We start from the raw sequence: 69961 nt of genomic DNA on the forward strand, positions 1-69961 counted from the left end.
CAGAGCGCACGAGTGAACACTCGTGTGCCAGATGTCGGTATCAGAGCTGATAAAAACGCAGCATTCAGTCTGTAAGAAAACGAAATCATACTGCAGATACTAACATACGGAGAGGAGAGTCGAGGATAAAAGGTACAAAAACGAGCCGCGGAAACGAGCGTGATTCTTTGCGTGCTTACGTCAAGCGATGGGGTACATTCTTCCAAATGTCATCCAATAGACTGCGTGTGCGACGCAGGGTTAACATTCACGAGTTCAAAACACGGATGCCTGTTATAATACGGCTTTATTCCCTCTGCATTTATCTGAAAACATTTTTGGCGTGTGGACCCATTAATCCCAGAAGAAATTTTACATTTTTGACTTTCTAAACGGCAATCTGCCCCCCCCCAAAAAACCAAGTGTGTGCGTAAATATAACTGTCCAAATGTCAGAATTTAGGAAGATTAAAAAGAATAGGCCAAAGGGAAAGCAGTTATGTATTATTTGGCTGGTTTAAATTATAAATTAAGACAACAGAAAAGTAGAAAAGATTAACCAAGTAGAAAATACAAAGCAAGATTTAAAGTCACAATTTAAACTCAAGCCAAGGAAACCTGATCATTATCATTATTAATTGTGGAGTTAGCAGAAGTATAGTGACAGCAGCGAGAGAATTGTTATGAATATAAATCAGACATACGGTTCGACATTAAACTGCATTTTCCCGTTTATAGAAGCAAGCAGGCCATACACAAATTTAGAACAGAAACCAGAGTTTATTTATTTTTGTTCTTAATATTTAGTCCTGCAGTCAAATTAACTTGGGTCACAGCTGCCCGTGGATCATGAGGGCTCTTACAATTAAAGACTATAAATCATATGTCCCTTTATTGTTCTCTAAATATATTAACAGTGTCGCGAGGTTCCCCTTAAGCATCCACACATCTCCAAGTGTATAATGGCGGTCAATTAAATCAAAGTGAATCAGTAATCTCGTAACTGTGGCCCTTAATAAGGCCTGCACATCCGCACTTCTTTGCCGCGTAGTTCAGATCATTCGAGCCGAAACAGCGTCACCTAACGGCACAAACTCAGAGCTGCTGTTCGGGCCTGCATGCTTATTATCTCCGGCCTACGTCCACAGCACATTGCAAACCACAAAAAACGACATATTACTCCGCGACATCAATGTAACAGGAATAGAGCCATGAATAGAAACGATAGGATGCATCAAAACTATTGATTTCTGCAGATGTAGTGACTGTAAAATTGCAGGAGTAACTGATAGGCCTGATATTTTGTGTTTATTTGTTTTCACATTACAAAGCACGCACAAAGAATTTGAAGATCGTTAGTGTCACTCTAATGGAGATGCATAATATTAGTTACTTCATCATCAAAATCCTCGTTGCATAATTGGTGGTACTGAATAATATCCATGCACAGGCCTACATGATGCTACAGAATTGTCTGCAGGGCATTATTCTCTGCAGCATTGGAGAAAAACGTGATTGATCTTCGTGCGAATGCTTTGAAATTTAGAGGCTTCAAACCGAAATAGGAGCGCATGAAACTGCGTAATCTCTTAAGCAGAATGACCCGCAGTCACCATATTTTAGAGCAGCAGTGTCTTCGTTTTCAACGTAAGTAAGCTGTAAAATCATATCTAGAATGCGCAATCAGCTAATATCAAAGGAGTCTAATATTTTATAGAGACGGGAGAAGAACGGTTGTATCTTGTTACATATTTTTGTGTTGTTTTTTTGTTGTTGTTGTCTGCAGTAGAAAAGCGTTTCCATTAATACGAAGTAATGACACACATATGCACGTGTAAATGCTAAATACATCCCTTAGAGGCAATTATACTGAAGGTTTGCAAATCTACACACAGTTTAAAGAAATTTGTTGAGATTATTTTTGATTTTTTTTTAAAAATTTACATCGACGAGCAGGACATGTAGGACAACTGGAGAAAAAATAATTAAACGTTTGTCCCTTTCTTAGCACAATGTGAGGTTTAGTTGTCCTTTTAATGAAGAGTTGATATCTTTGGGCAATAAAAAAATGAATGCTTTAGAAAGTAGAGGTTTAAAAATGGTTTTCAAATACGGTAAAATTACACAGGTCAGGCAAATCGAATAGTGGTGCAATCACCGGTAAAAGACAATCGAATTCACCAAGGGAGTAGCAACGTCTAGCTCAACATGCGTTTGTCATGTCAGCTCCTCCTATTTTAATTTTTGCATAAACCTACATTTGGAAAAAATTACCTGGACAACATACTAAATATATTTATTGACTAAAAGAAAAAAATCAATTTATTAATCGGCTCACAAAGTCATATTTATAAGGTACGTTCAATGGTGCTCACAAAACTGGAGATTGCTTTTCTTCTTTATATGAATCTCATCTGTTTAATTTACAGACTGAAAAGCTTAATGAAAAGTTAGTTTTCTTGCACTCATAATTCACGATTTCCTAAACTGCATCCAACTTCCCCTTAAAATCATTCATTCCTGTCAAATTTGTATGGCTGTCATCATGCATGACCACACTGAACTCTGTTGGGTTCAATCGTTAATAAGTGACCGATTCAAGTGGCCACTTCTGGGAATTGTAATGGCCGCTCTTCAAAGAGGCCTGACCTGACACTGAAACAGCGGTGTCAAAGGTCACACATGAAGACCAACAGGAAGCCAATATTTGTCCTTCAGTCTGTCATGCCCCTAAATTAGCGCCTAAGTACTGCAGTTAATTGTCATAAGTTGTTTTGGGGTTGGTGGAAAGCTCTGATTCTCCAAAAGGGTTTAAAACATTCATATCTAAATTGATAATGAATTTGGCAGTTTTAAAAGTAATGCCTTGTTTTCCCACAAATTTGAATTGTTCAGATTATAAGTATTAGCATCATTATGTCTGGGGAAAAAGAAATGATGGGCATGAAAAGCTCTGAAATTTCCATGTTGACTTTTGTCCAACTGAAAGAGACAGATAAATAAATAGATAAGGTTCAGCGCAGTGAGCTCCTCTAGTTTTGAACTGATCACATTATTTGCAACATTGAATAGTTTGTGATATTTTATAATATATTTTGTTTTCTCAGTTATGGACGTTTGCTGTGGTGATGGGAGAATTATTCACTGATAGTGAAATCCATGCTAGGAAGCTTGTTTGTTTGTTTGTTTGTTTGTTTGTTTGTATAGCAGCACGTGACAAAAGCAATTATTTTAACAGCATGTAATTCTTAATTAGCAATTTGGAGACTGACCCACTTACATCCTGGGTCAGTTGAGATCTGGTGGCCAACCTTTCAATATCTGTGAGAGGCATTTAGAGGTCCATGCATTGGGCTGACATACCTACACACAGCCCTGAAGCGATCAACTGACCTAAAGCAAAATCAGTTTCATCGCACTGATAAAATCAAACACTCAACTCATGAAACACACTTAAAACACAACAGCATAGGCGGCACGTGCACTTATCGCTGCAACATCAACAAACCCCACGTTCATGAATGCAACACAGAAGCGATCAGATCATTAAAAAAAAGAAAAAGAATAAAACAGAAAAAGAAAAAAAACATACTGTGCAAATGCTAAACTTACATGTCAAAGAAACTGATAACCAGAAAAGTCATTCAACTTACATTTCATCACCTGCTTCTGGTTCTTGATCCTCAGGCTGAGGAAGAGATGTTGATGCTTTCTCCACCATGTGAAAACAGAGGAACGGTCTTGCTGCTTTCCTGGTTTAATTGGGAACAGGCTGGAGTTTATGCTAATTCGCGCTGACATCAGTTCTAGCAGCCCCCCACTCCATAAAGGAGGAGAGCAAAAGGGCCAAAGTCGCGCCTCTTTTCCCAGGCAATTCCGTCGGTCAAGTTCAAGCACAGCGGTTGTCATTTAGAAAATGTGACTGCGCAGATAAAAATTAGGGGAGGGGGGTAGATTTATTTAATTTTTTTCCTAAATGAAAAAAACTATACATTTTTGCCTGTTTGACATTTTTCCTAGTGTACCAACAAATTTGAGTGAAAACGTTTCACAATGAGCATGTGAGTTTGGAAATTTCTTTCCAAGAGTAAGAAGACTCCCCCATGGGGCTGACAAAATATTACCCCAAGAAATGTTTTCTTGGAGTAAAAAAAGAGGTGCGTCCAGTTAACACTTGATATTCTTCGGATTCATGGAATTTATACCGAGTACATGATGTAGTGGTAGAGTACAGTAGTGGTTGAGAAAACTGAGCTGCTGAAGGTTCATCTTTGGTTAAGTGAGTGTAACTGTCGTTTCCTCTGGCAAAGAGAAGTTAAAAAATACCTCAAGCACCAGCTTTCTCGTGGTTTTTTTTTTTTTTTTTTTTTTTGCGTGTACTTGTTCATCACTCATCTGTGCATGCGAGCGAGTGGATGATCCATGGGATCATCTATGCTGCCGGAAACACAAGCACTCGGTGAAACAGAATTAGCGTCGTACATTTGCGTAATTACAATCTAAAGTGTGCAATCATTCATGTCGCCCAAATCCAGAAACCGTGTGAGGAGACGCCAGCGCAACAGCTTAACGCATCGCAGCAGAATCAAGCTGAGCCAATTCTGCCGTGTTTGTCTCTGAATCTGAAAACAGACGGCCATGATAGGTCAGTGAATACGCAGATGTAAGGCCAATACGCATCTCAAAGGCTTCATTTGTGGGTGAGACACAACAGGTGTGTGACTACAGTTTGTTTTTATTATAGCATGTAAGCTTTTACAAAGAGCACTCATTAAATGGTTTTGGTCAGTAATCTCTCTTAGATTTTCTTTTTCTTCCTCCAATCAACCTCGTTCACAGACACGTTTTGCCAAATAACGGCAGGTAAAAGAGGCACAGGTGTGCATAATAATATTAATGATCTGAATTATATTTGGTCCTGAGCTGGTGCATGTTGGTAGTATGGCTGCTGCATTCAAGCACAGAGCCATTTTGAATGCAACATCTGTGCTTCTCCTGTTGCAGCGATACTAAGTTCCTTGAGGCTGGTTCAAAGAAATGCATTTTTTCTTATTAATGGAGAGTGATCAGAAATGTACATGATAAATAAAAGCTATTTGATCACTCTGAAAGGAAATAACCAACCAGACTGTTATATTTGACACCTATGACAGTGTTTGGCTTGTATACACTGTAGAAACAGATGTGGGATGAGGTTTTTTAAAAAGATAATGCCTCAGCAGTGAATCGCCTTAACAGATGCAGTGTAACCTTCCTTATAATATATGCCTGGTAATTAACAATCATGACTCTCACTACTCTTTTAAATAAATCCATGTGACAAAGCAGATCTGGCCCTCCGTAGCTGGTTCCCACACAGCAGAGGAGGCAGCAGTTAGGAAAAGAGACAAAAAGGAAAAGAGCGGGGAAAATGAAGGGAGACGAGAGAGGTGGTGGGGGGAGTGTTTCCTTTGACGGGGCACCATTGCAACATTTGCATATATTCAAATCAGGTGATGAATGTCATGCATGAGGGTGAACAAAGACAAGCCAATGGGAGGGCTGCGTCTCTGCTGCAGGCTCAGAAGCAGCCGTCGGTATCCCAGCAGCACCCTGGGAGAAACACGGGGAAGTGGTGTGGGAACCAAGAGGCCCCCCGATCTGAGCAGAGGGAGGGGAGCCACTTGTAGTCTGTGGTGAATTTGCATTTTATTTGTGTCCATTTTCCTCAGTAATTTCTGCCCCAGCACTTCAACCACAGATGGCTAACACAGGAAGAAGGATTTGCATTTGTGTCAAAGATGATAATGATGGACATGTTTTCCACCCAGACAGAGACATTCCTTCTCTGGGTCTGAATTACATTTTAATGTCTCGAAAAATATACAAAATATTTAAGAAATTACTATTTCCTTTTGTTTGTGATCAATGCCAGATGTAGGCATTGGAAAAGTCAGAGTTTGCACAATGTCAGGATGATCTATGAATGCTGTGCTATCCACAAAAGACAAAGCCAGAAATGACTCAGTGTGTATTTCATAACCCAGCAGCATCAAGAGATGGCTTAACAAATACCTCTATGTCTTAAAAACTGATATGCAAAAGTGAAATTCTAATTAAAACTCTCACTAATCTCACAAACGCATTGCCTGAAGGTGGAGGCTGGAGGTGGATCATAAACATCAGTCACGCACGCAAAGCTTGATATTGAGTTAAACCACTAATTTCACTTGATTTATGTTTGCAGATGCTTGCCTGATGGTTCATACATGCCCACGAGAGATGCTGTTGCTTCACTGCACAAAGCTCCATTTGATCAAATTCACAGCTCCTATTGAAGCGCCATGCTCTCGCACCCAAATTCACAGGGCGAAGGATCAGGCACATCTTCAGTAGAAGGGCTGCCACCAATTAGCAGAAAGTTGAAATTCAATCAGCTTCAGGAGACCAGCCAAATAACATGAACACACATGCTAAACACAGATTTAAATGCTGTGAATGGGTCTTGGAAAAAGATCTTTAGAGGGCATGCTGCTGGAAATACTTGGCACTGTTGGGGGCTTTAGATGGGATGAGCTGACATTATAATGCATGTTCAGGCCAAGCGTGGATATGTTTCTGGGTGTACGATCATTTGGAACTTCAGAGACAAACTATACCACCCATGAAGGATGCACCGAGCTGTTTCCTGCACTGTCTCAGGTGCCGAACAACTCATGGTTTACTGTATTCCGATGCCTGCAGATTGTGTTAAAACACTGTCAAATTGCAAAGACATACACTTTGTCTTCAGGTTTGAAGATAACTGTGTTGGTATAGTAAAGTTTTTTTTACCCATCAAAATGGGAAAATAATACTTTAATAACATGATAGCATCAGAAAGTGTGCTCTCTTCTTTACTCATTCCCTGGTGTTTAGTGTTTTAATACCAAATCAGAGAGTAACAGGAGCATATCAGAGACTTTAAGCTTCACAATCTGCATAATGTTTGTTTTTATCCAATGAAATGCTAAGATGCATGATGGTGGAAGCATGAAACCTGGAGATTATCATTAGAAGGATCACACAGAGGCATTAAGGGGCACTGAAGAATAACAAGGAAAGATGAAGGGTACAATTTTACATTTAATTAGAGATGAGAAGTAAAAGCAAAACCTCTTTACAAGTTTCCTTATTGTTTGTCATTTTTATACTGCAGAATATGTATTAATTAACAGACATTTTCACACTATTATTTTTTGTATGTTCAAATCGTAAAACCGGGGGAAATGATGCAATAATTTTCAATCATATTTTCAATCATATTTTTACTATCACAGTGGCATTTTTTTTGTCTCTATCAGGGGACTAAGAGCAAAACATTGTTATTCTGATGCCTTCATAAAAATCGGAAAATGTTCACGTGAACGAGTGAACATTTTCCGATTATGGCTGTTGTAATCGGAAAATGTTCACTCAACAGTATGGCTGTTGTGTTATTTTGATTTCAGTAAAGTTGCGAAAGTGAAATACTATGCCTAATTGCTACATTATAATTGCTACATTATAAACAAAATCCCCAAAATCCACATTTTAATATTAGTAATTGAAAATGTTAAAGAGGTAAAAAGGAAGGGGCAGGAGTAGTAGAAATTGTATTTTTGTCTACCTATATTGTTTTTCTTTCTCAAGGGTTCTCACCTTTCAGTTCTTATACTGATTGCCCGCAGTAGGCTTAGGCTGCTCTAATTTTGCTTGGCCGCAACTTTTCTTTTCTTTTCTTTTCTTTTCTTTTCTTTCCTTTTTTTTTTTTTTTTTTTTTTTTTTTACCTGGGTGTTCAAACCAAATCACTTTTATTGTCACATCACATGTGCAGGTACGCTGGTACAGTACATGTGAGTGAAATTCTTGTGTGCAAGCTTCACGAGCAACAAAGTTGTGCAAAAATACAATAACATAAAACAAGCAAAATATAGGAATGGTTCAGGCTAACTTTATCTATGGTTCACTTTATCTAAAGTGACTCTTTAGATAAAAAGAAAATCTTTCAACATTAGCAATTTGAATGTGTGATTATGAAAACAATGGTTCGTTTTCTCTGAAGGTTAACCAATTAAGAAAAAATAAATAAAAATTAGTAGAAAATACACTTTTACCTCCAGATTGACTTTCACCTCAGAGGCATATGGGGATTCACATTTCAGATTTACGATTCTTTCCCGGAGCACCTGAAGGCATCTCCCGTCTCCACGGCTACATCCGGGACATTTAACAGCTCCACATGTCGGCAGGTTCAGATGCCAAAGACTTTCTTGCATGAGAAGAAGCTGTTTTAGTTACTCTCGTTTCAACGACGCCGTTTGGAAGAAGCGATGGTAACTTCATTTATAGTCTTATATATAAAAACAGCTTCTTACAGAGTGCTGGGAAGCCCACTGACGAGCGCTTTTTAGGTGTTCCGGAGGCAGTTAGAGCTAGTTTGCTAATGCTAACCAGCTGTACTGACAGGTGGTGGACCTCCAGTTAAATTTAGCACGATAGCCATTTGCTCAGTTTCATTCATTTTGCAGCGGCTACCAGCGTATCGTGTTCTTAGTGCTGTTGAACGTAACCTCTTCCTGCTATTATCTCTTTAATGTCCTACGTGAGTTAGCTTCTGCCACAGACTGTTATATGTAAACAAACCGTGATGTAGCCAGCTCTACGGCTCTTCAAACTTTGCTGCGGAGTCCTTACTGTTGTAGACAAGGCGCTCGTGCTCTCTACATCCTCATTATACAAAATGACGCTATGCACTCAAGTGCACGGTGGAAACTCAGTGCGTGTGTTTAATTTGACAGGCGCTGATGGGAGTTCAGCTTGTGGTCAGCTTACTGGCCGCCAGCATAATGCAGAGGATGGCTCCACATTGCTCATTTGCACGCTGGCTCCTCTGCAACGGCAGGTACTGTCAGTAATATAATCAGGTTTTACGTAATTCACACAGTGCACTAAACTGCTTTAACACATGTGCTTGTTGTTTGTTCCAGTTTGTTGCGATTCAAACACCCTTCAGAGGGAGAGCTGTGTGCCCTGGCAGGAAAGCAGATGCCCAAACAAAACAGGAGAGACAGGTGGGAAATGGAGGGCTGTGCTTCATGCTGCAGGACCACTGCGTGCTATAGCATGAAGTTATAAAGTTGTATCATGTGATTCTAGTGTTACTCCATGACAGCGTTATAGTGTGTTTCTCATCCATCCGTTTCTTCATGCTTCAGGCTTGCATTGTTATTTTTTTTTCCATCCTTTATTTGCTCATAGGCGGCAGAATGGGGAGAATAAGCCGCTCACTGTGCCCAAAGACATTGACCTTCACCTGGAGAAAGCACCAGTCAACGTCATTGACGCTCTCGGTAAAGCAAATACTTCTTCGTCCACATCACAGTAATGTTGTGCAAGAGTAAATATTACTCGAAGCCCAGCTTTGACTGTTAAGTCCCGCCGGTGGTTTGCAGCATATTACACTGCATGGAAACTTTATTGAAATTCTCATTTTGATTGTGTTTTTGTTTTTTTGTTCTTGTTTCTATTTTCAGTGCTGCGCTTTTTCCTGGAGTACCAGTGGCTTGTAGATTTTGCAGTCTATGCAACCGGAGTTTTCTTCTTCACTGAGTGTTACTATAGTGTGGTAGATGCCAGCAAAGAGGTTAATATTGGAGCCATCTGGTGTGTCCTGACTGTTCTCTTCTGTCTGTATCCTTCAAATGTAAAACACTCACTCTCTAGGTTAGAAAGAATATATCTAGAGCCAGATTAGTTTGTGATGTTTTCCTGACTGAAGATCCTGATATGTCCACCACATTCTTGGCAGCTGTTATATCAATGAAGATGAGTTGGTAACTATCTATAGTACTGAATGAACCTAAAATCCTAATAATCTCTTTCTACAGCTAACGTTTAATCTCTTATTAGGAATACAAGCACTACTAGTGTTAAACTAATATAAAAACATTAAAAATGTCTTACAAATTGTAAGTCTTATACATGTTTAACTAAAGGTAAATTATCACTGAAATATATGTAGCTCCTTTTTTTTTTTTTTTTTAAACACCTCTTATTTGGTTTCCTTTACCATCTGACCCACAGAAAGACCCTTCACACCCTAATGAGCCACTACTTCTGCTCTGAGGAGGGTGGTGAGCGCTCAGTGTGCCTTGCCTTTGGTTTTCTGTGTCTGCTTGTGGCCATGCTAGTGTTGGTTGTCAGAGAGGACTACCTGGAGTTCGGCCTAGAGCCGGGTTTTTCCAGCCTCTTTGACAACTTGGAAATCTTTGTCAAACAGCAGGGCTACGCTGACTGGTCGTACGTATCTCCATGAAAAGATTACTTCTGATTGAAATATTGACCTGTTGTCTTTAAAGAAATGCTTGTTGCAGTAAAATTGATTTATATTAAATCTTATAGGAGTTGAGTCATCTTTCAATTGGCACAGGAAAGAGCCTGACTGTGTTTGATATCTGTGCTGGAAGTAGCCCTTCTTAAATATTGGTGTCACTTACTGTTAGTGGTTGCTTTAAACTCAGAATCCCAGTGACTAAGCTGACAGTGAAGCTTGGTTTGGCTGCTGTCTGTGCCTACATCGGAGCTCTCTTGGCCTTCCCTGGACTGCGGCTGGCTCAAACTCACTTGGATGCGGTGCAGATGAACTCAGACCGTCCACTCATCCAGTAAGAATTGTTATATGAAAAATAGCATGTGCTTCATGTCTTCTATTACTACACATTAGCTCTACTCTGCTCTTTCAGTTGTGTCCCTAATGTTTCCTGACAGGATTCTGCTGCATATGGGTTTTCTGTCTCCAGTCATTGTGTTGGTTTTGTGGGTGAAACCCATTGCAAGAGACTTCCTGGCCAATGCACCTATGGGAAAGACTTCTGTTACTCTGTGAGTGCTCATTTCTGATTGATTGGCTTCGAGAAGCTAGAACTAACAATCAGGAAATAGAAGAATTCTTCTAGGCAGCGCTTAGTGAACACCTGGCTAATCTCTGATAACTTCACTCTTTGCAGAGTATCCAGCGAAACATTTGACAGCATGCGTCTTTGGATCATCGTGGTGTCGTGTGTGCTGCGGCTGGGTCTCACCCGTTATCACCTCCAGGCCTACCTCAACCTAGCTCAAAAATGGGTAGAGCAGATGAAAAAGGAGGCAGGACGTATTGCTGCAATTGACATCCAACGAAAGGTCAAATGCAGTTTTAAACTTTCTCAGTATTGCATGCTTTTATCTTATAAACAGACAAATTGAGAGTTTTTAATAAAAAACAACTTAAAAAAAACCTGTTTAAATATTTAAGGATAATTCTTAATAAAAACTTGAGTGCCTGTGTCGAGTAAAGTTTCTGTGCCCGCTTCCAGGTTACACGTGTGTTTTGCTACCTGACAGTAGTTAGTCTTCAGTATCTGATTCCAATTCTGCTCATCCTATTCTCAACACTGTCACTTAAGGCACTGGGTAAGTAAAATGCTCACTGAAACTCACATCTTGATATTTGAACTTTTTCTCAACCATGTAGACTTTCACAGGCCTGAAGTTCTCTGGAAATTAGTCAGACATTAATCCATTTTTAAATTGACTGCTCCTTATGTCAGATTGTGCCAATTTGCTAAGAGCACTAGTGAGCGAGGGCCGTGTGTGCTGCATCCTGAAGCTCCATCCAGGCAGTTTGTTGCATAAACCAAAGTGAATATTTCTGATAGTTTCAACATGTCTGAAGTGGATAGTTTGTATCCATAAATACTGCCAACCTAATATTTTTGATGAACAAAAGGTTCACGGATTTCTCTTAAAGTTAACTTCAAAAATACCAGCAGTCCTGGAGTCATGCTATAGAGTGGAGCATTTTTGCATTCATAGATAATCATTGGCATTGGACAAGAAGGCACTAATGGAATTGGAATTAATTAGCTATTAGCTTTTATGTCACTTGTTATTTTATGTGGTAGAAGTGACGGCGCTTGATATAAATGGGAAGTTGCACATTTTGCCTCGGTTGTCACATTTGATCTTGTTCCTTATAACGGTAAAAATGAGGTTTAATTGGAAATTGGTTCGCATCAGAGTGCAATCAATGAAAAATTAGCCAGCCAAAAACCAGATCCAAAAATAGACTTTTGTAGGTGGCAATTTAGCTCCACCATACACCACGAGGCTGAATGCAGTGGCTCGGGCTAGACGTCGACCTGCAGCCTTTTCCTGTGTGTCTTCCCCCACTCTCTTTCCCTCCTGTCTATTCTTAATTTTTACCCTAATAAAGTAGAAAGGCCCTCCTGAAATAAATTAGACTTTTACTATATTCTGCCCTGGAAATGTACAATTTAATTTGTGTGGCAAGGCAAGGCAAATTTATTTGTATAGCACAATTCAACAACAAGGTGATTCAAAGTGCTTTACAGAGACATTAGAAACAAAAACAAATAAAAAGCATGATTTAAAATCGATTAAAACAAGCAAACAAACAAACTAACTAAACACACACATTTCACACCTGTGTGCTACGAGTAAGTGGACTAATTTTAGCTGGTTCTAGTCAGGAAACTGCAAACCTACTGCTGCCAGTCGCAAGGGATAAGAATTTTGGTATTGGAAGTTTTCTGGTTTCCATCAATCAGGTTTTGACTGCATGCAGATAACTATGCCATGTGGAGAGCAAAAAAGAAAATAATTTGTTGATGAGTTAGGTCATTATTGGCAATCATCTGACAAAGATTAACTTTTCATTACCGTAGGTTAGGTTTATTAATCAGGAATTGTAAGCAAGCGGCAGCTAAAAATGAAAGATCTTTGTTTTGTTTTTTTTGGCCTGGATATTCCCAAAAACTTTCTGTTGTCCCCAGAAGCAAAATTAGCAAAATAGCTTGATTCCAAGGCTGTCTGACCAGCAAGCTGGGCATTTATTGGACAGGTCAAGCAGTCTGAATGTTAGTGAAACATAACCAGTTATTTGTTGCAGGGGACTTCTCCTGGAGTACAGGTGCCCAGGATACCCCTGGTGTGACACCAGCAATCATCATGCCCACAGCTGCACCTGTCTTGTCTGGAGCTCTAGATGAAGATGAAGAAGGGATGGAGGACATGGAGGAAGACATCCAAGCTACAGTAGCTCGACTGTCAGAGACTTTCACAGCGCTGCGATCTGTCCTCACACCGCTTTTCTACAGAGGGTTTTTTGCCTTTCTCACCTGGTGGGTGGCTGCCTGCCAGGTCATAAGCTCTCTGTTTGGCATCTACTTCCATCAGTACCTTATGCAAAACTAACTAAGGAAAATGGAGTGCCATACTTCTATACATCCAGCAATCAGCTCATATTATGCTGTTGCACAGGATGCCTGCAGACAGCAGAGGGGACATTTCATTAAAATAGAACTGCAGCTGGATTGCACCATCTTTCTGGTTGTAACTGATCAAGGTTGGATGCTGTCTGTTGCAATATTTACTACTTTTTGACCTTGTAACTTTTTGAGACCAGCAGGACTCTGGCATTAGTAACACACAAATATACAGAAAGAAACTGAGTGGGGTCTGCATCACAAATCAACGGTAGTTTAGTCCGCCTTAACATGTATCACAATGCTAATTCTAAATTGGCTCAGTAAAATCTGGGTTTAATTGGCCCAGAAGGTGGCACCATATACCGATACTGATGATAGCGGTGATAATTCAAATGAAGAAAATTATGTTGCATTAAAAAATATGTCAGCGCAGGTGTTATTACAGCCTTATAGTGCAGTGTTTCTACACACTGGTTAACGCAAAAGTAGTTGTCAGACATTGGGGCAGTCCCTGCAGGTGGGGCGCATACAACAAAGTGAAAAATATGAAGTGAAACTTAAAGCCCTTTTCTTTTTCTTTTTTTGTGTACTATTTGCGTTAGAAGGGTCAACTTGCAGTCTTTTTAGGTGTGTAGCGTCTATTACGCACACTACTGGTGTTGTGAAATTCTGGTAGCGTTTAGTCTAACTTGATATGCAGTAGTAACCACCTTTCATCCACCTTGTTCACGCTGCTGCCAAACCAAACTTTGTTATCCACAAAAATGAAGGATACGTTTGACTGAGCTTATAGTCAGTTGATATCACATTATTCTTACAGTGAATTTAATGCAGGCCGTGATAGTCTTGTGATGAAATATGACAGAGTTCACATTCAGGTTCAAAACATTCACCAGCAAGTTAATTTGGATATTGCATTGATAAAACCTGGAATTCTGCAGGAATTGCCTCTGGATTTAGATTAACAAACAAAAACAAATCTGATTTGTTTATCTGACCAAAATAGTGCATTTGCTTTAACTGTTAATGAATGGTGCCTGTAACCGTATGCTTACTTGACATGCAGCTATAATTGCCTCACCCTAGATGAGAGTAAGACAAACTGGTATACGAATTGTTTATTAAAACTCTTGTTTTAAATGCAAAGTGCTCAGTAATTGTCAGGATACTGAAGAGTCCAGTTTTTGTTTTGTTTTCTCTTTTCCCAGAAAGACTTGTTAAAGTCTGTTTTCCTGAAAGGTAACCCTGCCTGAAGCAGGTTAATCATACAGTGTTGGTTACCATTGTTATTTACTGAGGCTAAAATTGAACCAGCTTTGTGATGATGTTAAACCAGAGTTAATCCCAAATGCTGCTGGATTACCTACGGAGCTCTCTTTGTGATACAGACCCCAGTGTTATCTAATAACTTCTTTAATAGAACATTTTTCTGCAACTTCTCACATGTATCTATGCCAGTGTTACTGAGTTTTGTTTTTTGGTTGTTGTTTTTTTTAATTTTCAAAGGAACACTGTTAAATGCTGCATTTATGATATTTGGAGGTACCAGGACAAGTATGAATATTTTAATGCCTGAGTAATAAGACATATTTTTGTGAGGGACTCTTTGCAGTCCTTAAAGAACCGATTCACGAGTGCTACTTTTTGAGTTTTATTTTTTGGGGGGGATTTTTTATTTTTTTGGTTTTGTGTTGTTTTGATTTTGTGTGTATGTGTGCGTGCGTGTCTTTTTCTGCTTCTTTTTCCTGTTTTTCTGTGTGGGCGTAATTTTCAGATCGAGCCTACTGAGTGTAATGCAGTGTGGCTGTGTATTAGTGTTTGAAAGCCAAACACCGTGGAGCTGTTGCTCTTTATCTTGAAGTGCCTGGGAGCTCAGGGATTTTGAATGTTTTGAAATCTCCTTCCTCCCTGTTCATGTGTATTTAGAACAAGCTGATATTCTGCAGTGAACACTGCAGGTACATTTCTGTTTTACCCATTAATTTTCAAACACTACCCATGAACAACATGCTAGTTGCAGTGTCTTAATCGCGTCTTTTACTTCATAGGTTTTGTTGTTGCTGCCAATCAGCCATGTATATGTCAGACTAATCAAAACCTTCTCTGAATCAGTCTTCATCAGTGTGTTTTATTTATTTTATTTATGATACATTGATTAACTCTGTGGATGGTTTTGATCATTAGTATGTTTTGCTCTGATATCATTATACTGTGAAGTTGATATGAAATGTTCCCTTAGGAGATTTTCTGAATGCATGTTGTGCAACACTTTGGCTGTAACCTGATTTTTTTTTTTTTTTTTCCCCCCATGTGTGGTCCTAATAAAAAGATTTGCTGTTTTCACTTCATTTTGACTTTCTCCGTTATTTCCTCCTTCCACCACGGAGCGTGGGAGATGTTACAGATAGAACATTTCCTTTTAAAGAACTGGTACTCCATTGACAAAAGACATGGATGACAATGGAGCGTCTAGTCGCTGTGCAGGGTGCTGATCTCTGACCCCAACCTCCTGAGAAGATCGTTCTTTAATCACTGGTAATTATTATGAACCTAATGCCCCCTGGACTCTGAGAAGAAATGTTTGCGGTGGATGAGCTTGGCTGTAGCAGCAAAATAATCCAGTTAATGGACAGGTTTTATGCAGTGAACTGCATAATCTCTGTTTGACAGTGCAGTTTAAATCATTCATATGTATTTTGTGACATCAAAACCTTCAAAATCACATGCCAGTCAATTGTCACGTCAGCTTTTTGCAATAATGAGAAGAGAGTGGCTCCTTGTTTAAAAGCTGACATGATTTAAATTCTTCCTCCAGTCAAACGTTGTGAGCATCCTTCAGTAAAAGAAGGGACATGCTCCTCACCTCACTGTCTTTTTATATGGACAACTGAAAGACATTAACAATCGCAAAGCCACTGAGAAGCAGACAGATTTGAGAGCACACCAGTTAGCAAATCCTACATCTCAGTAAGTGCAGAAAAATTTCTAGGACAATGTTTTTGTTGCTGTGGAACATCGGTTTAATTTGAGTCGAGCTCATCCTTCTCTCTGGTGGGCCTGTAAGAATGCCTGGCCTCATGAACTGAATGGTGATATTACTTTTACGCATCTGTGCTGGAGGCCTCGGGCCCCTTCAGTCTGCTCTATGGACTGCAACAAGGCAAGTCAGACAGCCATGGCCGGCTGTGGTTGCTATAGAGGCTAGAATGTATGTCTGCGTGTGTGTGTGTGTGTATACATAGGACCCAGATATGCCTTACAGACTGGGCCTGGTCTAGTCTCATCAGACCAGACATGACCCCAGTGAAAGTCTCGTCATTTAAGGTGGAGACGACAGCTCAATACTGTGTGTGTGTCTCTGTGTGTGCCCACCGTGAAAAGGCAGGTCAATTCTCCATAGAGGCAGCATAGGAAAACATTTTGGCATGGTTACTATGAAACAACCAGCTATGGAAATGACCCTATTTGTGCCCCCTTTTTTGTCTTGTTTGGAAGAAATAAAGGTTTCCAGGCTTTTGCGTGGTCTATTTTTGTTCCTCTCGTTTGGTGGGTGCATGGTGAGCTGCCTGACAGGGCCCTGACATGATAATGAGGGAGTGTGTGTGTATTCAAAAGATAGAATGCAGGTGAATAAAATGAAATAAATGGACACATGAAAGCTACACAGTGAAGGGCACTTTACCTGCTTTCAGAATTAATGTACATAAAAACAGAGGGAAATGATTCCCTTTTATGCCATTAATTTATTAATTATTAATTAATTAATTATGACATTTTTTTCATCTGAGAAAAATGATAAACTGAATGTCCTAAAATTAAAAAAAAAAACACAAAAAACTCAGACTGGGGCAAACACACAAAGTAAACAGTCTTTATTTTAAAATGATTCACAAAAAATGCCTCTGTTTTGTTAGTGAAGCATCCAGCAAATATGTATGTATATACGTGTTTAAAAAAATCAACCAGAAACATCAGAATACTGACAACTTGGCTTTTCATGTTTCATGCTAATATTAATCCACAAAAATCCACATATCATGAAAAGAGAGATAAATCGACAGTGGAACTTGTATTTGAAAACCTCCACAAGCTGGATTTTAGCAGGAGTTTAATTTAATGAGCCGATTAACCGATTTATTAGATAAAGAATTACCTTTTAAGGCTGGTCTTCACTGCTCTGCACTTTAACCAGTCTCAGTCAGATTAAAAGTGTGAAATAAGACGACCCCTTGTGGACAGTGAATGAAAATTATCTCCTTTTTAAAAAATTTTTTTTTATTTTTTTGTCATTTGAAGATCAGAAACTGAAAACGCAAAACTAAAAGACATAGAGGTATCCAGTGCACAAGATTAAAAAGTAAATGTATACATAAATGAAGCCCGGATAATAAATGAACAAATGAATGGATATTTGGACTCATCTACTACAGCTTGTCTCGTGTTTTAACACATCATAAACGCAGGAATATCTACTCTAAACACTTACTACACAAAGCCCTGCCCTTCAGGAAGAGCACATGATTGCTGCTGTTTAGAAAAAAATCGACCAAATAAAGACAAATAGATCCTTTTTGGGCTGTTGCAGTATTTGTGTGCAATGCAGAGGGACAATAATTAAACACTTTGGTCTTAGCAGACTGCTGTGAGTGTTTCTGACAACATAAAATGATCATATTACAACAATACTAAAGATTAAAAAACAAACAAACAAAACAACACTTGAAAAAGAAAACCATTTTTACATCCCAAAGAGCTCATTGACCTAATCTCTGACACAGATTGATGCCCAGAATCTTAAAAGGGTGGGTTCACATTTTTTCAACTCTTTTTTTTTTTTTAGATGATACTGCTGCAAAATGTCCCTCCAGTTCTGCAAATATCTTCTTTTGTTGTGAATCATTTGTAAGAGATGTGGGGCCAAGACACAGGAAGACAATCTGAGGCTACGGCAGTCTCATTTAAGTTGGGATGTTTTCAGAGCGAAACTTCCTTTTTCTTTGTTTCTCTACAAAGGATGCCTTTGCTTTAACATGAGAATGTGCTTTGTAAAGCAACAGCAATAAAACACTGTCTGGACAAAACAAATAATTCAGACAGAAGAAACCTCCTGTTAGCTGAATTTTATGTGTTGTTAAGGAAAAAATAGACAGTGGCTTTCATACCTAGATTTCTCTCATTAAAATTCCATTACGAAGGTATTTTCACATCTGAAAGGAGAAAAAGGAAAAACTGTGATAACTAAAAAAAACCTTTTATTTTAAGAACGTATCCAATTAAATGCCCTGTTGTGTAACCTTATCACATAAAACCCCAGTCAAGCTACTTTTTTAGTACCTCCTATTTTTTTTTTTTATATTTTATTTTATTTTGGCTTTGAAAGCTGAATATGTATGGACGTTTTTTTTTTTTTCATATGTGCACTTCAGAGAAATTCAGTTGGTCCCACACTGCTGCTGTGCCCAACTTCAACAAAGTCACAAGAAAACAATCACATTTCCAACTTGTACTTTTGATTCACATTAGCTCCACACAGAAAACTAACTCTAACCAAACAAAAAGCAAAAGTCTGTATGCATCTATCTCCTCATGGGATCAAGCAAGTGATGCAGAGAAGAATTCTCCACTGCCCAGGAGAGACCAGCTCTGTTTGAGGAGACAAAGAGAGGCATATGTCGACCCTTTATGGTTTTGTCTGAAGACAGATGTTGACTGAGAGTGGGTTGTAGAGCGGAGCAGCTGGCTATCTCTGCCAGCCGTCGCTCATCTCTAACTGCCGGAGCGACTGCCCTCCTTCCTCTTGGTCTTGTGGGTAGCCGGTTTTGGCAAACTCTTTTGTGCCATTGGCTGGGTGGCTATCTGGAGGGGTATGACGAGCTGAATCGGGGTTGCTCATTGGAGAATGCTGCCTGAGGTGGTGCAGAGGAGGGGAGGCAGGTGAGGCCATGTGCTCAGGAGAGCTACGCTCCGATTTGATGTTGAGGTTGAGGGACGGCAGATGCGGAGAGGTTGGAGTGCAGGACTGAGAGGGGAAAGAGCATCCCCCGCTGGACCCTCTGAAAACAACAAGAGGGTGGAGGAAATGAATTTGGATTGAAACACGTCATCAGTCCTGGAGTTACAGCTAAGGGGCACTAGAAGTAGCTTGAAGATAATTTAAAGACAGTCAAAACTGCTTGTGAACATGGCATTTAAGAGTCAACTATCACTAATGGTTCAAAATTATATATACAGTGGATTTACTGTATTATGTCTAGAATAATATATGCTCACACAGGATTTATATGAGGCCCATGAGGCTCCTGAGGTGGCTGCGCCGCTTGCCAGGGGTTTACTGTTCCTCGTTGTAAACTGACTGAGTGATAAAAACCAGGCTGGCTGTACTCTGCAAAGGAAGAATAGATATACATCGATTTGGAGAGGACAGGGGGGGAAACAGGAGAAAAGATACAGTTTAATAAAATGGTTTCATTTTAAGATAAGATAAACTTCACAGCAAGGCTGGTTTGACGTTTTGGGAAATACCCTTTGTAGTTTTTATCGATGAGCACAAGATAAGAAGACTGTAACCTCCCATCACTCATGTCTGTACACTAGAGATGAAGTTAGAGTCAGAAGATGTTCTGCTTAATTTGGAACAGTGTAAAAAAAAAACCTAACAAAATTTCCCTTTCTTTTTCTTTTTCTTTTTCTTCTTCTTCTTTATTTATTTATTTATTTATTTATTTATTTATTTATTTATTTATTTATTTATTTTTACCTTCTGTGGAACTAATTCCTGCCTGGGTTTAGCAAGAAAGGCAATGTTTTCTCATGATAAATTCACCAGAAAACCACCTGAAACTCTCCAAGCTCCTGGTCCTGCACAAACTCCAAACCTTTTTACACAAGGTTTGTGCACTAATAATGAGGTTCTGGAGTGAACTGCACCACAGTCAGTCAGTATCCTTGCGTTGCAGTTGTTATCCTAAGCTATGCTAAGAGAGTATATGTGTGGTAGGTTTAGCTTTGCCATACAGACATGAGAGTGGCATTAACACTCTGATATAACCTGTTAACATGTCAAGTTATTGCTGTATGACTACTTTGTTAGTTGCCATATATTTTTCATATATTTCTTTTTTCTTTCTTTCTATAGTAACAGAACACAGATGACATACCAGAGGCTCCAGGGGAGGGGAGACCATATCCTCCCAAACTGTGACTCAGCAGCCCTGCCTTCCCCATAGCCACCATGGAGCTGCTGCTGTGCAGGCCCTGGTATAAAAGACCCCTCTGATGATCAGAGAAAGGGAAACAGTCATACTGGAAATCTTGAGTTTGTACTGATATAGTGAAGTCAGTGTATGAACACTATGAAACTTGTGAACATTATAATTGTGAGAGGTGTGAATGAGTCAAAAAACCTGTGAAGTTTCTTGTCCAAGTTTGCAGAACTATTTATGTGTTTTGGTATTTAATTAAGAACCTTAGTTTTTAGAAGCAGTACGACATCTATTAGAGGCACTGACACCTATTTGTTTTGATCACACTGGATAGCACAGCTACTTACAGCGGAGTTGTGGTTAGCACGTGTGGCCCCCATGGCCTGATTAGCACCATCTGCCCGCAGGTTTTCAGTGCCCACGTTCAGAGGAGGAGGGCTTTTCATGTCCAGAGCTCGATTGAGGTTGCCATGGGAAAACACAGAGTAGCCGATACCTAAAGAGTAAAAAAAAGGAGCAGGAAGTGAAAAGCGATCTAAGCCCGTTCCACTACTGTCATTTATTCTTTGTGATACAATCATCACCTCCCTCTGTTGCGGTATACAAGTGTGATTTTGAAAAAAAGAACTTCTTCTTTTCCTTTAACCTTTGAATGAGTATCAAGCCTTCGTGAGACACCAGGCAGGTCTGAATACTTATAATATGTGCAACTGTACTGAATATACTGTAACTCATGTGACAGAGTCCATTGCGAACGCAATGTAAACCAACAATCACTGTCAAATCTTAGATAAAACAGAGCAGTGCATTTAGAATCACTAAAAATGTCAGTGATCAGTATTTAATGACATCCCAGTGCATCCAAATAGTTAGCGACTGTATGATGGCTGACATGATAGGCAGGTGTGATGCATTCTGAATAGAAACCACAGAGCTGGTTGTAGCTGCAGTTACACTGTTGGAGGGCCAGTTTCACATAACAGACCGACTACGCACAAGCACACATACACACACAAACACACACACTTCCTGTGAGTTCACAGCCAGCTGCACAGATGGTTGACAGTACACACGAATTTTACAGAAAGCATTTAACAAGAAGTTAGAAGAGTGGCTCGTGGATTTTCATGTGAAAAGCTATGACTCTGTTTAAAGGTAGAATAATACTGGTAGATTATTTGTAGTGGTAGATGAAATTTTAAAAAATCATTTAGACTTTGGTTTCATCATGAAAGCGTTAAAAAAACACAAATAACTCACAAATGAGCCTGAATGAACCTGACAAAGGCCCAAAGTTTGTGGAACTTGTCAAAAGCGATACATAGATGCAATAGAAACTGACGTGTTTTTTTCAAACACAAGACATACACAAATAGATACTACCCTTAGTAGTTATGATGATTCTGGTATAGGACTTAATGAGACTAACCCGAGTGTGGAGACATGAATGCAGTGTGTGCATGGGGTGCAGCAGGACTGGCCGAGCTGGATCTGGAGTTTAGAGATTTAAAGCTCGGGGGTCTGTGGGAGGTCATGCCGGATCCGGATGAATTGGGAAAACCATTCTCGCAACCTGCAGACACGAGGAACTGTGCCTCTGGCGAGAGCAGAGAGGGACCCTGAAGAGTAAAACACATAACGTGTAATTTTGACAACAGTATGGATTAAAGATCAGTTAATTAAACATGCTTTCGTAACACAGAATTCTAATTAGAAGTCAGTTTGTCTGTGTTTGGTCTGTGAGTGTTGAGTGTAAGTACGGAGTAAGGAGTAAGTATGTGGTCACTAACATAGAAGCGCTGGCGAGCCACAGAGAGATCCATGCCCTCACTTAGAGGATACTTGTCTGACGCCACCTGCATGCTCTCCTCACTGTCAAGCTCTGAGCCATCAAGTCCGAGTCCTTTCCTACGCAGGGTCTGATGCAGAAGAGAAAGTGCACATGGAAAATTACTGGCAACAATAGCACAATGGTTTCGAACCACAACAATGTCACGGGAAAGGGTTTTCACTCAAAATACAACACCTGTTTTTCCAATTATTTTTTTACAATATCCTTCCAGAGGCTTTATATCGAATAATTGCATGTTCTGTTAAAAATTGGTTTATGTTTCAGATCAGCTGCGTATGAGAAGCTTTCACATACTTCTTTTTAAAAAGCTCCTAAAATAGTACCTCCAGTATGTCCGTGTTGGTGCGACTCTCGTGTGGCTCGCTGTACTCGGTGTATTTTAGCAGAACTTTATCCATGTCTGTGCTGGCGTACTGGAACAGACGGTTCGTGCTGTTGAAGATGATGAGAGCGATCTCGCAGTCACAGAGCACGCTCAGCTCGTAAGCTTTCTTCATCAGGCCAAATTTACGTTTGGTGAAGGTCACCTGTGACAGAAGAAAAACAGGTTTGCACTTTTAACTCCCTCCAGTTAACTCTGCAAAGTTGTGAGCATGACGAATTAAGGAAGTTGGATAATTAAAAATAAAATAAAATAAAATAAAATAAAATAAAATAAAATAAAATAAAATAAAATAAAATAAAATAAAATTAAATTAAATTAAATTAAATTAAATTAAATTAAATTAAATTAAATTAAATTAAATTAAATATCCCAGAGAGACTTTACAGTGCAGAACACGTTCAATCACCAAACACTTCATTCAGATACACAAACCTTATCACCACAACACTTTCAATCAAAAAGATCAGATATGAGAAATAAATTGTGTTTATCAGCATTCTGAAAACAGTTAAATAAGAGCTCTGGATGTGTACACAAACTCACTATGCATATCATGTGTTTTTCCTAACACAGCTAAAACTTTAAATAATATTTAGGGTGTTTCATGGAATTGTAGTATTTGAACAAATATTAATGCACGAATAGGCTATAAATATGATGCAAGCAATTTTGTTCATGCCACAGTATTGTACAAATGATAATATCTGTCTGTGGTATTGCAGAGCGGTGTAACTCCTGTGCCATAAGTTGATGTAAGTACTATGTTGTATATGTAATCGGTGCTGTCATGATTCATTTAGCATCAAACTGATAAGCAGTTCCTCTTCTGTTTAATGGTGTGTTTTCTTGTTAGTTCTTAAATTTTAATAATATTTCCTTAATCTAGTGTCGACTGTCGGCACGCTCACATCCTTTTTTTTTGTTCAGTGTGAAAGATTGTCTTTTTGTCAAATAAAATAATCTCACTTTAACTGGTGTTAAGGCTTTTGATAAATTCACAGCTTTAGGTTATTGTATCACTTACGTTCAAAATATTTGCTATTACCACCGTTGGGTAGAAAATAATGAATGCTAGTGATGTTGTAAACTGCACGATTTTAATAATGTTTCACACTAGTATAAATATCGTAATTTGATATTTCATTAATAGTCATCCTTGCATGCCTTTGCATTTGCATTTCAATCAGTGAACCTATGTTTTAAATATTTGCAGTGCAATGTTGGACAACAAACAACCACAGCGTCGGCTACATAACATGCACATTTGCATGAAACATGTACAGCTATTTTTGCAACTCAGTGCTTGCAGCTTAAGTGACACTTAATTACGGAGTCTAAAACATATCTGGAAGAGGAAAACGTTAAAAATTTGCCTGATACATTTCCTGAGACATCAGCGCGATGTCTTTAAATGTCTTGGATTGATATACAATTTTTACACTAGAGAAAAGGCCCACACGTTCACACTGTAATAATATTTGACACTTAAAAAACAAGAAAATGTATTTGATTGTTCAAATAATCTGGATGAAGTTTTTATTCTTCCTGCAGTTAACTATAATTTTAGTAGGACTGGATAATATTTACTGAGAAATATTTTTTTTAAAACAACATATGTGTCTGTGTGTGCGTAACATGAAACGATGTGTGCTCACCTGTCTATTTCTCTGGTCAAGAATACGAGAAATTTGTATTTTCTTTCTTCCCATTTTCTCTTCTCTTCTTAGTCTGACACCTGTCAAACAAAGTGAAAATCAGTGTTATACTAGAATAAAACAGCATACTTAAACATTTGCAGTAATGTGTGAAAATCAGCATCAATGAAATGACCTAAAACATTAAATGAACCTTTACTCTCGAAGATCACAAAAAGATTTACCTCGATACTTAAGCTTGCATTTGTAAGCAGTTGAACTAATTATTAATTACTGTAACAAATTTGAGGTGATATGATCACATATTATAATAAGAATAGAATAAATGTTCAGTCTTTAATACAATTCTGATGGGAAAATGTCATCCCTTTGCTTTAAGTGACTCAAGTCCTTTCCCCTCAGTGGGGCGAGGGTGTTTATTTTTACCACCATGAAGCGATGCGGTCTAAAGTTAGCGTGGCTCTTGTGGGGCTAGCAGTCCACACAGAATGACACCCTGACAGTCTGGGTTACCCCCGGGCCAACAGCACAGTGCTTGACTGCACCAAGCGGCCCCAAGAGACAGGGTTAAAAATACAGTCCATAGCTCTTTTTAAAGGTTCAGCAGGCAATAGCTGAAACCAAACAGTAGAAGGAAAACGGTGTGTTCTTGAAAGATGGCTAATGCTAAAAGCCACCCACTCTTCTCTCATGCACGGCCAGGTCAGAAAAAAACAAAACAAAACAGGATTTTCAGGGGCAAATAGCAAAGACGTGGCTGGCTTGAGAATGTCCATTTTTGAAACTCACACCCGTGGTTTTTCTGTTTTTGTTGGGCTAGAAAACAATGCCCCCCATCCCTGCTGTATAGAAACAAAAACAAAGCAGAAAAACGTGGAACTGAATGTTTAATTACATTGACGCTTTAAGAGATGGCTTTGCTGAAAATACAACATTAAATCAAATGTATCCATAAATTTGCTCCCTGTATGAGCTGTCTCCGTTTGATGCTCACTATCAGTAAAACAACTGTGTTAAGTGGTGGTCTGCCTCTTCTGACTGGGCCATACAGTATTTCTCTAAAGCCCAGAGGAGTTTTCACTGGTTTTCCCCCCTAATTCTAGACGTCGTGACTTCTCTATATTTAGTTGCTTGCCCCTCCTGATGGTGCCTGAGCGGATATGAAGCCCATGTTCCCACGACCCCTAAAGTACCCGCTGTCCTTCAACATAAGCTTGGCACACAGAAATTTGGGGCATGTCTGGAAGAGTCCACCTCGTTGCCCTTACGATTACCTTATAAAGTCTTGCATTATTTGCTTCGTTGAATATGTTGCAGAGCCAAGACAAACCTCAAAAGTAACAGCTGCAGACAAACTCATCCTTGCCAATGTCTGTACGGTAAAACAAAGTGCACAACAGAAAAATAGAACCACAAAACCAGCACTGGTCTGTCTAACTAACAACTCAACTACCACAAAGAATTCACACCAGGCCAAGCTGTTCTGGGTTTTTTTTTGGACCAGAAGTGAGACAATTTCACCTCATATCAAGGCATGTTAATGTAGAGAAGAGAGGGAAGTGGGACATATGTTCTAAAAAAGGCTGAAAGATGTTTATCACAGGGTTTTACCGAAGGTTCCGCTCCTCTCAAATACAACCAAATGTCAACTATTAGAGCTGCTGACAGCTCTGTTAAAACCTATGGCTAGCTGGGTATATATAGCTGCCCCTCCAGCAAACCGGCGTGGAGTTAGCTATAGAAAATCTATGTGGTTTGGTAGGTTTGTCAAAGGCCTAAAGGCCGAGGTGGGCAGGAAAAGCCTGGCTGTGCCTCACAGCTAAATCTGGATACTTTCCCATTTGACAACTGCCATTTGAGGTCTGCACATTCACAGAAACAAAAAACAGCATGCACCTACTGCCTGTGACATTTCATCTCCATGGTCAACTACTGAACATCTCGGGGAAAAGGTGGACATGAAACGGAACAAGCAAATCTTCCTTTTTGTCTCATTTGCCATCAAATGGACATGAATGAAAAACAGAATCACCATCTAACCTGTCATTGCCCAATAGTTCAGCACATGCACACCTTCCCCAGAGCCTCAGGCTTCTAGGGAAGGACAGTGCCTTTGACAGATACCTTCCCAAAGGTGAGACAGTGGAAAACACTGAGCACAGACACATACAAGGACAGCAGGAGCTTTGCTTTACCCCGGGATCGTCTGACTAATCACCAGGGAACTACCTGGGACAACAGTGCACATGTACAGAAAACCCTGCGCATCAAGGTAATTTTAATTGGTCTTATTAGCACTGCTGATGTTGCTCATTAACAATATGTATCGCGCGACATGTTTTCTTGCTGCAGTGAACTGTATGCATGAATGAGAAGGGGGAAAAAGTAGGGCATTTGTAGAGTATTGGGGGTTCTGCTTCAATGGTTTCCTTTCCATGAGTCATTCAGAGCATGGTGGCTTCAAATGTTTCAAAAACATGATAAACACTTGTAAGCATATTAGCCAGGGAGGTTAATGGTTTCTTCTATGGTGAAAAAGCAGATTGCCCTGCTCTCTACGCAGTACTGAATGTTAAATATGACAAGATATATAATGGTAGTATTAAAATACTGATAATTAAAGATGGTTTGAGAAAAGGGTTTTGCTTTTGCTAAACTATTTTTTTCATGTTTTGCTCTGTGAATGCATTAGTTACACAACTATGGTGATAACAAGAGAAGCAACACCTAAAATGTCTACTGTACTATATGGGTATAATGTGCTTTAACTGTTGCAAGCAGTGTGTGAATCAAATCTAACAGGGTTGTTGTTTTCACTGCTTTAGTCATTTTATCAGCTTGTGAATGTCATATCAAAGGCCAGTGTTATGTGGGCCGATGTCTGTCTTCACCCATTCCCTCTCTGTATGTATTAGAGCATATACATACATCCTTCTGAACTAAAGTTAAAAAAGGTGAAGGCCAAATCTTGAAAAATTTGAAGTCTTAGTGACAGCCTCACTTATTCAAATCAAAACAGAAGCATACTCATAAAATAAAGGCCCCAGGGGAACACTTTGCTTCTTAGTCTTTATAGTTCTCGACAAAGCTTTGCATAGCTAGCATGGTAACCAAAAGAGGTCTTTTTATTATTTTTATCTTGCAGTATACCTAGCTGTATATGTCTCTGTTTGCCACCTTTGGGGTCAAATGGTTCATGTGCTCATCGGGCCTTTGCAGTGCAATAGCGAGGGAATATTTGTCTAATTTTAACTGGGTATAATTGAATTGCCTTGATATTTTTTCATAGAGCCAGAGTAGCAATGTTGCATGCAGGCATGTGCTGAACATTTGATCTTTCCATAAATAGAGAAAAAAGGTTTTTTTTTTAGTCTTCCAAAAGGTTAGAAAGTCTGACATCCTCTCAAACTATCTGTGAAGATGAGCCACACCTCGCACTAAAAGAGGAAAACCTCTTTGAGGGCATTAAAAATGGAAAAAGATACATGTCCAGCACAAAGGAATGTCAGAAGATTAAAGACATCAGAATCAGTAATGCTTGCTTTAAATTAGACTAAGGACAACAGGTAAAGGGATGAAAGAGCTATCTACCTGTCTGTCTAGATATCTATCTATATCTGTTTCTAATAAGAGCAAAGTTAGTCGAGATTCTTCTTAAAAGTTGAAGCAGTCTACTTAGAATGGACTCATGGGATGTGTTTGCTTTCAAAGGACTCTGATTCATTTTTCACAGTGAGCAAGCCAAGCAAGAATTAAGTAATAATAATAACTATTTATTATTATTATTATTATAATGATAATAATAATCATAAAAGTTAAAAAGAAGTAGAAATGCATTGCTTAAACCCGTTTATGGGCAATTATTCCCAATAACTTGCTGACGTCATTTCAAATAGACAGTTTAAGAATAGCCCGTCTGTCCCCGAGTTGCCAAGCACTCCTGTCTATTATAGCCTCATCTCAATAACACAGCAACAGGTACTTTACTCACAGCTGTGTCATGCAATGCTCTACACAGGAAACCCCAGGAAGCTTCGCTCATTTGCCTTAAAAACCGAAATAAGAAGATAAAACAGAAACTCAACACGTGCTTAAAAATAAAAATAGAGCATCTGATCTCACCTGTTCCTCGATCTTCTTTTTCTCTGTTTACTTCTTAGTTTCACCCACTCGATCAGGACCAGTCAAACAGGAATAGTTGCTGATAGGAAACATAAATGACTAAATGAGCGTCGAGAGTCTTGTTGTGCGTTCTGGTCTTGTGCAGATGCAGAAATATTCACCTGATGCAGAAGCTGCGGATGATTCAGGAGCGCTCCTTTCCAACAGCTGGCTGCTACAGCCCGCCTCTCACTCTGTTTGTGTGTGTCACCACACACCGCCTCCTCGGCCATGCTATTGGACACACTCTTCCACCTCCCCTCCGCGTATAAACGCATTCGTCACTATAAGGTGTCAGCAAAAGTTGCGTAAAGTCCTTTATGCCTTCAAGATTTGCATTATGAAGCAATTTAGTTCTAATGTTATCTTTTAAAATGTATGTATATATCTATGGTTAAAGGGCATTTTTGCTTGTGATTCATTCATGTACCACAAAATATTACAAGGTTTTTGCAGGACATTACAACATGTCCTGCAAAATGTCAAAAACAAAAATATATTCATTTTTTAAAAATTTTTAAATAAAATTTTATGAGCTAAATTTAAGGGATGACTTGAATTAATCTCTTTAATGGGATTCTGCAAAACTTAAATTGAGGGGTGAGTCACATGAATTTGATATACTGTGCAAATGTGAGTGCTATGGCTGACTTTAAAGTACATCAACTCTGAAAATGTGACAATGATAAGATTTATTTACTTTTAAACAAAGCTACAAGCATTTGAACGCAAAGCAGAAGGAAGCAGAAGAGCATGGAGCATAGCTGAGGTGTATGGCGGTTCTTCCCCAATTACAATGCAAGGCACAACATTAGGTGTGAGATTCTGTTACTAAATGTACTGCACACAATAGGAATAGGCATATGTTATGTTTCTACAGTAGATATGGTCGATATTTGTTATGATATTTGCTATTATTTTGTTTTAAAAAATCCCCTTAAATGTCAATCCTGCTTTGCCTTAAAAAGTAGAAGATACAATGTGCTTTTTAAAATCAGCCCCTAGCAGAGTCAGTGAACCTAAAGAATTACAGTCTGATCCAAAAGTCATTCAGCAATGAGAATAGAGCAAAACTATTCTGAGGAACACTCTTCTAGAGTTCACGGTCATTTTGATAAAAATATTTAAACATTTTGGCCTCTTTGGTTGGAAGGAATTTTTCATTTTTTTAGTATTGACATAAAAATTTTATTGTGACTGATGAATTAAAGACTTCGTTATTGGAGGTTGACTATGGTGTTTCGCTGCTGTTATGGGAAAAGGATACATCAGTAAATGTTAACTGTTTATCGGGATACACATATCTCTTTGCATTAAAGTCAATTTGCACAGTACCAACTGAAACACTGCGTTATGCTCAGCAAACCTGAACACTGGCCACAGGCCATTGCTCAATACCAGAGTCTGTGGTGGCCTGTCACTAATTCAACCTTTACACATTTCTCTGCCATAGAAACAGTGACAACCTAATCACACATTTACACCAATAAAAGCTTAAACACAACATAATTGCAATAGCCAATTCTAAAACTACAAAATGAGTTATTTAAGATTAAGAGTCTTTTTAGTGTTTTGCCTGTTTGTCCGTACATCAAGTAATTTAAAAATCAAACATTCAGGGAGTAACTATGTATAAATAGGTGTGGAAATAAAAAGCAAATACAAAATACTGGATGAAAAGTCAAAATTTGGAACGACGAGGGCATAGTTAACATTATCAGCGCTCAAAGCAATGTTTGCTTTCAAGTTGAGAGCAGCTCAGAGTGATTTCCTCATTTTAGTCTAGCCTGAATATTTGAGGCACAAGGAGCTATGCAAAAATAAACAAATCGCTTAAAAAAGGCAAAGAAAGCGGAAAAGGACAGAAAATAAATGTAACTTATGTTGTTTTATTTCCTGTTTCCTACCTAGATAAAACTCGACACCCTTCTTTATGATGCTGTACATCAAGAGCTTGGAAACTCCTGGCCTAAAAACATACAACTGATGTTAAAAATACTTCTTTAATTACAGCAGCATGTCTTGATTTAATAGCAATGCTATAAGATTTTTCTTGAGGCTTCATTTGAATTTTGATGCCCTTAACCACAAGATCTAATTACTTAACTCAGCAATATTCTGGAAGCAAATGTCTGTGAATACTGGCTCAAAAACATCAGAAGAGGCCTCATATTGACAGGCATTAACTACACTGACATACCCTTTGGCACATCTCTGAATATTAGTCAATAGTCTCAAATGTTCCCACTTTCTCCATATCATCAGTAAATGATAGATCCCGGTGACACCTAACTGTGACATCTAATACTTATTTATAACTAGCAAACACTGAAACTAACTTCATCCGTGCTGTTATTTTGTAAATGCTTTACTCATAAGTTGTTCATTCCTCTTTGCCAAATCAACCATGGCACATAAAATCGTTCAGTCAGAATTCCATAAGTGCCATGTGCACTGTAGCCCATGCAGAGCTGATGTCATTGGATATATGTTCATCAGCTAACCTGGGTAGTATTGATAGAAAGTAAATGGGGTGTAAAAAGGAGAGGAAACTGACAGAGAATGATCAAAGCAAAGAAAAAAACTAACAGAAAGCAGACATGCTGTCAGCTTAATAGGTATATTTAGAGTTAATAACTGAATCACTGCATGAGCTGCATTATTAACTATTTTGGGGTTGTTACACAATGTACTAAATATAATATGGTGGCAATTTATTAGCACAGATCATCTTTGCAAGTGTGGATAACAACTCTATTTTCTCTCACGCAAAGACAAACACATCAACACAGACATGGAGATGCAGTGACACAAGCACACATGCACAGTCTGAGATCCCAAGAGATAGCTTAAACTGTCCATCTGATGCAATACTTAGTAACATCCCTGCAGGCTACCACAGTCTTCACCTCCAGGAATCATTTGTGTGGGGCCCAAGCGTGCTGACGGCAAATACAGCAAATCCCCATCTGTAAATAAAGCAAGCTAATCACCTGCAGCAAAGGGGAAATTATGTCTTTGCTATGCGTTGTGTTTGCGCATAGCAAAGAGTGCATTCTTCTTTTAAACACAGCGAGAGCTTTGCCGTCGGTGTAGGCACTGAAGGTGGAATCTGAACTGCGTTCACATTCACACAGTCAGAATTACTGATAAATGTCTAAGACAAGAGAAGTTGAGAGAAGCTGCAGAAAGATAAAGGTGCCTTTGCCCTTTGAGAACTTTCCGTATCAAGTCCATTTTTTTTCATTTTCCTGAAACTTCTCACTTCTGCTTTCGACAAGATCAGCCGCGACCCTTTTAGAGCATGTGGTGAGGCTGTCGAATTCAGAAATAGCCTTCATGGTCAGTCTACATGTGTGAGAGCAATTGTTCACATTGAGTACCTTTATAGCTACAGTCTTATCTGCATCTCAACAGAATAAGGGTTACACCTTTACCTCCCCACCACTCCCCACCAACCCCCAACCTCTAACAGAACAATAAGGCCTCTGTAACTCAAGTCACGGACTTAAAAGTATGTCAGGGTGCTTGTGGTCCAGCAGCGTGTGAATGAAGTGTGTGAATATTTAATATTAATTTGATCAAATTCTGGAGATGTAATTAATTTTTATACAAGGCAATAAAAGTGGGCGTAAAAGTGGAAGGGCAGATGAGAGTTTAGGCGCATCTCTGTCAAGCTGTGCATACTTCCAAAGCTACTTGTGAAAAGTTAATTAGATTCATCCTCTGCAGAGCTGAACTAAGAGTGGCAAGAATATTCGCATTAAACAGAGGTTATCTTGGGTGGTTATCCTTTTTCAAATTCCCCTAAACTTGCCATGGTCCTATTTAGCATGCCCAAGAATAACTTTAGACAAGGTTTTTTCCTCCTTCATTTGTTTTAATATTATTCTTATTATTTGTATAATTTATTTTAACTTACTGCATATCTTTTTATTTTATTTCTGTGTCTTGTTTATGACAATCAATTGCCTGTTTAAAAGACATACAGTAATCCTTTAATCACTTTATGAGGACAGGAGGCTTCAGCAGAAGTAGGTTAATCTAAAAAGAGACACAGCCCTGTTGTCATCATATCTACACTGCCTACATTTAAATATCAAGAAATAAACTTGATTAGAATATATATATATATATATATATATATATATATATATATATATATATATATATATTTTTTTTTTTTTTTTTTTTTTTAAAGCATACATTTTTGTGCACACCTTAAGTTTAAAACCTGTTTTAATGGTTAATAATGGGATAACAGTAAATATGTCTTTACTCTCTCGGGGTGTTTTGTCTTTATTTAGTGAGCTCAGCGTCTCCCTTGAACACGTCGAGGCATTGTTTCTGTTGATCCAAGAGAGAAAAAAAAGTCCATTGTTGTTGCGAACTTTTTAATCTGGGGATTTAAAGCCCATCACATGCTCAGACCGGACTGCGGAGCACTCCACGAAACACAGGCAAACTATTGCCGAAGTGCAAAGAAAGGCGTTCTTTATCCTCACACCGCAATGCAAGCGCACTTTTCTGGACTCTAGGATCGCTGGAGGATTGTGTTTAAGAGCTAAGAACCGAGGAAACCCTTTTCCCCCTTTTCCAGGAGAAATCTGACCACCAACGTTTAAAGATAATCATGACGCAAAAGTACAGCCAGCGGTCTTTAATTGTTCTGTCTTTACTGGGGATTTTATCGGCCATCATGTCGGTTTTATCGGTGATTTTGATTTTCCAGCTGCAGTCACAGCAGACGGCGGTGAAGGAATCACCCCCGTCCACCTCCTCGGTCATACCCGCTCATGTCTGGGCCGTCCTGCTGCCAGTGGCCACAGTGCTCTCCGCTCTGTCCCTCACTCTCAACTTGAGCTCTGTGGTTGTGTGTCTCCTCCACAGCTATTTTTCAACTGAGGTCTGCAGAGGAGAACAGGATACAGAAAGGTATTTGTTCTTGCGCGTTAAGGCATTTCTTTTCGACCACCTGTTAGACAGCACCTGCAGCTGTGGTAGCACTCAAAGCCACTGTGCTCATTTCCATTTTTTTTCTTCCTAATCTCGATCCGGTTTTTTCAAACAGGCAGTTCCGGTCAGTTGTGACACACCTTTGACAGTTAAGAAAACCACTATTTACCCAGAAAGGCGACCTCTGAAGCAGCACTGCGCGTTTTTTGCCCCCTCACCCCTAGGCCTTGTTAAAGTAGTCGAGTACTGCTCGCAAAGCAAGGTTCAAAGTTCAAGGTTCTTTATTTGTCACATGCATAGTTATACAAGTATAAGAACATTATATATAATATATACATTAGGTGAAAGTGCAGTAGTAGCATGTTTGCAGCAAGCAGGTGAATTCTGTACATTAAGTGAATTAAATAAGAATAGACAATCTCACTATTTTACAAAATACACATTATGAACATATTTAAAATTAAAGGAATTTGAAATGTACATTGTGCCGGTGGGTTTAGAGTGTCTAGAAGAGAGTCCTGTCTCAGTCACTTATGGGTGATGTGATGTGTTACTAAATAAAAACTAAATAAATGGCAATAAGAGTAAAAAACAAAAAAACCCTTATTAAATGCGTGCCAAATAAATCCAATACGATACAACACACCATGACTAAACTTCATTTCCCTCTTTGTGTTTTGCAGGGTGTAAGAGATCTCAGTTTAACTTTGTCCAAGGTTTTACGGCTGCGGATTATTTCAACTTTTACTTTCATTCTCCTTTACACATGCAAAGTGTAAAACTAACATGACGACATATATTTTAATAAGACGCAAAGCACTACACTTAATCTAAGTATGGAATTAAGATCAGCTGCTTCAAAAAGCTTAACATTTCAGGTGCGGTAACTTATTATGAGACTGCTGCTTTGCACAACATCCTATATGGGTTCCTATTTTGAGGATAGTGCATTGTCGAGGTGCTCATGTCACACTTCTCCTTGTGCCCACACGTTTTTCAATTGTTAACCCTGCAAACCACAGTCCTATCTTGAATAGTAAATGTACCAATTAGGTTTCGTGCAAAGAAAACACAGTTTCAAAAGGATAAAATGGGTGTCCTGTGCAAGAGTGCAGAGGCCCGCATTGCACACACACACCTCTCTAACCCTTTATGAATCCCAGCTAAACAATGGATTTCCTCTCATTATGTACCCAACACACAGCCTCTAGCTGGCCCTTTCCCACGTCGGTTTACAAATCTAACGGCATACCACAGCACCTCCCTGACAATGGAGACATTCCTAGAAATTTTAAATCCATGGCACAAATGACCAAGCATTTATAAAAATAAACAACAAACAAATAGCCCTAATTTTGCAGGACAAAAAGTTATAACTTTATTATGTAGCAAAGAAAATGAACATATCAAAAACAAAACAAAATATATTGTTGTTATTTTAAGTAATGCAATGTCCTTGTGCACTAAACAGATCAGATTTGTTTTAACAGAGCAGATTGGTTCCTTCTGGACAGCAGAGCTGTACGACATGTGGCTATTGGACTCTTCTGTCTGGGGGTTTCTGTCTATTTAATAGGTAAGCCTGAGCAATAAAAAAAGGATCTGTATTTTTGTATAAGCATATGTTGTACCATCTGGCAAAATGTTAAACAGAACAAACACATAAAAAAAAGAACTAACTTTAAAAACATTGGCTGTGCAGTGGACTTTCAACAGCAGTGGCAAAACGGCAGTGCTGCTGTCTCCCTGAACCGACCAGTGAGTCCAACAGAACAATGCATTCTTTGAGCAGCCATGACTTAAGTGTTTTTAATGCTGGACCTAGCAGCACTGGTATGCTCTGTTCCACTGAGAGGCTTGTACGGGGGGTGGGGGGTCAGCGTAGGCAGCCACTCTATTGTGATGAGGAGGTGTTACCCTTCTGAACCCACTTCAGCCACAGTCAATAGGTAGCAGGGCAAGACTTTAAAGGCAACGCCACCAACTTAGGAAGTCGCATCACATCCCAGAGCTGTGCTTTTCTCCCACCTCCTTCAGCATGCCTGAGTCCATTGTCCTTTTCCTGCAGAAAAACATAGGAAACTGTAATATAAACTGTAACACTCATTGTGTTCTGCTTTAAGTTATTTGGCCCAGTAGAGGTGCAACTTGTTAGCTGATTACAGAGAAAAGCACTTGGTGTTTCTGCACACATACAAATTCTAATTTTTTCCCTGCTACTCTCTTTCTTGGCAGCCATGTCCATTTTTATGCTCCTAATATTCGAGATGGAGACTGGAATTGCAAGTGCTTGTGTACTTTCCTCTGGGATCCTGATCCTGCTGGTGGCTGTAATACACGCTCTGGTTAAAGCTTCCTATACTGGAAAGCACTATCACAGCGACCATCTTGACACCCTGTATCGTAACGACCACGGAAGTAGCAGCGCACCAGTTTCTCGGCCCTGCGAGTTAAAAATTGGAGTGGACAAACCGCGGATCCTTCGCAGCCAGTCTCACCTCCAGCATCATATTGCCTTCACTCAATGTGGCGACCCGAGACAGCGAGAACAATATCAGCAGCAGCAGTACTCCCCTACAGGAGGTTCACAGGGCCACTCTAGTGATAAAGATGCTTACAGCAGTGGTGGCAGCTATCCCCGAATGCACAGGACACTGTCTACTGAATCTGGTTTGCTACAGGCCCAGGCTAAACCCTGGAATGGGGTCAACAATGAGATGAGGAGCGTCCTTGCACGAAAGTCAGGGATTTGTGCAAAAGACTCTACTCTCGTGTGACATAAAATAAGATTAGCAGTTTGCATCAGTGGCTAGAAAAGACTAATGACCTACAAATACTATATGGTGACAACAACAAGTGCAGTGCAGATGTAATACTGTCAACATTCGACAAGTTTATCCAGAATGACTGCAGACAAAAGAAGAAGGAAGAAAAAAAAAAAAGTATCTTTAGCAACTTTTTTCTCCTTTTCTCCAACACAGGTTACAAAAGTATTATTAACCTGGTGGGGGGAAAAAATGTAGTGCTTCACGTTAATGAATTTGATCTAAATTTCCAAATTATGCACACCAATGCCATCCATATATCAAGCTGATGAATTTATCGATCATATTATAATCATGTAAATATTTTATTCTGCTGTATATATCTGCTTTTTGCCAAATATGTGCACAATGTGCAGAAGTGTTTTATGTGCTTTGTAAAATTATTTCACATAAATATTAAATAAATTGATTCTAGAAGTATATATAATTCAAAGAAGAACTTTTTGAACACACAAGCCTGTTATCTGAAAAGCTAATTTTACTAATTTCAGATACTAATAATGTAACGTCTGAAGGAACTACTAACCTTGGACACCTCTGTCTGTCATGAGGAAGTGGATGGGGCATGTGGAGCAGTGACAGTGGGGCTGGGACAGGGACTCACATCATTTAAGCTGCATGCAGTTGTCAGTGTGGGAGGGAAAAAGGTGGAAAATAAAATAAAAACAACAGACAAATCAAACAGAAAGTATGACGCTTCTAGTAACTACAAAGTATTCAGAAATGTCTGGATTACGAATTTGAAGTTGCAGGAGAAACAAACTTTAATGAAAAGCAATATATTAAATGATATATTACATTAGATGAAGGATACAATAAAATAAATAAAAATAAAATAATAAATAAAATGAATAAAAACAAAAACAAATGATGAACGATATGATGTAGTGCAAAAAACAGTTACGTAAATTGTAAATGGACTGGCACTTTCAATTTGAACACTGAAAGTGCTTTCTACTCCAAGTCTCATCACCCAACCACACACATATTCATACAGTGCTTTTATTTTTACTTAAGTGCTTTTAACTAACACACTGTAGGAGCCGTGGATGGATCCACCACCTTTCCATTTGGTAGCTAATCGTCTGACACCAGCTCTACCACCAGAGCCATGGTCACCCCAAATACGTAAAAAGAATGATCCTTTAGATACTGAGGGAGTAAAAATGTGAACATATAAAGACCCACAAGTATATTTTTTATAGCCTTAAGGACGTTGGAGATCTTATCAAAAAAGTAATATTCTATAATTTTTGTGGCTTTACGTATTTACATTAAGTACTGATAACAATAATTGCTCAGTGACTATCTCTCATTTTAAAAAAAAATGTGAGAAGTACATACTGACATAAGCATAAGACAAAGCAAAAAACTTTGTTATATTACCTAGATATTTGAGTGATAAAGATGATAAAAAGCATATTGTAGAGATCTGCATTTTAGCAAAAGTGTGTATGATAATGGCTGTCATAACTAGTCAAGCTTTCCTGTCCCTTATAGGCTCTGCATTTGAATTAAAGTTTCTGAATTTGAAACAAAAAAAATAGATGGAGTCAGGTTATGTCCACGTAACATGTTTCTAGAGGTAAAGCACAACTAAAAAATGAGAGGGAAAACTGCTACTAACGAGAAGATTAAAGCCACTTTGTAGCATTCAGTGTGATCAAAACAACGTTGTGCTTTTTCACTACCATGTCTCAGTGAACACATTCACTGCCGCCTCCTACCTGCGCCCTTGAGAATTATTAATCTGTTCCTTCATGCTGATGGCTTGACGGAGAAGACTGTCAATGTTTTTGAAATATAAGCTGCTGTTGTTCATGCTCTTCACGGCACTGCAAAAGCCAGCAGATCAATACAAGTATTAACAGTCAGGGCAGGTGGATGGTGAGCTACTTTTATGAAAGCTTTCAAATATGTGTGATCTCACCTGCATGCGTACTCTACAGTGTAGATGGCTCCTTGACTTTGTTCCTCCCAGCTCTGCATATCTGTCTGTGCAAGAAATGAAACCCATTAAAACTCAGTAGAGGGAGAGTGAGAGAGAGAGAGAGCGAGCGAGTAATGACATTATGATACTTGTGAGGTTTGTGTTTCATTACAGTAAACTCCCAGAAAGTTGGTTCTGTCAGCTCTCTGGGATTTTCTTACCTGGGTTATTGAGCATACATCAAAACATTATGGGAAACTGTTCATATCATCAACATGTTTTTCCAGGAAAAAGAGCAGAACAAAGGATATGTTTTACCAACAACACAAAATAAATATTACTCAGTTTTAACTGAAGCAATGCCAGTTACATTTTTTCCACGAATCTAAGTATGTATCCCAGTCATGAATAAAACAAGACTGAGACACAGTGCTTGCTTTTAAATGCATTTAAAATTAAAAGAAAAAGATGTTCTACTGTTATTTCTGATTGCACACAACACAGCAACACCTAGGCCAAGAATTTATATAGGGGATTTTAAAGGTTCACCTAGCTTTAAAATAGTTTATTTGGATTATTATGTTATTATATGAGAATTATATCAATGAAATAACACAGTCTTTTGATGTATAATTTTCTTTTTCCCCCCAGCTTCTCCCTTTAAGGGTTGGCATAGCTGATCACCAGCCTCCATTGCACCATATCGCTACCATAATTCTGTCACGCCAACCCCCTGCATGTCCTGCTTCACGACATCCACGAACCACCTCTGAGGTCTTCCTCTTTTACTTCTTTCCATATTCAATACCCGTTGTTCAGTATATTCACTCTCTATCCGCTACACACATCCATCCATTTCATCCTTGCTTCCTGAATTGCTCAACCTGAGTTGTTTCTCGGATCTACTCATTTCTAATCCTCTCAGTAAAAATCTTAATATCCAAACCATACAACATAGTAGGACTTAGTACCCTTTCACTTTTGCTGCTATTCTTCTGCCACAAATCATCCATGACACTCATCTCAACCCTCTTCTACAACTCTCTTGTGCACTGTCCATTGCTTTGGATAGTTGGCCCGAGGTATTTACACTCAGCCACCTTCACTACCTTTACTCTTTGCAGCTTTACTTTTTACATATATGAAAACATTCTTTAATTTGTTATTTACGGGACAATATATTTTGCAATGCAAGTCATTGTGACTAGGCTTTCTTCATTATCAAAGTGGGTGACAGTTTCACAGAAAGGCCTCTAAGGCTTCAGTAAAAAGGGTAGATAGTAAATTTGGAAATGAATATTTAATTGTGCAGGTGCAAATAAAAGAGGGGTCAAACCTGTAATAACCTGGTATACCTAATAAAGTGTCTGGTGAGGGTATATACCTAAAGAATTTCACTTATCCCAAAGAAGACGTTTCAAAATCGGGTGTTATTCAACCTTTAATGACTAAATACAAATGCCATTTTTTCTTCTTCCTGAGAAAAGAACGTAAACACCCCAACCTCTGATCTGCTGAAGTCATCAGTTAGGTTTTTCAGTAAAGACTGCCGCTTGTTTCCAAACATAAAGTTTCCTGGCAGAGGTCGTTTTCCCTTCATTCACTTAGATGGGTTACAAGCAGAGTTAATGCGATGTCATCGAGAGGATAAACGATACCTTGTGCTGGACTAGTTCTGGCAGCGACCTCCTGACGTGCTCCTGCAGCCTGTAGAGAGCCACCGACGGCTCGTTAGCCAGGACGTACATGCTCTCCGTGAACTTGTCAGTCACTGTAGTGTAAACGAAGGGAAGACAATTGCATAAAACAAATGGCCCGTGTTTGAAAGCTAAAACAAAATGATGAAAACAGCCAAAATCATAGCCCTGCGACTCTATACTGGAAATGCATTAGCTTAGTGGCTAGATGAAGCTAACAGCTCCGAGGGGGCAGCAGTGGATCAAGGCAACAATGAGCTATGCTGCACGCGAGTTTAGTTTTTGCTAATTTATTTATTTTTACCCCTTCTGACTTTCAGTTGCATCTCCTGGTCCTCCATAATGCAGTCTGGTTTTTACTGTCAGAACTACAATTCAGCTGTACGCCAGTGGTGTCACCTGATTCCCACCTCTTCCGTATTATTGTTGTAGTGTGTCACAGGACAACATTCCGGATAGAAATATGGGCTGTAAAAAAATAAAGAAAACATTTCTCCCTTGAAATTGTGCCAGATGCGGTGATACGTTACACAGGCTGAATCAAACGTGTTTTCAGTGCCTGTTTCGAAAATAACGGGATTATTAAATAGCTAATCATCTGAACGACGGCTAATGTACTATCGGAACACATCGAAGACTAGCAGGATCCATTATGTGATATGAACTTATTTACTTTCAGTTTTCCTTAAAGGAAGTTAGCGCAATTGGACTGGAAGGCTAAATGTGGTGAGTAGCTTTACGAACTGCCTAATTTTTAAAAAACTTTTTCTGCATGGCTAAACCAGATTATTTGTTTTTATTGCAGCGATCATGGAGGGCAGAGGTGATGATGAGGCTGCAGATGGCCAACGTGTTCAGCCATCTAACGCTAATGCATGTCCATCCCTATCAGGAGATGAAAAAGCCAATGGTACTTTATCCTGCTCTGTGTAACAGCTGAATTTGCCTGATTTCTAGGTTCTTGCTATAATCAGTTGAACAGTAAATGTCTTGCTTCCACTCACATGGCTGTGGTTCATCTGATTATATCTCTAGAGAGCATGGAGGTGGATGATGATTTGTTCAAACACTCCACCACTCTCACCAACAAACAGCGTGGGAATGAGGTTACAGTACGCCCGGCAACATTAGACTGTAAGATCTGATAAAGATACTCAGGTGTTAGGGAAACATTTGTACTTATTTTATCTTATTTTTACCATGTTCATTTATTGAGATTTTTCTACCCCCATCAGCTCTGTCCATACATCAGCTTGCAGCTCAAGGTGAGGTTTCACAAGTAGCTGCACACCTGAGCAAAGGTGAGAAATCTCTAACAAGCTTTTTTTTTTATTACCAGTATACAACTAAACAAATATCCTACTTAAGGACTCCAATCCTTTTTTCTTTCTTTTTTTTTGTCTCACAGACAGCTCATTGCTTAGCAGTCAGGATGAGCGAGGCTTTACACCTCTCATGTGGGCAGCAGCGTTTGGAGAGAAAGCAGTGGTGGACTTTCTCTTGGAAAAGGTTAGAAATAAGGCATGCACATAGGTACTTAAGAACACAAAAGTTATAAGTTACTGAAGGGCAGCTGGGTGGCCCAATGGTGTGGTGTTAGTGCTGTTGCTTCACAACAAGAGGGTCCTGGAGTATTTTTGCAAGGCGTTTGTATATTCTCCATATGTCTGCGTGGGTTTTTTCTGGGTACTCCAGCTTCCCTCCCAGGCCAAAGACATGCATGTTTGGTTAATTAATGACTCTAGATTGGCCATATATAGGATGTATTTCTCACTGCAACAGACTGATGACATGTGATTAAGAAGATGAATGAGAGGCAGTGGTTTAAAAAAAACCTTTTATTAATTAGAAAGAAAATGAACTTATTCTAAAATGTGTCCGTTAGAAGCCAAATCATCATACTGATGATAAAAAGTGTTAACAAAAATGGTCACTGTTTTCAAATCTCAAAATGAATCATATTGTCTTTCAGCCCTACCTCTCTAACTTTGTTAAAGACAAAATTAGAGGGTGAAGACTTATATAGTTTAGACATGTGCAGAGGAGGGATTGTGGATATACTGGACGATGTTGAATATGGAGCTGCCAGGCAGGAGGAAAAGACGACCACCTCAGAGGAGGTTCATGGATGTAGTGAGGGACGACATGCAGAGGGATGGCCGTTAGGGACAGGTTAAGATTCCCTTAAAGGGAACAGCCAAAAGAAGAAATGGTATCGTGCTTTATTGTTAATGCATGTTTTTTCTTCCAGGGTGCAGACCCCAAAACAATTGCGAGGGAGCGAGAAAGCGCCCTGACATTGGCCAGCTCTGGAGGATATGTGGACATCGTTGAAGCCCTCCTCAGACATGGAGTGGACATTAACACTTATGACTGGGTATAGTTATGAATTTATGACTTTCCATCATAAAATCTATCATTTTTAAGGAGCAAGAAATCTAAATACTATATTTTTAACATTTTTATTTTACTGCACACTGTATATTATTCTCAGAATGGTGGAACTCCTCTTCTTTATGCTGTACGAGGGAACCATATCAAATGTGTAGAGGCATTGCTAGGTACAGTGCATGACTTTAAGTCATTATATATTCTAGAAATTTTTTTTAAAATTGCGTCACTAATTTCCTATCGCTCTCTAATTTAGCCAGAGGAGCAGATATGACCATAGAGTCTGACTCTGGATACAGTCCAATGGCGCTGGCAGTTGCTCTTGGGCATAAGAAAAGTAGGTATACAATGCACATTTTCTTTTTTGAAAAACTAAGATAAAAATGTATTGCTAAGGTAAGATTTTTACTTCCTTTCTCCTATAGTCCAGAAAGTGTTGGAGGACCACATCTTGAAACTCTACAAGCCATCAACATGACACTTATTAAAATACATTAATGGAGTTGCCAGTGTGACACTCAGCTGATCTTAAACCTTCGTTGGTTTTCACAAAAATGTCTGTCACAAGCTAAGGTCATAACAGATCATTGCATACACAAACATTTACCAGATAAACAGCGATTTTTAACCTGTTTATTCCATTTATATGCATTGCAATGTTCAAAATGTTTTACAAACAAGGACTGAAATGTGACAGTTGTGCAGCTGTATTATTTTGCTTGGCTGAAGAATGACCAAAAAAAAAAATTCTAATAAATTATTTTCATACTGGAATGGCGCTTTAATTTTGAAGGCACAGAAAAGGTATAAAAAGCAGATTACAAGTGCACAATCAAAATGTGCAAAGGGTCACTGTATGACAGGTCATCGAAGCTTTCATACCAAAAAAGGCCACATTCACAAGAGTTCATGAGGTGGCAACACAGATGACATGTTTCCCAAGTGCCACCACACCATCCTACATCCTGTACTTTCACTCAGGGGTCACTTCCTCTCTCTCATGAGAGGACTGAAAAATGGTCAGGAGGCTTTTTCCCCCAGGACATCCAAGGAATAAACAATAATTCTCCCAAAAAAGTCAGCACTATTCTCAAACATTATTTTTACTTTGTCCACTACAGAGGCCTCCTGTATGGGAAAGCTGTGGGTGTGGAGTTAAGAACAAGATAAGCGTGGTAATGATGAAAAGCATGTCCAGGAAAATATTGTCCAATGCTTTTTATGAAGCAGGAAACGCACCATGCTCCTGTAGTGACAGGTACAGCTTTGAGCTGTTGTTGGCGTACACCAAGACTGATGTTTTATAACAGAATTATGTTTATTAAAGGAACACCATCAACTACTTGATAGAATAAGCTGAGCTTAAATATTTTTAATGGCATACAGCATCATCAGTGGCTGTGAACAATATTTTTTGCACAAATTAAGTAGTTAAATATAACATTTATAGCTACTTCAGCAGTGACTGCTAATTTGGAGTATAGAAAAGAACAATGGCTCCCCACTTGACTGATAATTTAAGGAAAAGATTGGTCGAAGCCCTATATGCAATCAAATCTCCTTGTGAAAATTCAGTATAGTGAGAAAAAGGATATCTGAAGAGAGTTGTTATCCTCTGGGTAAAAATGGCTGAGCACTGTAAAGTCTTTATCTTTTAGGCAACCTGCAGAAAGCACAAGTGGAAAAGTAATTTACATTATCTCATTATTACTGCTTGAATTTGAAGTGAAACATTTTAATCAGGAAGTCATTTTTTAATATTATCTTCAGGATTTACCTTCCAGTCTGCACGTTTTTGCTGAGAATCCTCCCTGGAATTGGACCTTTAACTCTGACACTCTGACAGAGTTGGGGAACTCCAGGGACACCCACTGACATTCACCCTGTCAGAAAAATAATACTCATAATGACACAGAGATGTGTACAGCAAAACATCCATTTGCCTGTGAAAAACAGGATGCCGAGAATAACTGTCTCTGTCGCCAAGAATATGGGAACTTTTAGTCGTTCTTTTATCAGATCCCCACTAACTGTGGCCACAGCAACAACTATTCTTCCTGGGGTCCACAATGCTGTACATGTAAGCAGATTATAATTATTTATGGTAAATGGCCTGTATTTGTTTAGCGCTTTTCTAGCCCCTAAGGACCCCAAAGCGCTTTACACAACCAGTCATCCACCCATTCACACACTGGTGATGGCAAGCTACATTGTAGCCACAGCCACCCTGGGGCGCACTGACTGCCGGACACTGGCGCCACCGGGCCCTCTGACCACCACCAGTAGGCAACGGGTGAAGTGTCTTGCCCAAGGACACAACGGCCGAGACTGTCCAAGCCGGGTCTCGAACCGGCAACCTTCCGATTACAAGGCGACCTCCCAACTCTTGAGCCACGATCGCCCCAATTATTAATAACCTTTATTTAACCAGAAAAAAAATAATTTGAGATCTGAATCTTTTTTACAAGAGTGTCTTGGTCAAGAAGGACAGAAGTACTATCATAAGTTGCATAAATTAATAGCACATAGAAATCCTTTAATTAATTTATAAAAATATATATTAGATTATCAAGAATTGTGTCAATCTTTTTTTTTCTTTATTATAAATTCAACATGTTTCAGGCTTTTTCCTACACAAATCACAACATGTATTGACAAAGTGGGCATTTAATCATTTTATAGACAAAAGCATTTAAATAAGAAATATAAGAACATAGAAAGTTGGGAAATTCATCAAAAGTCAAGATAAAAATTATCATTTTGTGATGATGCACATGAATAACAGTGGGTCAACGACCACCTCCTAAGGGACAACTACTACTAGGATTTAAATACCAGGGACTCTCCACCCTTTCATTTTAAAACTAAAGAAAGCTCTTGATGAGAGGTGAAATGTCTTCAATAAACTTAAAGTCCGATTGCTTTCTTTTTTAACAAAACAAACATGATCTGGATGACTGAGAATCTACACACATATTATTAGTTAAAAAAATTAGCATATCTCAGCATGGTGTGCAGTGTATCAAAATGTTGGGGAAACTGAACAAGTGGAGGACAAAATAAGAAGCCACAGACCTAAAGAGCCATTTATGGCAGGCCAAAAGTATCTGAAAGTCAAATCTTCAATAGGAAAAAAATCCAGCAAAGACGTGGCCCAGGACCTGAGAGATCCATTTGCTTTCACCTAAGCCTTATCAGAAAGAGAAAAAAATCCTTGGCAACGGGTCTTCTAAGCAATGAATTTAAAAAGTATGACAAAAGTCAGGAGAGTTACTACAGTGAGTGTCTACACGATCCATGCTGTGTGCAATCCTGCCAGTGGTTTTGGGGTCTTCTTAAACTTGATGGAATTATAAACACAGAAATGTATCGTGAGATCAGATTTTGAGCCACCCCGCATTTCTCTGCATGACAATGATCCCCAAAAAACACTACTACACAACTTTGAATATCCTTGAAACCTGGAGAATTCTTGGAAGACTATTCCTGCATTTGTATATATGTTTGCACATATTTTAATAAATCCCTGCCCCTTGTCCCCCCATTTTCTAAGCAAAATATAAACAACTGGGGATAGCTTAACAATTTTAACCAGTATCATACCACTGTGCAGATCATGTAGTACAGTTAGTTAGTTGTAGTACAGTTACTAACTGTACTACATGATGAGTACTAGATGAGCCATGCATTGATGGAAATGAATTAAAGTTGTTAGGGAGCTTAAGATCTGGTAAAATGTTTTGCCCTCTTTGTTAAATTGGTCTGATCGTCTTCTTCTTCTTCTTAATAATAATAATAATAATGATACTAATAATAACAATAATAATAATAACAATGTTATTATAATTATAAAACTATAAGGGTAGACAAACATTGAAATAACAAATACACTCAGAAACACAAAGGCATAAAACATGAATAAAATTAATGAAAGACCAGAGATAAAACGCATAATAGAATCATTTAAAAGCAAGCCTATAAACATAATTTTCTCAGGCAGGTCATTCTAAAGTCGAGATGGCCCTGATGGCAAAAAACAGTCACCTTTTCGATTTAAATCTTGATTTTCAAAGCAGCCTGCAGGGCCCCACCTGAGGATCACAAGCTGCGAGTAGGCTTATATGGGGTCAGTAGCTCTACTATGTAGCTTGAGGACAGACCCAGGAAAGCTTGGGAAGTAATCAGTAAAATCTTAAAATTCTGAGCATGTTGAAGATGAGAGTGTAACTTTTTATTAATGCCAGTGGAGAGAATTGCAGAAGTCCAGTCTTGAGAAAATAAACATGTGATATAAACCCATATTTTGAGCTCTGGCTCAGAGATGATGGCAGTTATGTGGATAGTGTTCACATATGGCTGCTTCTTTGCATGATCAAGCTTTAACCTGTATTTGTGGATTACAAGACGAACTTGTTCGCACAGTGATTTCTGAGCCCATACAGTGATTTCCATGACAGAATCATGTCTGCATTTAATGCAACGCCACCTGAGAGCCCAAAGATCAAGGGCATCCAATAATGATTTTTGGCCTTATGCTCCTTGAAATTTTTCCTGATTCTCTGAATCTTTCGATGACATTATGCACTGTGTAGATGATGACCATATATTCACACTAGTCTCTGAAATTAATTGTTCCACAACATATAGATGATGATTTGTCCATCTTTACTTCTGAGAAACATCCTCTCTAAGATGCTGTTTTAATAGCTAGCCACGTTAGTGACCTGTTGCTAATTAACTAGTTTCATGTTAATTGGCACTTCTTTTTTTTGAAGTACCACTTACATTTGTCCCAGCTTTTTTAGAGAAATGTTGCTGTCACCAAGTTTAAAATGAGCTATTATTCTTAATGAAACAGTAAAATAGGGTTTCGGTTTAAAATTCTGTGAACTTTGCAAAGCATTGCAATTTGTTTGTATCTACATCTCAGACAGTCTTCCAGCAACTCAAAACTAAAGGGCAGACTAAACTAACCTTTCTTTAGGTTTCTGGTAACAGTTTTAGCAATAGGTTGTGAGGAACGGGTCCATTGCTATATTTGTATTTACCTGGTCTGAGTTCCAGCATGTCTCCTCATTGCAGTCAAACATGTACTTCTTTCCATACTGCTTAACATCTCTGTTTAGCACTGAACTCACTCTGAAATGAGAATAGAAACACAAGATTCACGACTCAAGGACCAGTAACAGGCTGCCGTCCAAACACGTACAACAGCCAAGTACATTATCTATGCACTGGTGAGTACATTTCTCTCATTTTCATTCTCTCGTTTTGCTTTTTCTCTACCTGCTTTGTGTTTCGCTGCAAAGCAACGAGGAAGCCATGTCAAAACTTCAAATCACAACGTGCCGTAAAGCGCTGGAACCTCGCTGTGTTGTTTTTACGACTGTGACGTTCTGGCATGACCGCTTTTCTTTCCTGCCACCAGGTGGAAGTCTCGCTCCGTCAAAAATATTTAGATGACAGTCTTTCGCTATACGTGGCTGGAGGTTAAGTCTCTTAATCTTCATCTGAGGTCCCGGGCGCTCATGATTAAACGCAGAAAAAAATAAAGTTGATCCCGCTCTTCGTGGCCTGTGAGAGGCTGCACTGCTCTTCATCTTCTTGTTTGTCCCCCCAGGTCTCGTTGCTGTCCTCCCAGGCGAGACGCAAAAGGTCAGAGAAATGAGAATCGATTGGGACGGGGGGCATTGATCAGAAACCTACAGATGAGGCATAGATGCTAAAAATGGCCTACACTTAAATATAGAGCTGCCGCCAGTATTAACCCGGGTTTGAGATTTTCTCCCAAGGACGTCAGGAAACGAGCAAAGATGTTACATGTGTGTTAAGATGAAGGTGTGTTTGGGTGATGGGATAATCCTATAAAAGAACCAATATCGGCCTCTCAGTGCTTTTATTAGCGAGCATATCCCCATATCTCAGTTTCATAACCTGGGAACCAATATAACAGGAGAGCAAATCTCCCTCTCCCCCCTCTTTGTGTGTGTGTGTGTGTGTGTGTGTGTGTGTGTGTGTGTGTGTGTGTGTGTGTGTGTGTGTGTGTGTGTGTGTGAGTGAAGGAGGGAGCCTGTTTTTGGCACATGGTCCACTGCAGATGGAGAACTCCTGCTGAGGTTTTGTCACAGTGCCCCCCCCTTCACAGCACATAATCAATAGGTCTAAAATACAAAAACTGATGAAACCCAGCCTCCGTGAAAATTGTGCAGGGGGCTGGGGAGAGGGACTGTATTATAAGGTTTGGACCCCCTCCTCCACCACTACCACCACCCTTACCCTCTGCACAACCAGCAGCATGCTCGCTCACACTTTGACTTTGTGAGCCTTACGTTACAGCCCCGGTTTGTGCAGCAGCTCCTGCAGCACCCTGTCGAGTATTTGAGATTGAGAATAAATTGTGATTTCAAGCTGCAGTAATATATTACCCATTCATATATGAATGTGCAATATATCTTTGGAGTTTTTGTAAAGCTGTTAATCAGAAACACTGCCTGAATTAATTTGGCAGGTGCTCATATTTTTCCACATCAAAACTAATTTTCTGGCCCGTAGCCATTCTGGAAGCCCACCTGGCCGGCAATCGCTCGCTGGGTGAGTGATGAGATGGCATTGACCCATAAACTTGTGCCCACGTTGGCTGCTAATAATGCCAAGGTGGACTGCAAGTGGCCAGTCGTCCTCAGAACCCGCAGGAGCTCTTTTTGTATCCATTAAAAAGCATAGTTAGAGACTGTGACATTGCCAGGAAGTCAGTGTGCCCAGACAGAATTCTCAAACACCCACAACCTGTCATTTCTACACTTAAGGTATTATACAAATAAGAAAAGTATACCTGTAGGCTTATTTGTTTCTTTAACATTCTCCCCCCTTTTTCTTTTTACTATAAGCTAAACTGAGTGGCTCCTGGTTACAGTCACATTTAACGGATGGACATATGTTAGATCTCTTCATCTAACTATCAACATAAAAGCTTAATGAATATAATGAAAAAGTGCATTTGTTCCCACCTGACAGTGACTGTGGCCTAGAGGTGGGGTGACAAAGGGGAGACCTGTTATTGTTGTCGCAGCTGTTCTGACTGCTTATCTCTAAAAATATTCATTGATTCCCGCCCCCCCCCCCCCCCCCCCCCCCCCCCCGCGCTTGTGGATAATCAGCTTTTGTTCGTGTCTCCGTTCTAACATCTCAGTATTCTTTTTTCCACAGTGAAACATTTCTGGCCCCTGAACTTATAGGATTATCTTCACCTCATGTCACTGATACGACTTAAATCCTTGTGTTCCCTCCCTCAGCCATCCTTGCTTTCTCTTTCACCTCAGCGGCTGATGTTGCTCTCTGACTTTTTGTCGCCTCTGTTTCTGGGTTATGTCCCACGAGGCAGGATTAGTGGCTAGCAAACTAACTTTGGGCTTAACCCTGGCTGGCTTTGTGGTCTCACTGCAGTGACTCACTTTTCACTCTGTGTGTATCACCATGGTAACTTAGGCAGCTCCCATAACCTGCAGGCTGTCAGATCCAACTATGTAAAAGTCTGACTCCTTACCCATCAGTGATACTAGAGAATAGCACTGATATTTTTCGAGGTTCCTGGTGACAGAGAAACACAGAATTTAAAAGGGTTCCTTTTGCATTAAAATACCAAAGTATACATCTATTAACAAAACTTTATGCTGTTATTATCCCCCCCCATGCAGAGACATGTTTTTTTCATTGGAAATGATGAACATTTAGGCTACACTATCTGCAGTTCACCTCCAGCAGTCTTGTCTAGGTTTCACAATAGAATCGGCTTAAACCTCGATACATATATTGCTCATTTTTTATTCATTATAATTGTTTGATCTTGTTGAGAAAAGAGCATCGGCATTTGGGGGGAAAAAAATCCATTGCTTTGCCATATTTCCCATGTTTGCCATTTCAGTACAATTTCTTAACTCAACAATGTTAGTGAAAAATAAGATTTTCTTGTAGTGTTCACCTGCCAAAAAACAGTGTGTCACCTGGGTGATTTAACACTAAAGACAAACTAATAAACTTTAGGGTTCATTAACCCTTTAAGACCTACCATTGAACCAAGTCCGCCAGAGCTTATATTATATTTTTACATGCTGTAGTGCCATTTCTGGGAGCATTTCAAGTTGCTGCACACCAATACAACCATTATAGACCAAATTTTAATAATATGTATGCATTAAGTGCATAGTAATTACATAAATTGCAAAAAAGTGCAATAAACTACCAAAAAATTGAAAATCGTTTTGGTTTTTTTAACATATATTTCTAGTTAGAGAAATTTAAGAGGCTTATCCCTCAAAACTGTAAATACAAAAACGTTGCACAAAATAGTTTCCCACCACAGGAAATTTATTTTGAGTGTCTTCATAGTTTTATTTTTGAAATTCACCAATTTTTATATACTGCAGGAAAAACGAAAATAAGTATTATAATGCAAATTTGCAAAAAAAAAAAAAAATAGCATGTGCATCAAAATAAACTATTTCCAGCAGTGCAATTTGACTTCTAAGCATCCCAGAAACGACACAGAAAGTCATAAAATCAAACATAACTTTTAAAAACACCAGTATAGCCTTACAAGGCCCTGATGGTAAAAAACTACATTTCCGCGAAAATGACGTCATTTCCGGGTTCGGGCAGGTCATGGCGGATATGCGATAGTTCGCGCTGATGGACATAGGAAGTGTTAAGAACAGCTGATCAGATCGGCAAAGCGTGTTTCTGGAATATTATGTTTTTGTTGCTGCAAGTGGTTTTTTTATGCAGTTTTTGCAAAGCTATATGTAGAAGGAAACTGTGACCTAGAACAAGCTGATGGCATAAGATGTAAGTACAATTCCTCTGGTTTCATATGCAAAAAAAATTATTGCTAGCTTAAATGGTTGCAGTGCTACCGGGATTTAAAAATAGTTACGCAAAACGGAGCATGCCCTCTCCGACCGGCTTTAAAGGGTTAAACAACCCACTCACCGGTGCTGCATTTTGCCAGCAGTAAAGTGGACATGATTTTGAATGACTTTTTTGAAATAAGTTTAAACTGTGAATAAGAATGATGGATATTAGACGTCATAAAACCCTGTCAAGTAAAAGGGTTGAATAGGTGGTCGACCGTTTTGAGGTAAATAAGCCGATACACTAGGAGGTAAAAGAATCACTATGGTCTATTCCAGACTTTATGAGCTGTGGGCACTTGCGCAGATTGTCTTAATGAGTTGGATGATTAATGCTTGTGCTGCTGTCAGCCGAGGGACACAGCATCCGTGCTGGGGCAGAACTTGCAGTGTATGGAGCTCTGCCTGTTTGGTTCAGATGACCGTCTGCACTGATGGACCTTGTGGACTTCTGCTTAGAAAGTTAAAATTTGGGGAGATGGGATAATCAGCTGGTCAGAAAACTGTAGACTGAGTCGTATTCCTTGTGTATACTGAAGATGTTTTAAACGTATCAGGAACTTCAAAAGGATCTACTCAATTTCTCTTTTCAGTTCAGCAGTTGATGACACCTGTAGTTGATGATTTAAGAAGCTCAACTGCCTAAAAGCTGAAGAAACCAGGCAGAGTATGTTGGAAATTAGAGTGACACGATGGTGCTTAGTGCTTGTAAATCATTTAGTTTAGGGAGACAACATTTGGCATTCTTTGGGGTCCAGCTAATTTTAATAAAGCAGAAAATGGGCAGAAGCGTGAGGCACATCTGTCGACTGCTGCATCAATTAACAGGATCTTGAGTCATGGTGCTGTTTTCTGGCAGGGCTTCTCACTCATCTCCATGCTGAAATTTTCTGCTCCAGTTTGAGCGAGGTTTCTCTAATTAAGTCATTAAAAAGCAGAGCATTTGCACAATATGCTCCGCTGCCTTCATTACAAAGCACAATCAGTTGTGATTTATTCAATCACACTATGAGGCAGTGTTGAATTTCATTCGGGGTTGGAGATGAGTTCGTATAAACACATGGAGAGAGCTCACTTTCTTCTTTGTCTTGTGTTACTCTTCCAGGCAGTGTAGAGGGGGCCATTCATGTTTTCACAGCTTAAAATTGCTGAGAGATTGCGAGATGGCTGGAGCATAGTCGAGTTCTGGTATCACAAGAGATTTAAAACACTTTACTAGCAGTACTGTAAAGAGAATATAATGTAACTGCATATTTGAGGACACAAGCAATACAAAGTGACAAGCAAGTAAACACCATACACTTCAGATTACTCAGAAAATGTTTGCTTATGGCAAGATATAGCAACATAATATTCATACTGCCTGAAGACAAAACACTATAATACAGGTGTATAGCTTGCATATTGTATAGCTTGTATATTGTATAGCTGGGCACCACTGTGCTTTCTTCCTCCCAGGCCATCTAACCCGTTTCTAACCCATGATAGGCGGGATTTATGAAGTGTGACTTCTTCTGCTTCACACATCAGCAGTCAGAATCCCTGTTTGCTCGTGATGTGGTTGGAAGACCACGGGACATGCCTTGCTCGTTCCTACTCCGGTCTCACCAAAACCAAAACCACAACCTCCCGTCTCCCGTATCTGAGCAAGGAGATGGGCCTGTAGTAATGGCTGGAGAACTATCTGGCAGTGTGAAGAGAGGCAATAGAGTGTATCATTTCATGGTGAGGTCATGGGGATTTGTCCTGAGCAATAGCTGGGGCTCTTATAGTTCAGGGAATTTCACTTGAATGTACAGGTTCACGTTATAGTGTGAAAACAGAACAAGAAAAGTGAAATTAGGCGGATTCGAAAGCTGTAACACTCTGTTGTTTTTGGAAGGTGCTGGTGTATTTTGCAATTACACACTGTCTACAAAGCACTGACATGTAAGACTGTACAATTGGTGCTTGTTTTCTGTTCTTTGAAGTCAAACACATGGCTGTTTTCACCTCTCCTTGGCTCAAGCTGTCTAGACAAGGAGGAGAACTAATCCTCATACTCTGTATTCCAGCGGGTTTGTCTCACTGCATACAAGACCCAACCTCCCATCCTCTTAATCTCTTTGTCTCACTTTATTCACAGCAATACACCTTGTGAACATGAGCAGCCAAGCATCAGAGCGGTACTTCACAGGCCGTCCTCCTCCCCGTTCTCTCAAGGTAAAAGGAGGCAATGTACTACATCATCAGAGATCACTCTGCACTATTTGTCAGCTGTTGTTGTAATCATTGGAGGCTTGTATGAAGCAATGGTATTTGAGTTCTTAAGTACTTGCTGTCGGATAAAGCTAAAAACTTGCAAGTACAGATCCTTTAGCTTTATTTACCTACTGGTGATGACAGTGATGTTCTGCAGCTATAGTAATCCAAGTTTACCACCTTGAGAAGCTTAATCAGTCTCTGTGGATAATGAATAGCAATATACTTGCCTTGGCAACAGGCTGATGTAGATGCCTTTAATTTCTGCCGCAACTGCTTTTTCCTAGAAATTCTTTTGTAGTGGATGGAAAGTATCAAAAAGAGGTCACAGGGGGAAACATGGAAACAGTGTGTGTGATTAAAAAGAGAGAATCACAGTCACAACATCACAATAACAAAAAAAAGTAAAGGCTGTTTTACAGCTGCTGCAAATCCCCTGAGGCTGGGTGTTCGAGCAGCGGTATATTCAGCAGTAGCTCACTTCATGACAGGGAGAATCAGTGCTGCTTTGCTGTGTTTGTTATACTGTGACAATCCTGAAGTAATGTTGTACACACTGACATCGTCGTATGCAAAATTATGTCTTAAAAAATAAAGAAAAAAGAGTACACCTACAAAGGCTCTCGGGAATTTATTTTGAGAAGTAAGAAGGCCCACACTCTATTGTGCTCACTGCTGTCCTGCAGCTTTAATAACGGGCATTAGTATTACAATCAGATGTGCATGTCGAAAAGCTTTGCTTTACCCAGCTGGGCTGTTCCATTCTGCACTGGGAAATCTTTTGGGTTTTATTGCCCATTAAGGGTGGGCGATATAGCCTCAAAATTACATGACTATATTTCAAGGAAATTTGCAATAGTGATATTTAAGACGGTGAGTAAAAAAAATATTGAAGAGTGTTTTATCAGTGGTTGCAGCTTGCAGACAGCAGCATTTATTAGTGCAAATGAAATGAAAGGCATTTTCCATCCCTCTTTTCCAATGAGCTGCTGTCATTGATGACAGACTACCTAATTCAAAGTGTGAATCTATTGCAATGGGTGCCAGCAGCAGCAGCGTTATAGTGCAATGGTAGTGACACAGCACAAGTCAAATGTCAGCACAAAAGTAGCCAATGTTTTTTTAAAAAAAAAAGTATGATATAACTGTGTAACACTTTAGCTAACAATGACCAAAGGAACTTCGGGTTGTAGCTCTTCAGGAGCTGCACAACATTGTCTCATAATAAAGCTGAAATGGAATATTTTCTACCTGGGATCTTGTATCATTGATTTCCTTCCACTGTTTGCTCTTCTTGTTATATGAAGCGCATCTAGTGAGTGCTCCAGCAATGTTTGGATAAAATGTTTGCTGGTTTACACATGATCAGCTGGTAGCATCTCATTGCAACTCTTCATACCTGGTTGTACTCAAAGATGTGTTTTGCCTCAAGTGGTGAAACAAATTTGGGGTGAGGGTGGGAATGGATGTTTGTATATGTGTGTGCCTGGATTTCTGTGTCTATATGTCAGGTTGGGTGTCAGGCGCCACCTCTCTGGGGACATCTCAGGCCCTCCAAGGTTTGGAGGGCTATCTCCCCCTATCCACCACTTCCCCTGCCAGTGGCGGACTCCCTCAGACATCGGTGCGTTGGTGGTTCTTTGTGTCCGGGGGTGGGCGTCCAGGTACACACCGGCTCACTCCTTGGCGGCCGCTTATCGGGGGCCTGGAGCCTGGGGCTCGCTCGGGCCACTTCGGAGGTGGGGTGCCCCCGGCCTCTCGGCCTGGGGCTCGGTCACTCAGGCACGGCTGGCTGCCGGCGGAGCTCACGGGCGCGTCACTGCAACTCCCCCTGGCCTCTGCTCCGCAGCTGCTGAGTGAGCCCTCATCTGGGACTCTCCTCAGCTCTTTCTGGGACAGTGGCGCGGCTGCCCCTCTGTTGGTCTTCCTTGGTCTCTTGTGTTCTGGGGGCCTCTGGATGTCTGGAGTTTTGATCTCCTCCATACCTGCTTCATGCCCTGGAGGACGGGGCTGTGGCCCCCCCACACCCTCTAGCAGATCATTACATGAAGGAACCTTTTAAAAAAACAAGCGCATCCATGCTCACAGGTGTACACACGGGTGATCACACCCACAAACTACACCCTTTTTGGCTCCTACCTCAAAGCACACTGTGTTCTGTTGATCTTATGTGCTGCACAATAATGTTTAATATTTAGTATTTACTGTCATATTCCCATATATCATTGTGATGTTGTTTATTCTATTACTCTTGTTCTCTTCTGCTTGCTTTCTTTTTTCTTTCTCAGCAGGTGATCCAGGTGATCGATATATGCATTTTTTTTTCTCTGCCCGTTCTGTTGGTTTTTGTTTTTTGCCCTTCTCCCCCGTCCCTCTTCTCAGCTGTTTCTCTTTCCCTCTTTCTTTCTCCCCTTCTTTCCCCCAGTCAAGTCTGTCCCGTATTCAGTAAGTGAAAATAAAATAAACAATAAAAGGTGAATCAAATGGACCATTACGGCAAGGCTGGGATGGTCAATTTGGTAAAGTAAATCCGTTGGGCATCTTTCTTTGCCTTTAGACAACAATTCTGATGGCAAAAGAGCCAAACGGGACAGGCCAAAAAAAAAGAAAGAAACAAATTTGTTTTTTTTCTACCTATAGTGACAAACTCTGAGTTTAAAAATAAACCCTGAGTTGGTTAACTCTAAAATTGGCAATTCTGAGCTTTTGTTTCCAGAACAGAATAAGTTTAATCAGTTCACAGTTTGTTAAGCACGTATGTATAAGAGAAAGGAAGCGGTCATCAGTGGCACTCTGATACCACGATTCACCATGGCAGCAGATATTTAAAGAGCAGAGGCAACATTTTAATCCAGTGGACCCAGGAATATGAACTGAAACAATGAACATGAAGGAGGAAAAATAATTATAATTAGCTTGGTCCACTCTGTCACCATCGACAGAATAAGTTTGATTTAAAAGATACATTCAATTTCAGTTTTTCAATTTTATTTATATAGAGTAAATCACGACAACAGTTGCCTCAAGATGCTTTATATTGTAAGGTAAAGGGCACTACTTAACTAGTAATGATAAACATGTTGGAAGACATGTCATAACTGTTACTGGTTTTAAATATTTCAGTAAAGTTTCTGGAGAATCATTTTGAATAAATAATACAAACTGCGAGGAAATTTCAATATAAAATGTTCAGAACAGAGACTGTCTGGAGGCTGCATTTCAAAACTCTCTTTAAATAAACATGTAGTTCTTTTTAGAGTCATAAAGTCATTTCAGCTTTATCTTCATTTAAAGAGTCAAAGCTGTGTTAAATTTTTCCATAAGTGCAACTGATCACAACATATAATTAATTATTGATCAGTGTGTTGTGTGTCAAAAACTTTATATAGAGAAGTTTGATTTAAACAGTGTTTGCTAAAAATAATAAATACCCAGAAGCAAGCTAGTATCTAACTGGGATTTAATCTAAGGAGCTTGGAAAGAAAAGCATCTGGACTTCTTTAAGTTGCTTGAAGACGTTTCACTTCTCATCCGAGAAGCTTCTTCTTCTTCTTCTTCTTCTGAACTGATGACCTGGATGACTGAGAACCTTCACAGACAACTGGGATTTACGTTTTTGTAAACTATACATTTCTGAAGATGTATTTGCTTTGCTATGCTCTTTGATAGCAATATTATAAAAGGAAACAGATCACTTTACGGATTACTTTCTGCCTCCCCAGTCGAGCCCCCATGTCTGTCTGGCTTCCCTGTGCTGTCTGTTTTCTCTTTTTTGTCAAGTGTGTATACATTAGTCACAGTCTCTATGTCACTTCCTATTTTATTTTGATAGTCACTCATCTTAGGTGCATTATTTTTTTTTTTTAGTTTTTCTTTCCTTGTCTCCTTGATCAGATTCTTTTCAGCTGTGTTCCCCAGGTGTGCCTTACTTCCCTCTTCTGTGTAAATTGTCTGCATCTCCCTCTGAGTTTTTGTTGTGTGTGTAGCTTCACACTTCATGGTGTGTGTAACTTCTATTTGTCATCACCTGTTTACCAGACAATTCCTACCCAGTTCTGCTATTGTTTTTGTCACCTTTTTGCCAGCCCATAAATGCTGTGATTTTGAGTTCAATCCATCTGTTGAGTCACCTTAGTTCATGATGTAACCAATGAAAATTATGTTATTGTGGGCGGTATGATATGGAACAACCACACTGCTTATTACTTAACTCTTTCTTCACGGTTGTCTTCAAACAACCAAGGCAACTATACACTACTAGGGATGGGTATCATTTAGGTTTTATCCAATACCGGTGCCAAACCGGTACTTTTGAAATGGTGCCGGTGCTTAAACAGTGCTCAAACCAGTGCTTAAAGAATGGAGAACACAAACTTTGTCCAAAAACCTCTTATGTTTTTATTTTTAGCAGTCTCTTTTTTTCCTGCAAAATCATAACCAAGTTAGCCTTTTCTGTTGATACAACATACCTCCTTTGGTAGGAACGGGTGCTACACTGGCAGGGCTAGGGGCCAGGACTCTCCTCTTCAGGTTCTTGGGGATTGTTGCTAACTCCGGGTCTGATAACAGGCACACAGTAAATGTGCTCGGTGTGGGGTCTTGCAGTAAGCTATCAAATACGGTGCATTTCTCGGCTTTTAAAAAAACGCTATGTGTTGCCAGGTGTTTCATCAGATTCGCGGTGTTACCTCCTTTGCACAGTATCACCTTAAAGCACTTGTTGCAGGCTGCTGAGTTTGCATCTTTTGCTGTGAAGTACAGCCAGACTTCTGACCGCTTCGCCTTGGGCATTTTTAATCTGTAGCTCTGCTCTAAAAGAACGTACGTACCTGGGCCCGCCTACTATCCTTGGAAAGGTAAAATGATTGGCTAGAATCTAAAGTGTATCACAGCTCAGGAAAAAAAAGCACCGAAATGTGCGCTGCTTTTTGGTCTGGTTACTACAGTTTAAGTCAGAACCAGTGCCATTATCGGTACCCATCCCTATACACTACCCAACAGATAAGCATTTATTTTTTAATAGACATCAAATATATTACATTTCGTTTTATACCCTTCTAATTTGTCATCATTTGTCTGACAGTTTTTTACTACATTCTTCTGTTCTCTTATTTTTGGTTGAAGCACGAGTTCACTGTTCACATAACAGATGAGTAAATGATAGGAGCACAAAAAAGACTTACAGTAAACTGAGAGAATATTAACCAGCCCACTTGAGGACCTTCAGTCGAGCAAAGGTTAGATACATGAGCTGAAAAAACAAAGCAAAAAGCATTCAGGCAGATGTGACTACACTCCTACACAGGCAGGACCACATAGTTTAACCCTGTTAAATTGTTTCCACAACAATTAAGAAAAATTGCACCTTCAATTAGGAGTTGTTTCCTCCTGAAGGTGACAGACAACAACAGCAAAGACATGCTGGGTGCTGTGAGGGAGTTGTGCGTAGGCGTGTGTACAGCTGATAATGTCGAGGTGCTGGGCTGACAGATGTGTTTATGTCAGGTAAGTTGTTATGCCATGCAGTCAGGGGCTATACAAATGTTTGTGTGAGAGTGTGTGTGTGTGTGTGAGTTGATGGGGTTACATGTTTTACTTGCACGGCACTGTTCGCATGTTGGTGTGTTTTTTAAAGTGTTTAGCTGCTGTCAGATGGGCTTCGTCTTTAATCTGTGCAGACAGCTTTGTAATTGGAGCACTGCATGAAGAGCAGCTCATAGTGTGTAAGATCAAGAAATAATTGAGGTGGAGGATGGGTGCATGTGCAGGGGTGTATGGCAGGGTGTTTGGTTGGGGTTGAGAGCCCAGGGACTGGTGGCAGTGTTCCTGGGGCTGAGGGGGTTCTTGGTTTGTCACCGGGGCAACAGCATCATTGTCTGGGTCAATTCACTCGATCCCCACCTGTGTGCCCCCTCAATCTGGTCAAAACCAATTGAGTGCTTGTATGAATGGATTCCAAAGGCAGCAGTAAGAGCCTGCCCAATTTTCATTTCAATGCATTTCAGACACATTACAGTTTCACTTTCAATTCTCCCCATCACAGGGCCCCAACATAATGCGGTCCTCTCCTCTGGTTCCAGCCTCCTCCCCCAAGTACACCCACTGCACAGGAGCACAGCAGATGAACTCACCAGACAGGTGCCATACTGCTCACCAGAATGACAATTTGCCTTTTGGAAATCAGCCTCTGGCTCCATTGTGTTCCCTGAAATTGAGTTAGCCCATCAGCAGACACTCAACAGCTCCCTCCTGTCCCCTCCCCCTCCCTCCCTCCCCCTCCCTTTCTCTCTGTTTCTGTCAGTCCCTTTAATGTTAAAGCTAGATGAGGAGAGTGCTTTCATCGGAACGTCTTCACAATAGAAGCATATTTTAAATTGGAAAAGCATTGCATATTATGCAACTGCTAGGGAGCTGTCTAGCATAAAAGTTGTAATAAAAAACTGGTCCGTATGCAGGTGAGCGGCAGCAGGTATTCATTTCATCTGCACAAATTGTATCACTGCAGTCGTATTGCTTATTTTTATGTGACATAAAATAGGAAGGTAGGCCTAAAAAATGCAATACTTCTATCAAGCAAAAAAGAGAAGACACCGTTTTTAAGATAATAAGTCCCAGCCCTCCTGTGTCATGAAAAGAATACCCTATAGTACTTTAAAGCAAGCACCTACTTCCTATATTCATTAGAGCCCAATATCAGCAACTCTGGAGACATTATAGATAATCAGGGCAGGCAGTATGCAGATAGATATTGGCTGCCTAACAAGGTCCTTGGTCAAGCCTAATTAGCTGCTGTATCCAAAATCAAATCTGTTATCCATCAGGAGAAATGGTTTAGAGCTTCATCCATCTCCGGTGTTTCTGCAGAACATACAGTCAGACGTTTTAATTAATCTGTATTGCACAGGTAGCAGAACTAACCTAGTTACTGTTGCAATAAGGCTTAGGTGGTGCGGTAATGGTAGGAAGACGAAACTGGAAATGCAAAGATGTGCTCCACTCACTTAATTGGATGGCCATATGTAATAGTTGTGAAGCTGAATTATTTTCAACCTTAAGAGCTTTTATATTATTTGTGGCACCTCGTAAAGTACTTGCCTCTTGCCAAACAGTGACAACAAACAACATGAAGTTAATGTGGCTAATAGATGTCACATTAAAGGCTTTGTAAATTGTTTTATTAAGACAGGTCATTTTTTAAACTGAATTTTTCTGCTGTCATTCATTACCAGAGAGAACAGAGAATTTATTTGGTTGTTTAATCTGTGATCACACTAATGCACACCTCATTTACAGAATATACTGATAAGCAAGGGTCTTTGTGACAGTACTGAGACAATTATTTTTGAGGAAACGGAGAATGCTTGCTTTGGTTTCGATCACCTTAGGTAATGTATAACTAAAGAGTTGGTTGCTTTAACTGGCTGTACTGCTAGATGGCAGATATTTTTCTCTTCAGCTAATACAAGTGTTTATATATTTGGATTATTTATTTAAATAGTCTGGCAACAGTATCACTTGGCAAGCATTTTATTGTACAATCAGACGATGTAAATTCTTACATCACTACCTGCAACAACTACGTGCCGTAAAGCATATAGTAATTTGCATTATGAGTTAAGTATTGTTATTGTAGGCGCTAAAATAATATATCAGGTGACAATGAATAATGCAAATTTTATGCAAATGCTTTAACAGCAGTCTGCTAGAGGACAGAAGGGAATTTGGGCTGTAAAGAAAGATTAATTAAACCTACACAATCTTGACTGGAAAATTGTCAAGGTTATTTTTTTTAGAAAAGATAGAAAACAGGTCATAGTACCAGACCGTTCTTTAGGTTTCTATGAATACAAGCAGGCACTATTTAATAATAAAATTCTACTATTGATCCAGTGTTAGGTGGCCATGCAGGATTTTTGATTCTGTGCACTTCTGTTCCTCTTTGTAAGCGAAGTGGGGTTTTTTTCTTTCTTTTTTTATTAAAGCCAAGTTTCTAAACGATGTTGGAAGAGGATTTATACGTTCTGACCACAAAAAGGTTTGGACTGAAAAACTGTCGTATAGAAAGTGAGTGTGAGTGCTTGCGCTCTTACCATTGTGCCTGTGCGCATGTGTTTGTGTGCGGTGCCTCTGCTTTGTGTTGAGTCCAGATGGCTTTGTGCTTTCCTTAAGGGGGTGGTGTCAAGAGCGCTTGCTTTGTTTCTCAGGAAAAAAAAAAATCTGAACATTGACCCTTATTGACAGATCTAACGGACAAAAACATCTGTGAAAACCGTGTGTGCAAATGTTCCTATGTCAGTTTGTTCTTACTCTTACATACATATTTAGAACTGCCTCATGCAGAACATGCATGTGAACAAATGATGAAGACCTGGAAGTAGTCAAAAAAAAATTACACAGCTTTAAATGCAATACTACTACTAAAAATGATAATACTAATAATAAATGAATACTAAAAATAGTAATAACACTAATACTACTAATACTACTATTATATTATTAGTGGTATTATTATTATTATTATTTCTTACTTGTAATTATTTACAGTTTTAGCAAGATAATTTGAATTGAACACATGAGATATTAAATTACATAAAGAGGGCTAACTAGTGTAGACTTTAAACTTTGTAAAACCATATTGTTATAGGCATTATCTTGTCATGTCTTTTCTCATGTCATCTTGTCTTATCATTAACGATGACCCCCATCCTATCTAAATGTTGTCTAATATAGTCTAATTTCTTGGCACTTTCCCACAAATGCTGGAGGATCTGGATGTTTATTATTGCAGTGAGTTTCTTATCTCAAGGTAGTCTCCACCGGTCTTCTCCCTTTTTTGTATTGTCAAGGATTTTCGTTTTACTTGAGCCATCATGAGTGGAAAGGATATTTAGAATCGCTGTTATTTCACTGTTATTTTTTTAAACATCTTGACTCCTGTGAAACACTTTTGAAAGGTGCATATTTTCTGGCCTCCTCCTTGGACACTATTGCTTTAATTTCTTCAGGCTTCATTCTGTCTTTCTCTCGGTGTTTTTCTCTTAGTGATACAGGCTTCTCTCTTACAACAGCTCTTTCTCCACTTCACCTAAAGGCAAATATTTTTGCTTGTATAGAGAAATCTGGGTGTGGGCATATGCAGACTGTAGATAGTGACCATGAGCTGGTTGATATATATTGATTTTGATTCACTAACATGTGCACAGTAGTACAAACAAAACTGACTGGTACACATTTCATGATTCTGATTTTGCAGACACACATACAAACATTTTTGCACACATATTAGTGACTCAATCCTAAATTTTTGTTTAGATCGCACATCTTTATCCGTTTGCTCCTATTACTACCATAATAAAGCAGTTTTGACTCTTTACGAACTTCATGAGGGTTCTCCCATTTCTTTTAAGGCAGCATTTGCCCCCAAAAGGGAAACCTTCTGTCATTGAGAGCTTTACCTGTGACACATATTACTGCCCAAGACATTGTTATAGTATATATGTGTGTGTGTGTATGTATGTGTGTGTGTATATATATATATATATATGTATATATATATATATATATATATATATATATATATATAAAAACACCCAGCACGCCCCTGCGGGCGGTTTATCCTTCAAGCTCGGGTCCTCTACCAGAGGCCTGGGAGCTTGAGGGTCCTGCGCAGCATCTTAGCTGTTCCCAGGACTGCACTCTTCTGGACAGAGATCTCCGATGTTGTTCCCGGGATCTGCTGGAGCCACTCGCCTAGCTTGGGAGTCACCGCACCTAGTGCTCCGATTACCACGGGGACCACCGTTACCTTCACCCTCCACATCCTCTCGAGCTCTTCTCTGAGCCCTTGGTATTTCTCCAGCTTCTCGTGTTCCTTCTTCCTGATATTGCTGTCATTCGGAACCGCTACATCGATCACTACGGCCGTCTTCTTCTGTTTGTCTACCACCACTATGTCCGGTTGGTTAGCCACCACCATTTTGTCTGTCTGTATCTGGAAGTCCCACAGGATCTTAGCTCGGTCATTCTCCACCACCCTTGGGGGCATCTCCCATTTTGACCTCGGGACTTCCAGGTTATACTCGGCACAGATGTTCCTGTACACTATGCCGGCCACTTGGTTATGGCGTTCCATGTATGCCTTGCCTGCTAGCATCTTGCACCCTGCTGTTATGTGCTGGATTGTCTCTGGGGCATCTTTACACAGCCTGCACCTGGGGTCTTGCCTGGTGTGATAGACCCCAGCCTCTATGGATCTTGTACTCAGAGCTTGTTCTTGTGCTGCCATGATTAGTGCCTCTGTGCTGTCTTTCAGTCCAGCTTTGTCCAGCCACTGGTAGGATTTCTGGATATCAGCCACCTCCTCTATCTGCCGGTGATGTGTGTGTATATGTGTGTGTGTGTGTGTGTGTATGTATGTATGTATGTATATGTATATGTATATATATATATATATATATATATATATATATATATATATATATATATATATATATATATATATATATATATATATATATATATATATATATATATATATATATATATATATATATATATATTAAAATTAAAAAAAACAATCCCCTTGGGAGTGTTTTCAAATTTGAATACTGCTGATTTATTTACATTTCAGCTTTTTCTTCCAGTGTGCAGAACCTGGAATCCCAATGCAGTTAATAGGGAATGGTCTTGACCAAAGTAATACATCAATGCCAAGTAGGACTGAGATCTGCTAGTGAAATATGATTTGCTCTTTATCAGTTTAAATAAGTTCCCATAACTCCATTAAATGAAAATAAACTGCTGTATTTGCCAGCCAAAGCCCACTTACTTATGGTGGATGTGGATGGTGGATACATGGGAAAAAAGAGGAAATAACTGTATATATCTTATTTCTACACAAAGTAGCAAAAATATGCTTTGTCCACAAAAAAGGGATGGAAATTACAGATGGATTTGGAACTTCAGAACTCCACATTCTTGACTCATAAATAAGATTATAAAGAGAAATCAGGTTTACAATTTGATTTCTCGAGAGGTTGAGCATCATGCTGTAGTTCAGAGAAAAGCATTATGAAAAAAAGCGGGTTATGAATCTGTTTTCAAATTGAGGCCACCTCACCAACACTTAAACTCTTTTAAGTAGGGAAAAAAAGAGTGCTCGAAAGAACCATTCAGCTTTCTTGCCATTTCCACTCTTTTTTCTTATACTGTGCTTCACATTAAACACCTTCAGCAAAATGCTGTAAAATAATAACTATTACTGCAGGCAATGTAATCTCTTGATGTTCAGTGAACATTGTCAAGTAATAGAAGCTTAAAGGGATGTAATGGCCATTTCTCTTTGCACCTGTTTGGCTCAGTGTCGCCCACCTCTTCTCCATATCACCTTGGCCATAGGCTATTTTCCTCTGTACAGGCTGTAAAAACCTTACAAGGGCTAGCAACCTGAATGACATTCACTTAAACGAGCCAGTACAAATCGCTTTTAGGACATACACTTCATACGAGTGTACTCGTGCTTGTCCTTGTCTGGGTTGATTTAAATTTCCACCTGTCATTATGCTGTTTAATCAAATTTCTTTTTTGTAATGCTGGACAACACCTTGAAATATATTATGTCCTTCCAAGAACAGCCATCTATTTTCTGTAATAAACTAAAGATTGAATATTAACAACTCTTTGTGCATGGTAGGCAAAGTGTGATACAAAACCAATGTTGACAGACAAATTATTCAGGGATATTTTTGTTAGATAATATACACAGAAAAATAGAGTTCTATTTTGCTGAAATCAGCCTTGAGCATTTGTCATAAGTCCTAGTCATAGAGTGAATATTACAAATGGATATAGCCATTGTGACATTACCCACTGGTTAATGAAGTCTTTTGTGTGGCTTTGAGCTCAACTTTTCTTGGTTTTTGAAATCAAACATCATGAGCGAGGGACACTGAAGGATGCTGCATGCCCATATTGCAACTACTTATCAATTGCAAGGTAAGACTAGACTGATCTTGCCCTCCTTTAGTGTCCTTTTTACTCTAATATATAGTATCATGATATTATATCACACAGGCCTAGAGTCAGGAACTCCCTAGGTACCTCCAGTCTGTAGAGAAAAATGTGTATTCTCCAATCAGTTGGCAAATAGTCACTAGAGGTTGTTGGCTGCCACTCAGTGAAATCAGTTACTAGCATATTGCTACAGTTACCCATAGTTTACATGTAAGACACTAACTTGTCTATGAACATCAGCTAATTTTCTAGCCATAGTGGAACTTGAAAATCTGCAAAGGAAACATGAAACACACAGTAAAAGTCGTGCCAAACAGCATGTTTCAAGAAGCTTCAAACACTTTACTTTGAAGAGAAACAGTTTCCTTTCTTGTTTGCATCATACTTTTCACCGTTTCACTTCTGCCTCTGCAAACTGTAGGTGAATGCGGCAACCTGCAAGTAAGCAAAGCAGTCACAGGGAGGTTTTCAGTGCACCGTGTTGTGATCTGTTTCCTCTAGGGATTGGCAGGAACTATAAACAGTCAGAAAATACACATTTTTCCTGGCAAGGGGATTGCCAAGTGGTATCTAGACATGTGTTACTGGAAATTACATTATTAAATAAAAGTAAAGCAAAGAAGAAGAGTCTTACATTTGAGAAGCTAAAACAATTAAATGTTTTTGTATTTGACTTGATGAATAACTTCTACACATTAGTTTTCATTTTCTCTTTTTATCTGGTGTTGGTTGAATTTAGACTCGTACGTCATACAAAAATTGTTCGCTGTACTAGCATGTGTGGAACTCTGTACTGCAGGGCTGTTTCTATAGCAGCAGGGGTTAAAGAGGGCACGGAAAAGCACACTCTAAGCTTTCTTTGTTGGTCTTTTCTCTATTTACTTCTCTTCATCTAAGTTGTTCCCTTCCTCACAGAATGTGAGGCTCAGCTTGTTTGTGGCCCTGGAAATAACGTATTCGAAGATGAATTGTATCTGTGCATTTGATATTCACAGTACTTATTTAGAATTTTGAAATTATGTTTTGTGAATACAATGTTGAAGAGATACATACAGAACATGTGAATTTGTTCAAATTCTGCTCAGGGTTGTTTCATGAAAAGTAAATTAGATGTAATACTGGCAGTAATAATACTTGTAATGCTAAAGTGATCAAAAAAGAACACTTTGGTTAATGAAATACACCCTGCTAGAGCTTTTGTGTCTTTGTATTTCTACAAAAATAATGCTGTGATCACATAAAAAATGTGACTCATAATCACTCAAATGCCCTTATTACTAGCTCTTTGGGTTCTTTTCTGTCCTTTAGTTTGTTATATAATTTTTTATACGCGTAAAAGTCCACTCTAAATTGAGCGTCTCTGTCCTGCATAAAAATGTTGCCAAACTGCCTAAAATGCTATATTTATAGTCCAGACTTTTCTTGTGTTACTTATTTATGTTCCAATTTAAAACACGGACACAAATGAACAGCTCTTTCAGTTAATCCAGATGGAGCAAACTGACAGTCTTCATGCACTCCCTGCATTTTAAGATTTCACTTATTTTCAACTCAATTTATATACAGCGCCAATCACAGCAACATCGCCTCAAAGTGTTTAATAATGTAAGGTTAAGATCCTATAATAATACAGATAAACCCCAACAATCAGACGACCCCCTTATGAGCAATCACTTTGGCGACCATGGGAAGGAAAAACTCCTTTTTAACTGGTAGAAACTTCACACAGAACCAGGCTCAGGGAGAAGCTCTGGGAAAAACTCCCAGTGAGTAGAGCCTACATTTCTTTTTCTATTAACAAAGCGCTATATAAGAATCAGTCCATTTACCATTTCCCACGCTCCAGCCAGCACACCTGTTTTTTTTCTGTTTTATTTGTTTTTATCAGTCTAATCACCTGCCTGCATATAAGGTCTTGCTCTATCAACCTTCACCAGATTGTGTCCTGCATGGCTGCAATTCTTCCAGACTCACTTACCTGATTCCATCAAACCGATCCATGCCTTCTGGAAATCTCAGGTCAAGAACTCATCTCTTGGATCTACCTATGTACGACCTACCTGTCTCTACTTTTTCCAAAAACATGACCAGTGGTTTTGCCCGCTGTTTACTTCAAGTGTCTCCAAAGTGAGAATACCTACCTGCATTCAGAAACTGCCTCTTACGTTGTTAGTCTTACGTTGCAAATCTAAACATATTCCAATATAAAAACAAACAAAATAATAAATGTTACTCTGTGGTCTTCTAGTAGAAAAAGCAATGGAAAATGTCATTAGTCAAAATGCACTGAAAATATGCTTTGTTATCAAATCGAATGAGATACAGTATCCAGACACCGTCATCCTAGCTGTGCTTTTCTTTTATCTTCCTCGAAGGCACGGCATTACTTTAGATGTCTGTTAGAAATTCAGATCATGAATGTATATATGCAGTTTGATGTGGGTAGTGTATATGGTGCAGTGTCTCTTTTCTTGGTCCAAAGCATGCATATCACATTGTTGAGATCAGCAGTTGTGTTTCCAGCAAAGATTAGTCATGACACTGGCTCTGATACTGTCTGCTCACGGACTCATTTATAAATTCTTATATGTTTTGACAGGTACGAAATATGTTTGGACAGCTGAAACACATCAGACTGCATATTCTAGTGTCAAACACCATTTTAGTAACTGTTCTGAAATCTGCAGTGTTAAGACTGGCTGCGCGGTAGATATGTGTGTTTCAACAGACGATAATGAGCGACAGATACAAAGTGAGAGCGAGGAAATAAAAGACAAGAGAAAGCAGATTTTATACATCCTTAATTGTCTTCCTCTGCCAACATCAAACAGAACAGTGTGTGGCATCTTGAAAGAGACTTCATCCATAATTTTGAATGCAGCTCCACAATGTGCTGTGTACTTGCATAAATAAAAAAAATACACATAACATGCAGAGGAAACATGATATGAAGACAGAGAAGGAAAAGTTACGAGGCACTGCTCAAGAGTGGCCTCAACTGCTTACAGCTACAAACCGTCACCAAAATTTAAACTAATGATGAATGGAAGTGGTTGATCTTATTTTCTAACCTTAAACTGTACTCTAAAATTTAGTGAAGGAACATTATGCAGCACTGTATGATGCAATAACTCAGATATGGCATTGCTCCATTCTCACTTACCCAATGGAAATTATTTTTTTTCAAAGAAATAATTTGTTTAATTACCCCAAGTGGTGGAGCCAATTAAGAATATAAACTCAATTAAGTCTTAAGTGTGAATTTTTACTTGGAAATCAGATAATGAAGTGAAACAGACAGGAGCCTCTCTGATAAGTACAGTCATTCATAAAGAGGATTGTTTACGTGTGTAATTACTCTCCATGGCTTTTCTACCATGACGGGCTTGCCTTGAATTTTGACTTTTTCTTTGTGTAAACCTTCTGTGAATGTGTTGGTGAGTGAAAGTGACTTTCAGATCCATGTTACTGATGATGGCTGGACCTCTGAACCTGCTGTCATTGAGTTTCAAAAGTCTGCCAAGATCTGCTGAGATTTTATAGATGTATTAAGTAGCTGATTTTCAACAACTCTTTTATTTATAAATTATACAAATCGATGGAACCACATTGCTGCAGCTAGAGACAATATTTCCCTGCCAATAACAGAGAATTTGTTTTTCCGCTTGTGCAAAACTAATGGACGTCTGGCAACTTCCCTCTTGGGTTGCTGCCAGTGTGGTTATATAGATGATAATAATGAGCCTCTTTTAATTTGGTACCATGTTGTTGGGTTTTTTTTTGTTGTTTTTTTTTTACTTCTTATTTAGTACTACTGCGATTTTAAAAAAAAAAAAAAAAAAAAAAAAAAAAAAAAAGCAGTTGGTGTATTGAACAGAATATTTCATTCTTGGACTATATTGTCCCGAATGTCCATTGTAATTTTAGTTACAGAAAGGTAGTGCACTCTTTAGTTAAAATGTAATTTCAACTGAGATGCAAATTAATTGCTCCCACTTTTGTAAAAAGGCATCTCTTAGCAAGAAAGTAATTCTCTCCATCATAAATATTTCCATCTCTGAGTCCACCCATTGTTTAAGATTTGGAGTTCTTTGTAATTGCTTTGTTTTCTTGTTTTTTTTCCCCCGTTAGTAGTAATGAGTTTTAACAACGCTCTCTTTTTATTACCCCAAGGTACAATATCATGACATCTTGGGGATTTCATTTCATCAGCGGTTTTGGTGCACATTGACATGACAGCATCTCACAGTTGCTGCAGATTCGTCAGCTACACATCCATTGTGCGAATTTCTCATTGCACCACATCCCAAAGGTGCTCTATTTTATTGAGATTTTATGGCTGTAGAGGCCATTTGAATACAGAGAACCAATTGTAAAGTTCAGAAAACCAGTTTAAGATTATTTGAGCTTTGTGATAAAGTGCATTGTCCTTTTGGAAGCAGCCATCAGAAAATGGGTACACTGGTCATAAAAGGATGGACATTTTCAGAAGCAATCCTCA

General features: G+C 39.2%; 6 protein-coding genes across 8 annotated transcripts; 3 read left to right on the forward strand and 3 right to left on the reverse strand.

Moving 5' to 3' along the window:
• The first annotated feature begins 8174 nt into the window (after positions 1–8174).
• On the forward strand, positions 8175–14114 carry tmem161a (transmembrane protein 161A). Its single transcript, XM_026159634.2, has 11 exons — positions 8175–8312; positions 8778–8881; positions 8967–9050; positions 9238–9329; positions 9513–9669; positions 10063–10278; positions 10500–10643; positions 10747–10860; positions 10986–11160; positions 11334–11430; positions 12929–14114. Exons 1-11 carry the CDS (start codon positions 8310–8312, stop codon positions 13231–13233), a joined length of 1491 nt encoding a protein of 496 aa, XP_026015419.2. The 5' UTR covers positions 8175–8309; the 3' UTR covers positions 13234–14114.
• A 4462-nt stretch (positions 14115–18576) lies between these two features.
• mef2b (myocyte enhancer factor 2b) lies at positions 18577–28755 on the reverse strand. Of its 2 annotated transcripts, XM_026158641.2 has the most exons (10): positions 28625–28755; positions 28464–28542; positions 24342–24421; positions 22625–22828; positions 22240–22368; positions 21879–22068; positions 20797–20945; positions 20405–20519; positions 19518–19629; positions 18577–19300 (listed from the first exon to the last, which is right to left on the reverse strand). In XM_026158641.2, exons 3-10 carry the CDS (start codon positions 24393–24395, stop codon positions 18988–18990), a joined length of 1266 nt encoding a protein of 421 aa, XP_026014426.1. In that variant the 5' UTR covers positions 24396–24421; positions 28464–28542; positions 28625–28755; the 3' UTR covers positions 18577–18987. The 2 variants fall into 2 exon arrangements, with proteins under 2 accessions (XP_026014426.1, XP_080153042.1); XM_080296916.1 differs by lacking the exon at positions 28625–28755 and having other exon boundaries at positions 28464–28618.
• Positions 28756–32884: 4129 nt separating this feature from the next.
• On the forward strand, positions 32885–36705 carry tmem221 (transmembrane protein 221). The gene is made up of 3 exons (XM_026158643.2): positions 32885–33437; positions 34949–35034; positions 35694–36705. Exons 1-3 carry the CDS (start codon positions 33136–33138, stop codon positions 36233–36235), a joined length of 930 nt encoding a protein of 309 aa, XP_026014428.2. The 5' UTR covers positions 32885–33135; the 3' UTR covers positions 36236–36705.
• On the reverse strand, positions 34812–40373 carry borcs8 (BLOC-1 related complex subunit 8). Of its 2 annotated transcripts, XM_026158647.2 has the most exons (6): positions 40215–40373; positions 39872–39984; positions 38214–38278; positions 38011–38118; positions 36810–36897; positions 34812–35520 (listed from the first exon to the last, which is right to left on the reverse strand). In XM_026158647.2, the coding sequence occupies exons 1-5, from the start codon at positions 40249–40251 to the stop codon at positions 36828–36830; spliced, it is 393 nt and encodes a 130-aa protein (XP_026014432.1). In that variant the 5' UTR covers positions 40252–40373; the 3' UTR covers positions 34812–35520; positions 36810–36827. The 2 variants fall into 2 exon arrangements, with proteins under 2 accessions (XP_026014432.1, XP_026014433.1); XM_026158648.2 differs by lacking the exon at positions 36810–36897 and having other exon boundaries at positions 40215–40372.
• Positions 40312–43075, forward strand: rfxank (regulatory factor X-associated ankyrin-containing protein). Its single transcript, XM_026158644.2, has 9 exons — positions 40312–40636; positions 40716–40820; positions 40946–41044; positions 41146–41211; positions 41319–41419; positions 42162–42287; positions 42405–42471; positions 42558–42638; positions 42727–43075. The coding sequence occupies exons 2-9, from the start codon at positions 40721–40723 to the stop codon at positions 42777–42779; spliced, it is 693 nt and encodes a 230-aa protein (XP_026014429.1). The 5' UTR covers positions 40312–40636; positions 40716–40720; the 3' UTR covers positions 42780–43075.
• On the reverse strand, positions 43059–47737 carry nr2c2ap (nuclear receptor 2C2-associated protein). The gene is made up of 5 exons (XM_026158646.2): positions 47588–47737; positions 47350–47440; positions 44079–44184; positions 43897–43964; positions 43059–43444 (listed from the first exon to the last, which is right to left on the reverse strand). Exons 1-5 carry the CDS (start codon positions 47623–47625, stop codon positions 43322–43324), a joined length of 426 nt encoding a protein of 141 aa, XP_026014431.1. The 5' UTR covers positions 47626–47737; the 3' UTR covers positions 43059–43321.
• Positions 47738–69961: the final 22224 nt, after the last annotated feature.

The sequence above is a fragment of the Astatotilapia calliptera genome, chromosome 23 (genome assembly GCF_964374335.1).
Source record: "Astatotilapia calliptera chromosome 23, fAstCal68.1, whole genome shotgun sequence".
Taxonomy (NCBI): domain Eukaryota; kingdom Metazoa; phylum Chordata; class Actinopteri; order Cichliformes; family Cichlidae; genus Astatotilapia; species Astatotilapia calliptera.

What these genes read in the sequence shown, in the direction of transcription:
- mef2b (XM_026158641.2), bottom strand. Translation starts at nt 24,395, where the DNA reads ATGGGAAGAAAGAAAATACAAATTTCTCGTATTCTTGACCAGAGAAAT. An exon ending in TTGACCAGAGAAATAGACAG is followed by an intron (nt 22,829 to 24,341) that starts GTGAGCACACAT and finishes CTTCTGTCACAG; the next exon opens with GTGACCTTCACCAAACGTAA. An exon ending in ATTCATGTCTCCACACTCGG is followed by an intron (nt 20,946 to 21,878) that starts GTTAGTCTCATT and finishes TTTACTCTTTAG; the next exon opens with GTATCGGCTACTCTGTGTTT.
- tmem161a (XM_026159634.2), top strand. An exon ending in CAACGTCATTGACGCTCTCG is followed by an intron (nt 9,330 to 9,512) that starts GTAAAGCAAATA and finishes TTCTATTTTCAG; the next exon opens with TGCTGCGCTTTTTCCTGGAG. An exon ending in CTGACTGTTCTCTTCTGTCT is followed by an intron (nt 9,670 to 10,062) that starts GTATCCTTCAAA and finishes TCTGACCCACAG; the next exon opens with AAAGACCCTTCACACCCTAA.
- nr2c2ap (XM_026158646.2), bottom strand. Translation starts at nt 47,625, where the DNA reads ATGGCTTCCTCGTTGCTTTGCAGCGAAACACAAAGCAG. An exon ending in CATGCTGGAACTCAGACCAG is followed by an intron (nt 44,185 to 47,349) that starts GTAAATACAAAT and finishes TTTTTCTGACAG; the next exon opens with GGTGAATGTCAGTGGGTGTC. An exon ending in AGGATAACAACTCTCTTCAG is followed by an intron (nt 43,445 to 43,896) that starts ATATCCTTTTTC and finishes CTCCACACCCAC; the next exon opens with AGCTTTCCCATACAGGAGGC.
- borcs8 (XM_026158647.2), bottom strand. Translation starts at nt 40,251, where the DNA reads ATGGAGGACCAGGAGATGCAACTGAAAGTCAGAAGGG. An exon ending in ACTGTAGAGTACGCATGCAG is followed by an intron (nt 38,119 to 38,213) that starts GTGAGATCACAC and finishes TGGCTTTTGCAG; the next exon opens with TGCCGTGAAGAGCATGAACA. An exon ending in AATAATTCTCAAGGGCGCAG is followed by an intron (nt 36,898 to 38,010) that starts GTAGGAGGCGGC and finishes AACTGCATGCAG; the next exon opens with CTTAAATGATGTGAGTCCCT.
- tmem221 (XM_026158643.2), top strand. Translation starts at nt 33,136, where the DNA reads ATGACGCAAAAGTACAGCCAGCGGTCTTTAATTGTTCTGTCTTTACTG. An exon ending in GGAGAACAGGATACAGAAAG is followed by an intron (nt 33,438 to 34,948) that starts GTATTTGTTCTT and finishes TTGTTTTAACAG; the next exon opens with AGCAGATTGGTTCCTTCTGG. An exon ending in GGTTTCTGTCTATTTAATAG is followed by an intron (nt 35,035 to 35,693) that starts GTAAGCCTGAGC and finishes CTTTCTTGGCAG; the next exon opens with CCATGTCCATTTTTATGCTC.
- rfxank (XM_026158644.2), top strand. Translation starts at nt 40,721, where the DNA reads ATGGAGGGCAGAGGTGATGATGAGGCTGCAGATGGCCAACGTGTTCAG. An exon ending in AGGAGATGAAAAAGCCAATG is followed by an intron (nt 40,821 to 40,945) that starts GTACTTTATCCT and finishes TTATATCTCTAG; the next exon opens with AGAGCATGGAGGTGGATGAT. An exon ending in TGCTCTTGGGCATAAGAAAA is followed by an intron (nt 42,639 to 42,726) that starts GTAGGTATACAA and finishes TTTCTCCTATAG; the next exon opens with TCCAGAAAGTGTTGGAGGAC.